Genomic DNA, 68,550 nt, shown 5'->3' on the forward strand with positions numbered 1-68,550 from the left:
AAAACAACAACCCTTTGTTTTTTGTACAGATAGAACAAAGAAAAGAGATATAACCTGTTAATCAGTGATTTTTCACAGTGCTTGTAGGTGGATTTGGGAATTCTGTGAAGAAAGCAAACAAAATTCATTTAGCACCAATTCCTTCAAATTTTACATAGGTCTTATCAATTTAAAATGTATGGCAAACGTACACCAACATTTGTTTAAATGTTTGCATTTTTCTGACCTGTTGGAAATAAAAAATGTAAAAATCTAGTGGTGAATGCTGATTTAACAGGCTTCATTGCTTAGGCTATGAATAAATATCACAAAACCTGCCACTACCTATGTATTTTTCACTTTAAATTATTAACAGACATTGACATGTGCATCATCTATAAATGAGAATTCATCCATTATACACCACAGCCTTGGACCTAATACCACACACACACACACAGAAACTGTTTGTAGCTTGCAATGATGAGGTGGCCATGACTGCGTGATAGGTCAGAGCCAATCCACCAGAGCAGGTAAATATTTTCAAGCCATGGAAGGGAAAATATTAAATTTTTTAAAAAAGTATTAGGGAATGAGACTTGAGCCAGGAAAGAGCGTATGCAACATAAAGAGCCATTCTCTCCTCCTCCTTCATTTCTTCCTCTGTCATTTGTATCATTCCCTCTCCTCCTTCTCTCCTCCTGTTCCTTGTCCTTGTCAGATAAGCGAGGACGCCTTAATTCTAAAGGTGCTACTAGAAATCTCCAATAACTATGTGTGTGTTCATGTGTGCACCTGTGTGTGCCTGTGTGTGTATTCATGACAGTTATGGGAGCTTGTCATCGTGCTCCTCTAGATCAATGGAGCACAGTTGCCTAGCAACCTGCTGATCGGGAGGAAGGAGGCGGAGGAAAGAGTGAGAGAGAGAGCAGCATAAGATTAAAAAAGAGAGAGATGGAGAGGTCTGGAGAGGGAAGGAAAGAAAGACCAGAAGTGGGTGATATCAAAGAACGTTGTGGACCTAAGACAGTAGAGCTTAGCATGTCAAATTTGCCTTTGTGTGTACTGTAAGAGTAGGTTGAGGAGGTGGAAGGAAGTAGGTGGAACATAGGGTTTGAACGTATGAATTGTGAATATGTGTGTGATTGTGTGTGAATTGCAACAGTAGTTTGGGTCTGATGAGTTGATGTTGATACTATCGCACTGAAATAGAACATCAAAGCGCTACCATAGTGACGCCAGCAGCGCGCTCTCTCTCATTTAGCTGATGATTTAATTATCTTTATCTTAAAGGGGAACAAAGTGGTTAAACGCACTGCATTGGGAGGGAACAGCGGTAGAGATAAACAGTGGGGAATGAGTGGGAGGAGGTGGGGGAAATGGAGAGGGAACTTGGAGGGAGATGAATTTGGACAGGAGGAAATGAGGAGAGGGGAGACGGGTGTAAAGAAGGAGAGGGGAGGAGAGCAAGGACGAGGCGAATGAAATGAGAGGGAGATGGATGGGGAGAGAGTCTGATGATCAGGTGTTGGTTGGCCTCATGAGAGATGCGCACATATGCTCCTGATCGTCTATGATATTTACACAGTCTCCCTCTCTCTTCCAGTGATGGCAGGACGAAAGAGGAGGAGATGAAGGGAGGATGGGGTGCCATAATAAAAAGAAAAAAAAAAACAGGGAAGGAGGGATGGAGAGGAATAGCTGTACATCCCAGAGGTATACTGTGTGACTGAGTTAGAATAACATGTGGAGGCAGAGTGGCTGTTAAACTTTATGGAGGATTGAAAATGGACAATTAGCATCTCAACGATCTCACTGTCACCTGGAACATTCTCCCCTGTTGTCATAGTAACCCTCCTCTCCCTGCTTACACTTCCTAATTCATGCTACCCTTCTTCACCATGGCCTGAGTGCATGTACTTGCACCTGCATACTCCTACATACTCAGACCCACAAATGGGGCTCTTTATCATGACAACTGTATTCTGTATGCATCTGGTCTCGGGCTGTTTTTCATTAACGGAAATCTTTATGCTAGAGAATACCAAAATGGGTCAGACAATAGTGGGAGTCAAACTTTGTGGCAACATTTTCAGGATAGCCCAGTCTTACTTTGACATTTAAAAAAGCTATCATACACAAAGCAAGGTCGATAACGAAGTGATTTACCAGGCCTGCACCGAGCCCTGCCCCCAACCACATCTATCACCTTTAGGATGAACCGCGACGCTGATTGCAAGTCAGGCTCTACACCTAACATCTGAACACACTGACGGCTGATTGGGAACAAATCCCCGCAGCCAGATTCCACACTCTTGTGCAAACAGATTAACTCCCCCATTAAAATTGCACAATAAGCTATTTACACGACTTAATATAGCTAAATTCAGCCATTGCAAATTTTTTGTTTACATCTGTCCTTTTCCTACTAAGTATCTTGAGAAAAAGATCAATAGTATGAGTGTATTTAGGTGTCTGCATACTTTCTTACATATTTTTTATGCAATCCCATTGTGGTTTACCTCAGCAAGGAAATGAAAATAGGGCGCTGGAAGTCTTCTCCATGTGTTATGACATTTCAGAGGCAACAAGGTAAAAATTCAAGGCTGAAAGGTAAAATGCAATGATGCGTTATTTACTGGTTTCCCCGTGCATTTTGCACTCTGAAAGTCAGTTCCACTGCACAAAACCCCTCTGAACCTTGACCCCTAACTGTAAAGAGCAGTGTGCCATGGGCTGAGACTGGCTGCATTGCCATGACAACCAGTAGCAGCTCGTAGGTCAAGATTTATGGTCACTCTGATGAGCACACACACGAATTCCTGCACATGCACCCACACCCACACAAACATAAATCAGCGGTGTGAAGGCTAATAAACTATGGATCTTGTGATGTTTTCCATTTGGCCACACATGTAAACACAACTCACACACACACACCCCCCGTCATCTCATTCAACCTCCTCACCTCCACTTCTGTACACACACACACATACACACACAATCAGACATTTTTTGGTCCTTGTCGTCCACTCTCCATCTGCTGGTCAGATGATCAATGCTAATGCCTGTTGAGAGTCCTAATGACACGCAGATCCATGCACAGATGGGCTGCGTGTTAGCTTTTGTTGTTACGTGTGTGCCTGTGCATGTGTGTGGCGGCATCCATGTGTGCATGTTTTCACATGAGCTAATGTTATTTGTTTAGAAATCGCAATCCTTTGATGAGGACAGGTCAGCAGTATTGTTATAAATGAGAGTAAGATTGCAAGCAGGTGACCTCTCCTACCTCATGCACAAAGACACACACACACTCATACACACACACATATACACACATGCGCACGTGGCTGTTTGCACTATTGGCAAGTGGAATTACTAAATGTATGAGCTACACAGAAACTCATTACAACACGATTAGAGACAAACCTTCCATTTAATCTCATTTAGAAAAGGGTGGTTGCCTGTCAAACACACTCACACATTCACACTAACTCATTTATCCACATGCACAGATATGTACACACTTGTGCTTACACAAAGACCCCCCTCAATGTTTGAATGGCAGCAGGGGTGTCCCTCTGACTTATAAAATGCTACCCTGATAATCGTATGTTCTTACCACTGTGTAAGTACAGCATTTAAAATGACACCGAAAGCATTCTACATATATACAACCCCACTGTTTATATTAGATCACCATTAAAAACCTGAGAATTCTCTACATGTGGCACTTCAGCTCCTCCTTTTGTCACCATTCACTGCACAAACTAGGTAAACGTCACTATCTCAAGCTTAGCTCCAAACACTGTAGCACAAACTGACATAAATGCAAGCACAAAATGTGAGCACACAAACACACACACACATACTCACTGGATGCTGACAGATGAGTTTTTATTTTTGGCCATATATTCTCTCTCTCTCTGCTGGCAGTTCAGACACATATTACCCGCGCGCAAGCGTTCCTGCACGCACCCACACACATATATAAAGAAAATAAGCATACACACACAGACGCACACATAAAAAAGTACAGTGACCTTCTCTCTGCTGAGTAGGCAAAGAGTCAGGGGTCACTGCCTGCTGTCAGCCTGTCAGAGAGAGGAAGGGAGAGAGGGGAAGCAAGAAGATGCAGAGGAAGAGCAAACATGGTTGGAGGAATGTACAGAATGGAGATCCTCCACCTCGTCATTCAATAAAAACTAATGCAATCAGAGGCGGCCCATATCTGTCATGGTTAATGTTGGCTGATAGAGTCGCAGCAATTTAAAATGCTCATGGTATAATGCATTTCCCTGCGCCTCTTACAGACTGATGATGCATCACATCACGCCTTGATGGCTCTTGTAGAAACAGATAGGCTGCTCTGCAGCATGCTAAATCGTGTCTCCATTACGCCTGACCATTTTGCTCATTTTTATCTTTATCAACTACAAAGAAGTTTCATTTCCAAATCCATTCAAAAAACAAAAGTTACCTCAAGTTCATTGCTCGGTCTGCCAGAATTACTGCAGATAATAATATCCTCTGTTGCAATGCCGTCAAGCAAAAGCAATGCTCCTACAAAGGCTACAAAGGATATCCATCGCTGAGTTTTAATTTAGCACTTACTTTCTCAGAATGTGAATATAATGTATTTTTAGACTATTCTAGTTGCAAAAATGTCAACATGATCGAGTCTTATGTTTTTTATGTGTTTGCAGAGTTAATCGATAAATTTGTTTTTTACAATCAAATACTTTTTTGCTATTTTGTTTTGTATTCTTCCGCAATACAGATTTTTTTTTTTTTTTAATCTATGAATGCAATATTGGGAAGAGGTTAAAACTAGCAATTTTATTTCACTCACTTATAGAAACTATTATGTAGGTGAGGTATGCAGACATGTGTAGCGAGACAGTGGAGTCAGCCTAGCAATGATAGTGATGAAACCTAGGGATGTGTTATAGAGGAAAAGTAGAGGACCAAGAACTGAGCCCTGCGGTACGCTAGTGAAAGGCAGCTGTCCCAGAGATGCCCAAATCAGAGAGAGAGTGGGCCTGTTTAAATGAGGTGGGAAAGGTGGCTTTTGTGAGAAATTTGTTGTGTTAATAATTATTATTTGTGTAATGGCTGGGATAGTGTGGATGCAGTTATTTGAAGGAGAGTAAAGTGGATAGGATCAAGAGGTGGCTGGATGGTTTGAGAGGAGTAGGGTGGATGCATCGTCCACACTAAGAATGGCAAACAAGGTGAGAGATATGCTGTTAGATGAGGCCGGTAGCATGTTATTAGTAATTAATTACTTCATGTGATTTTTTTGTCACTCAAGAACACTCAAACTGTGTTTCATTAAAATTTCGATTATGTTTTTCATTGGACAGAAAGAAAAAGATGGAAGAACGTTATTATTAGATAATGTCATTTGGTCCTAAAGGTCAGCCTGGCTCAGGGATGATGGAGAGAGAGAAGGGGGTGTAGAGATTGAGGGGGATTTGAGGAGTGGTACAGTTGGTGGTCAGTCCAATGGGAAACCAGGTGCTGATGTTGAGATAGTTTCCATAGTAACTCCTCCTCCTGCTCCTCATCCCTGTCTTGTTCTCCCCTCTTCCATCTGTAATATTCACTCACACATGAGAACACACACATAAACGTGCACAGCTGTATGCACAGACCTCCACTCTTTATCCCAACACTGCTCTCTGTGGTCAACCCCTTTTATATTAATATCTGTTGCTCAAATCAATTTGAGCCTTCATGTTCCAGCTGTGTGGTCATATGATATACTGTGGCTCAACCATTAAAACTGATGCTCTATCAGTGTCGGCCTTGCTGGAGTAAACACATAAGCAAATATCTCATGGCACAAAACAGCTGGTAGAGACTGTACAATCCTGTGCAAACAGACACAGATAAAGATGACAACTAGTGTACAGAAACAGCAGTAATGTACTGTATGTGTGCACAGTGGACAGCTGTACATCACTAAGTGTTAAATGCTGCACCATTCATAGTTTCTTTAGAATGCATCTTGAATTGGCATCTCTGATCAGGTCAGGGCTGTTCTTTTTACAGGAGGCCTCAGCCTTTGGTTGCCAATTTTCCTGCTCTACTACTCCGCCTCCTTCATCTCCAGCACTCAATGAAGGTGAGTGTTAAAGCAGAGTAAAAAGAGTGAAGCAGCTGTGTTGGCTAGTCACAGACAGACATAAAAAGATCCAGTGAGAGGAAGAGAGAGAGATAGAGAGAGAGAGAGCTGCAGCAGCTGGCCCACGGAGCCCAGAGAGAGCACCTCTGAGCCAGGCTCACACAGCTGGAGTCTCTCCCAGGGATAGGCGGCAAAAAAGTGTGTGTGTGTGTGTGTGTGTGTGTGTGTGTGTGTATCTGCATAGGCATTTGCTAATAACATGCATATAATGAAGGGTATATAATGTAAAGATGATAAAAGTCTAAACATATGTAGACATGAAAGTGTCACCCACATGACTGTCCTGCTGCCCACAGTAATACACAGCTACTCCCCAAGAATGGAATAAAACATAGCACTGTACATTACACACACAAATCAAAAAGAGTTTTTACAAGATTGTGGAACCTGTGCACTTGATTGCTGTTGGTATCCAGTTCATCCCAAATGTGTTTCTTTGGGTGGAGGCCAATGGCTTTGTGTGTTAAACAGGCTTTCTGCAAACTGTTGCAGCAAATTAAAGCACACCACTGTCTGAAATATATTAAGGCTTTCCTTAATAGAACTGAGGGGACAATAGCCTAAACAATAAAGCTCAACACACTGCAACGCAAGAAGACACAAGCACAAGCAAATGAAGAAAACATCGTCATTAATTTGATGAGGTTTAGATGGAAATGCTGAGGAAGAAAACTAAATTCAGGAATGGCTTCAAATACAGAAAACACCTCCAACAGTACTAGTAGTAGTAGTAGAACACATCCTAATACAGAAACAGCTCTCAACATCAACTCTGTCTTCATTTTGGGAGAAGAAGTGGAGGTGGTGGAGGGATGCAAATACCTGGGAGTTCACCTGGACAACGCACTGGACTGGAAATGCAACACAGAGGCTGTTTACTACTACCAGGGCAGCAGCATCAGCTCCAGTGACACCAACAAACTAAACAACCTGATCAGGGAGGCTGGCTCTGTGCTGGGGACTTTACTGGGATCCTTAGAGCGAGTTGTTGAGAGGAGGATGCTGCACAAGCTGTTGAACATCATGGAGAGCAGCTCACATCCTCTCCACAGCCTGCTGGTCAAGCGGAGGAGGAGCTTTAGTCAGAGACCTCTCCAGATTTGCTGTGATAAGGATAGGTACAGGAAGTCCTTCCTGCCAACAGCCATCACCCTGTATAACGACTATAATCTGACAGCGGAGAGCTCTGCTCCATCCTATCAAGAGTAGCTAGTGACAAAATTCATTGATTAATCTATTTGCAAATCCTTTCTAGGTGTGTAATGTCTATTTATGTCTATCTGGTAATGTTTTCTGTAATTGTTGAATGTTATTTTGGTTTATTTTATTTCGTGCATTGTTTTCTGAATTCTTTGGTGTCAAATTGGTGAACATGCTTTGTATTTTCCATCTACTTGTTTGTACACTACTCAAGTCACTTCATAAACTACTACTTTATGTTACAAGGTGTATGAACGTGGAGTAATGGGTCTGTGTGTATCCAGAGGAATTTAGAGTGTGTAGCTGTGTGTGTGTGTGTGTGTGTGTGTGTGTGTGTGTGTGTGTGTGTGTGTGTGTGTGTGTGTGTGATTGCAACTGTTTGGCAGAGAAACAGAAACAGGGCGAGAGAGATTTGTAAATTGAGACGGCCTTTCCTTTTCATTTCGTCCTTCCACTGCACAATTCACAGAATTGCTGCTCCTGTACCACGACAGAGGTAAAGGCCATCGTCACTGTCACTCTCGGATTTAATCATTCGGATCTACCCCCGGTTCTCTCCTTATTTTCTGCCTCCGGTAATTGCGTTTCTGTTTCGTGCGCGCTGTCCAAGGTGCTGCAGCAGCGCGCGGCCCCGCCCATCCTCTCGAGTTCACCCCCTCACACACACACACACACACGCACGCGCGCACACACACACACACACACACACACACTACTTCGCTCTCGCTGCCACGTGACGTTCCCTCTGTCGAGTCTCGCGGAGAGCATCAGACTGCACCTTTTCCTCCTGAAGAGAGAGAGAGAGGAGAGAGAGACACTGAGTCAGACAGGGGGAGAGAGAGAGAGAGAGAGAGAGCTAGAGAGAGCGAGGGGGAGACAGAGAGAGAGAGAGAGAGAGCGAGAGAGAGAGGGGGAGAGCTATAGCACCTTGTCGCCTGGAGGCGAGCCTGTGATAATTTTGTCCCTGTCCGGTAGACCGGCTCTATCTGCCACCAGGCGCGCGGCTGCTCTCTTCTCTCGCGCAGCTTTCAGATTCTCCTCAAATGGGAAGCGAATGGAAAAGTCGCGCGCGGCTCTGTTGCCACGGAACCGGAGGATGCGCGTGAGGTAGGTCCTGTTTTCCTTGGCTGTACGCGCGTGTATCCGGAGGGAAACGGTGCCGGGAGGTGTTTTATTCACCGGGGCGAGGCTGGCACCGCCACCGCTACAGGTCGACTTGAAAAGCAGTAAAAAAAAAAACTAGTAATGACCGTGTTACCGCTCAGCTGAGCTGGAGTTAAGCGCTGAGGAGCAGATGATGAGGCTGAAACCCCCGGTGTAGCCGGGCAGCGGGCGCGTAGCAGGAAAAATGGAGAGGAGGTATGGCCGCAAATCGAGAATCGATATTTCAACCGCATTCATTCACCTCGTCCATCAATAACCGTGATGTCGCCGCTTTTTTGCCTCTCAAAGACCCGAGACGCGCAGAAGAAACTATGTGCAGCATACCGTGCGTGTGCATGTGTGTGTGTGTGTGTGTGTGTGTGTGTGTGTGTGTGTGTGTGTGTGTGTGTGTGTGAGAGAGAAACGAGCTCTGAAGCCGTTAATTCGATAAAGCGCGAGGCGGTTTGAGTCATCCGCCGCAGCGCGCGGTGCTGCTCCCGCTCTTTGTGATGTAGCTCACCGAAACCTTCACGGGGGCTCGAGGTGCCCGCACGTTAATTCAGAGAGACCAAAAAAAAAAAAATCAGCTGCAAGACAAACGGCGCTGGTTGATGTGTTTTGGGTCTGAGAAGTGACTAGAAATATCGGCTTTATGATGGGGAGGTAGTGGCAGGTATCTCCTGCGGCATGATGGGAGATCCACAGAGGAGATGCTGTGTGTGTGTGTGTGTGTGTGTGTGTGTGCGGGTGTTTATCTGAACTCATTACTGTGTAGGATGTGTGGAAGTAAAAAGCTTTATTGTGTACGTACAGTATGTTCATAGACAGCCTTGATTTGGGCCTGTGAAATGTGTAATGTGACAATGTGGTGTGTGTGTGTGTGTGTGTCCACAAAAATGCATGAGATAGAGTAATTTGAGAATAAAAGCAGACTCGGTTTGCGTATGCTGTGTGTGTGCAAGAGTCTCTGCGTGCATGTTTACCGGTGTGTGTGTGTGTGTGTGTGTGACCCTAGCTGATTGTGCCGTCTCTGTTCTCTCTGTAGGTCGCTGGAGAGAGTGATGACGCGGCAGTGAGAGACACACATACCTCATTCGCACACATTCACACACACACATATACACACACACATATTTGCCCACACACACTTTAAGTCTTGCCCTACTAAGACAGGAAGGAGGGGGAGAAAATTCTGCTATGACGGTGTCATTTCTCTCCATTACCGGAGTGTGAGCCACACACATACACACACTCATACTCCTACTCCGTGGGGAGTTGCCTGCATGGGGGATAAGGCCCTATCTAGGGCACAAAGATGGAGTTCACATCCCATTTGTCATGTATCTAACATTCAGGCAGATGTACACACAAATAGACACACCTGAAATCTCATATGTCAGAAGTGAAGAATGAAAGACTGAATGGAGAGAAGACACTGAACATCTCAGAGAAGTCACAAACAACAGGCCAAGGCCAAAAGAGATGTCCCACCTGTGCTGAAAGGACGGAGGGAGTTCCTGTTTGACCCTCTGCTCCAGTGGAGCTGCACTGTGTAGGATTCTTACCTTGTAAAGAGCCCAACCAAGAAAGCAGGTGCATCTGAAAAGTGTTCTGTGAAGTTCCCTACAGTTGTCACCATGAGCTGTAGGCTAGAGGGAACACCCCAGCTCTAGCCTCTATCTCCTCCTGGGTGTGTGTGAGTGCGAGAGCGAGTGTGTGTATGAGTGTGATGGCAGTGTGTGTTTGGGCGGCAGCCCCCCTGCTCTTCTTGGGGCTGTGCCTGTGTAGCGTGGGTGGCCAGGCCCAAGGAGAGGTCCTGGAGTTTGGAGGTGTGTCCAGCCAATGGGGGCGGTTTCCAGTGTGGAATGCCTGCTGCGAGAGTGTGCTGAGCTTCAGCCTGCGGACTCACAGCCAGGAGGGTCTGCTGCTCTACTTGGATGATGAGGGCTTCTGCGACTTCCTGGAGCTGCTGCTTCTCCATGGCCACCTTCGCCTGCGTTTCTCCATCTTTTGTGCCGAGCCGGCCGAACTGCAGTCAGGCGTGGCGGTGAGTGATGGGCGCTGGCATGCGGTGCGTGTCAAGCGGGACTGGAGGAACACCTCGTTAGAGGTGGATGGGCGACTGGAGGGATGGGCGGAAGTGAAGAGCAAGAGAAGAGACATGACAGTATTCAGCCACACCTACATGGGCGGGGTGACGCCAGAACTTCACTCTTCACCCCTGCGCCTCACCTCCCCTTCAGTGCGGGAACATCCTCCCTTCCGTGGCTGGATCACAGCGGTGAGCATCAATGGCTCGGTGGTGATGCTGGATGGCTCAGAGGGCGTCACAGTAACAGCTGGCTGTGGGCCGGACCACCAGTGCCAAAATGGAGGGGTGTGCAGCGTAGTCAACGACCAGGCCGTCTGCGACTGCTCTGACACGGGTTTCCAAGGCAATGACTGCAGCGAAGGTAAGGCCCAGAACCATGCTGACCCATCATATGCATCCCATCTTGTACATACACACACTTACAGTACACTTAAATACACATGTATATATATATATATATGCACTCACAGGACAGTTTTGTGTCTCCAAATTTATACAAAACAGCTCTTCAGCACAGACATTCACACCTTCACGGTTTCCTTCAGTTGGTGTGTATAGACCTTCACAAACAGGACAAGACATGCATTCTCATTATGTGTGGTATTGATTTTTTATGGCTACTATTGACACCTAATTTAGTATGTACCTGAAGAACTCAGAGCTAAGCCCCCTCCCATGAAGTGCAGCCAGTTTAGGGGAGCTGGAGCTTAGAGCCTTAGAACAGCTGTTCTTTGCTGCATTCAGACCGTGAAGCTTAAGAGTCTGGAGATTTGAGACAAATTCCTGAAACTCTGCCTTACCTGGCTGGCAGTGTAACAGTTTTAAAGGGATCAGTTGGTGGGTTTGGCAAAACACTAACCAAATACTGTGTTGTAGATTCATTATAGACGTGATTGGTGGTGGTGGTTCGTGTTGGGAGACTTTAATTGGAACGAAACTAAGAGGCTGGAAAGCAGTGGTTGTTACATGGCTGACACCTGACTGCCTGTGTTAATGGATTTGCATTGATTCTAGACGGCCTTCACAGGTACCATACACAGAGTGTTGAAATGAATTATGTACAATCTATCGCCTGCCATTAATTTGAACAGCTTACAGCCTGTTGAGGTGCTTAGTTTGTGTATGTGTGAGCATGTATAGTACGTGTTATTGTGTCAGTGCAATTTAAAAGAGGTAATAGTGTCCTGTTAGTAGTGCGAGATAAATATTAATACATGTGACAACAACCAGATATAAAAGTTAAACTTATGTTCATTATGGGAAGAGCCAAAACAAATACTGTACACTTTCATAAGAGTGAATATCCCTGCAAGAACACCTGCCCTTAATACTGTCAAACAAGACTGTGGTCAATACAAGTGCCAATACACAGGGCAGTGTAATGATGGCCATTACAAAAATGAAACAGCTGCTTAATGAACTCAGCTGCCTTGTTATGGCCAATACTGCAAATGCTTTCATTTTCCGCTGCTTAGTTGTGTGTGTCGTCAGATTTGCTTCAGTTCATACACAGAGAAAATCTGCATTCTTAATCAATAGCTCTTTAAACTGCTACTGTGTTTTTTTTTTCTTTCTCTCCGACACCAAAGATACCACTTAGCTTTGCCTCAGCAATTGATTTTTTAATGACACAAATGCATCTGCCAAAAATGGCAGAGTGGCCTTGCTGCATTGTCACCGTTTGTCACTGAGTTGACCTCACACATCATCCAGCACCGCTGTCAGCATCACACCTCCCTTTAGCCACACAGCACATCACACCCTAGCATTTAGTGGACAGTGGGGTGGCCTAGGTAACCATGGAGACAGGACTAATAGGCACACCTCATGCTAGAAATATTTCTCCATCCTTGCTCTTCTTGCCTTTTTCCCTACCCCCATTCCTCAGCTTCAACCTCCCCTCCCGCTGTCTGCAGCTCAACCTCACCTTCTAGTCACTACAGGCAGTATCTTCCCGGCAGCATGTGTCACAATAATCTGCTTTATATACGTGTTTGTAGTGCAGAGTGTCTATGTATGCAGACATGCTTAAGGCATTAATGACTTTTCCTAGCAGGTGGGAAAGGTAGCTGATTTGTTATGCTCACAACTGCCAAAATGATTTGTCGACTGACAGAGAAATAATTACTCATTTAACTAGAACTACAACATTACTGAGTTAATCATTAGTTGCTTGGCAGAAAATGTATCAGTTATTTTTATAAATTTTAATCATTCATAGTCAGTCAATCAATTGATCAATCAGTCAGTCAATCAATCACCTTCGGCTGCGGCAAATCCTAAAAGGTGTTTTCCGACATTTTATAGACAAAATAATTAAAGTGAAAAACCTACAGCTTTATCAATCATGAAGATAAATGCTATTTTGCAATTTTGCTATTCATAAAGAAATGCCAGACATTCCAGTTAGGTTTTGTGGCTTTTCTTTGTTTTGTATCATTGTCATGAAATATGTTGGGCTTTTGCCCTGTTGTTCAGAACAGTGCTTTGAACGCCTCACCTCGGGCGTCTAGGTGCCTTGGGATGGCCATTTTTCACATTATCTTTGACATTTAATAGACTCAGTTTGATAAGTCAAAACTATTGACAGACTGATTTATGATTTTAAAAACCTGCTATTAGACCCATACTGCTTGCAGCTGCATCATGGAGCCTCTGTCCTGTACATTCAGGAAGTGACAGGTGAAGCGATGATCAGTTCCCTCCAGAAACTCAGTGCTGTACCAGTCTAATCCAGTCTGCTGTTTTGCTGCTGGTTAGGGCAGAGTGGGAGACACAGACAGCACTGACACACACACATACCTGCACAAACCCATGTAGCACAAACACATGGAGAAACACATTCACACAGTGTGCAAACTCCAACACCACCACCATTAGTCACACCGCCGAGGTTTCTAACAGCAGTGTAGCTCTACAGGCTAAATGGAGGTGCAGACATTTTACATAAAGGCTTTCACCAGATACAATACCTGCTTTAGACTGGCGCTTTATCACTCCACAAGACACTACTTATACCTTTTAAGGAGCTGTTTTATATTCCAAGAGAAGGACACAAGTTTGCATGTGTTAGTAATAGTAGTTACAAAAATGGTTCCTATTAGGCGGTATTGTATTGTACTGTATGTACTGTGCTTGGATGAATGTATGAGCAATACTGTATTATAATGATTATTTTATGCACTGAGTAGAAATACAGCTTAAGATAAAACATAGTAAGGAGGTTGGTGTAATTCTGAAAAGGAAATACAAAGATTCCTTTGTGAGTTTAGGTATCAGTGAGTTGTTTCAGGTATTTCATTGGTCTCTCATTGGTTTCTCAAATTCACATTTCAGTGAATGTAGACTGTACTGCAAGGTTTGGAGTATAGTGGTTAGATAGTGGGTCAATTGAAAGCAGTGTAATGACCGTACATTACAGTAATTCAACGTTAGTTCAAGAATCTGATTCACAAGATGGAGCTTTTCCTGTGAACTAGCAGATTTTTAGAAAGAAATAAACAATAGCAAATGGATCAAAAACATTTATCTTGAACAACATGGTTTAACAGCACCTTAAAAGAATTCCAGTTCACGATAGTCATTATCTAAAAATAGTTCAGAGATACAGAGAAGGTGATGTATTATTTTGTGAACTCAGGGAGAGCAGTTTTTATGAGGTGCTGTGTTATGGTCTAAATTGGCATAAATATTTTTAAACTGGCACCATGTACTGTTGTGCATTTTGGTCTGACAAGACACCAGCTCAGTGGGATATCTCCGACCACAGGATCCGCAGGCTGAGCAAATATCCATGCATCAATATCACTACCAGTGAGTAACTCACTCCAACTTATAGTATATCAAAAGAAATCTCTTTTTCTGGTAGACTAAGGTACTCTGGAAAGGAAAATTCAGAGGTTGTATCTGAGAGAAATGAAGTAGATGGCAAAAGGAGCATGAAATAAAACCACGTATAAAAATGTGTCTTTGACTGAAGAACATTATATTAACCACTTGTAAGGTTTTGTAAAATGTTGATTGTATGTGTTGAAAACATGGTTGTCTCTTTAGAAATTATCATTATTTGCAAGTTGCAAAAGTCCACACTGTGTAGTTATTTAGTGAGAGTTAGACAGGGTTGGATATCAAGGTTTATTGCTGAAATTGTACCTGGGAAATATGATGTTATTTTGAACCAGGCAACCTCACTGAAGCTGCACAATAAAGCTTTGAGATAAAATTATAACCCTCTGAAAATTAGAAAAAAAATCTCTTATGAATCTTTAATACGGAATGAATATGCTTTACTAGAGGAAAAAATGATCCTTAGGATTGTGTTTGAAGCCAGAAATAAGCAATTTGGCTGTGGCAGTGCTAGTTTCCGTACACATTTACAATTACACAATGTCTTCAAGGCTCCCTAATGATCTACTTTTATTCACACTTATATTTTTGCAGCTTTTTGACAAGCTTACAAACATTTGCAATGTAATATAATATTAATAACTAAGAGAACAGGTTCCGTCTCTGAAAGACAGTATATTACTTTCTTTTCATCTTTCATATCAGTGTGTGGAAGCTGTACTTGCGTTGGGTTTGTTCCAAAACACATCAATATGTCAGTTTTAGAAAAAAAATTATATTTGAGATATTTAAAATATAGCTGAAATAAATCAAGAGAAGGTGGGGAGGGCTATGCATATATGTAATTACTATCTAAGCCGTTCTGCCCCTTCAGTGAAGGCTGAGTGAACCTGGCTTGTTAGGCCTGGCCTGGCTTGCATTGTCCTTGAGGGCAAATCGCTGTTAGCATGCTAATGGCTCCACCTGTTTCTGCCATGCTACTAGCACAAGGGCAGAAACAAGGAAACACTCAGATGAGCACACAGCTTCGAGTACACACAGTTACGTATGAACACACACTCTTTGATATGCACACAAACACACATACACAAACACACTCTCTGTCAGTATTGTACCATGCATGCCTCTTGTCTTCCTGCATTGCTAATTCATCCCTACATGTTTACGCTACTATCTCACATCATTATTACCACCATGGTTGATGTTAGTGCTTGTGTGTCTGTATGTGTGAAAGTCAGAGAGAGGGAGGGAGAGATTGTGAGATGTGTGTGTGTGTGTGTGTGAGTGTTGCATGCTATCTGTCGGGGGGCTCTGGGGAGAGGAAGCAGCTGCAAGGTAAGTTCTGGGGTAAATGGCTCTTGAATCCAAACATACAGGTAGGAATGTATAGTAACACCAACACCCCTCCACACTGTGCATCTACAAGTGTGGATGGGTATGTGTGTGTGCGCCTATGTATGTTTATTTGTACATATGTAATCACAGCGAGCGAATGTGCATTTTTAAATGCAGTTGTGTGCATACTGTATATATACTGTATATATATATATACAGTATATATACAGTAGTGGTAACATCGCCGCCCCAGGGGACTGGGGCTCAAATCCCAGCTGTGGCCTACCTCCAGTAGGGGTCCTTAGACAAGACCTCCTTACCTTTTACCTTATACCTTGTAAGTCCCTTTCGATAAAAGCATCTTCCAAAATGTAAAATCTATAAACAAATCTTAGTTTTGTCTTCCAGTGCGGCATGGTAGACATTGTGACATTTGCGTGGACTTTGCATGTATGTTACCTCAGTAACACTGGACGGGTGTGCATGTACAGTAAGTAGCCATGGTAACCCAAGGGCTGAGCATGCATGTTAATGAATGTCTGTCTCTCTCTCTTCTCGCCTGGCTGCGACACCTTTACAGAGCACAGCTACACCCCAGGTAGGTTGTACTTCTATCTATCTGTCTATCTGTCTATCGCTCTATCTGTCAATTTCCGTCTATGTCTGGCGGTATTTGAGTTTCTCTTCCTGCTGTTTATTTGTCTCTCTCTGCTGTTTCTTATCTCTTGCTTCTTTATCTGATTCCTTCTTTTCCATGTTCTTACATTAATTCTTCATTACACATTTCTTTGGCTCTGTCATCATTTTTTTTTTTTCACGACTCCTTACCACACTCTCTGTACCCATGTAAACAGTATTTTTATGTTAGTCTGTTTTTTTGCATTATTCTTTTCTGGCCTTCATGTTCTCATTATGTCTTTTGTCGTGTAAATACTGCACTTGAGCATAAATGTATTTTGGTCTGTGTGGGTATGTAGGGATTGGTTGCTGACATCTGGTAAGTACAACATCCCATGTGCAATCATCTAAAGTGACAAAGGCACACACACACAAATACTGTACTGTATTCGACCTAGTTTTTGGCTCTGTGCAAACTTCTGTGTGCATACCTCTTTGTGCATAGGATCGTTGACTAGGATAAGTAAGTGTCTTCTAAGTTAATTTTTTAGGACTCGTCCACACACATGCATACATACCTCTACACAGGTAACTTTAGTCTTCACCAGCATGTCACTGATGATCTCCTGTATCACAACAGCACACAGACTATATGCACATGCACCCACATAACTTCACACCCCATGATCCTTTGCTGTGCTGACTGTGCTCTTGTCTTCCTTTAAGGTCTGGCACACCTGATGATTGGCGACCAAGGTATGGGCTCCTCTTACCTCACTTCCTGTTGTCCTCTGCTATACCATCATTCCTTAATTCCTCACCCCACACTCACAACTCCCTGTATCCCTCCCACACTTCATCACCACCTGGCGCGGGAGGAAGTTGTCTCTCTAGGCACTGAACTAAGGTCAGTTTTTTTATCTGCAATTGAGATTTCTTTATTTTGAAAGTGTCCCCATTTGGTTCATCCAAAATTTCAGTTTTAATCTGAACTGAAATGGACAACTTGGGTATTTGCAGTGGAACAATTAAATAAGAATTAGGACTTTAAAGATTATTTTTGGTTACATTTTTGAAGTGACTGATAAGCCTGAGAGCAACTTCTGCTGGGATATAAATATTATAATCATGGTTGCTGATGTGGGAGGGAATAATGGGAGGGTGTAGATGGCTGTGGCTTGATGGCGCTTGGCTGTGTTAGACTACAGGTCATGGAAATGGAGCTATGGGCAGACCAACTGATTCCATGGATGGTTTGGTTTGGTCTTTACTCTTCCACCTCATTTCATTCTCCCTCATCTGTACGTAAGAGTATGATCGAGGAGATGGGAGCGATTAGTGTGTGTATGCAATGCACATGTATACATACATGTGCATGTTCGCCTTTACGTTAGAGTTTAAATCAGTGAGTGTGGCAGTTTTCACAGCTATTCATCCATGGCTTTTTATCGGCTTCCAGCATGTCCTGTACTGCCGTCGGTGGTTCTCACATGGGCTTATGCTCATACATTGGCAAGCGCATGTGATTCTGAAATCTTCCTGCAGTGTATGAAAGCAATACTGTTATACCATAACCCCCAAATTGTTCTGTGTTTTTGAACACTGCCCAAAAACAAATTCCACTGCTCTGCCTGTTGAAAATTGTTTACTGATGAACAAAACTCACATTGCCACTTGTGTCTTCTTGCCTCTTTTCTCCTTTTTTGTTTCCTTTACTGCCCTCTTTCTCACTGTTTGGGACACCACCCTCTGTGAATTTAGGAAAACTCAGAGGTACCCCCCCCTGATTTTTTCATGTGTATGGCTAATAGGTTGTTCTGGATGGGTTTCAGGTGGGATGTATTGACAGGCTCTTGTATGTATGGTATATTGCAGACCTTTAGCGCTCTGCAGAAAGTTCTTTTTTGCAATTGCCATTAAATTGGAATGTTTCGTTTCTGGAAGGTAAGCAGTTGACTCATGTGTGTGAGTGTACCCATATCTTAGCGTGCGTGCATGCGTGTGAATGAATTGGAGCTCCTGCGAATGGTGCTTTTGAAAATCTGAAGGTAGGTGCTGCTTGATCGGTCAGCTCTGCATGACGCTGATGAATACACTGATTGGCCCACATGAAGACAGGCCTGACCGGGACAAGCTGATCTGCGTCTATTGTGCTCTTTGATTGGATGAGAGAGGACATCATGACGGCTGTCTCCCATTGTGATGCGTTGCCGTGTATTCAGTGCAATGTGCTATTTAATAAAATGTTCATCCAAGCTCGTCGATAGAAATGTCTTGAATAGAGCAGAAATTACATCTCCAGTCATTTATCACAATGAGACATTTCTATTCTGACAAGTATATTTCTATCTGAGTATTTTTGTTGTGATTGGATTGCCAAGAGAGCCCCAAGTGTTGGAGTGTCTGCTTTAAAATATCTGCCATTAATCATCCAGGTGGCAGTGAAAATTTAATTGCTTCATCTGGCGTAATGCTAAGCATTTTAAATCACCTACTTAAAGACTGACATGTATTAACATATGTTTCCAGCATTATTACACAATGTATTTGGTGTGTTTGTGTATGGTGAATGCCCTTGCTATTACGGGTGTTTGGATTGTGATAGGCTGAACAAACTGTGCCTGTTTTTTTTTATTTTATTTTGTTTTTCTAAAACCTTTGAAGTCTCTTTCAGAAACTGTACACATAAAAAAGCTGTGAGTGTGTGTGTGTGTGTGTGTGTATGTGTGAATGTGAGTGTGTTTTTGCTCTGCATACTGAGATGTAAAGGCTGTCAAATGGTGCAGACGAATCCTAGCTTAGGTTAGCTCAGCGTAAAGAGGCTTTTTGAGGAGGCCGCAGAGCTGAAATGAGTTTCTTTGAGGGGGCGGATTGGGTGTGGGGAAGGGTGTCTTAGAAAGATACATAGCATGTGTGTCTGCTTGTGTATGCGTGTGTGTGTGTGTGTGTGTGTGTGTGTGTGTGTGTGTGTGTGTGTGTGCTGGAGAAATTGAGAAAAAAAGACTGTGCCTGTGAGAGAAGAGCTAAAGGAATGAATGATAGAGGGAGTAGAGAGGGAGAGAGGAAGCAAGGGAGAAATAAAGTGAGTCGTCTTCTCTCTTGTGATGTAGAGCAACTGCCTGTATCTGCAAAGGGACAGTGGTGCTCCTGTCTGCCCTCCCTGCCCAGTCATTCGTTGGGGAGCCCTGGACCTTTCCCCTCTCCATAAAACACAGCTATCATTCTCTCTGGAAACGATACTCACAGATCACTAATCATTTGGAGTGGGTGAAAATACATGAATTGTGGAGCGAAGAAAGAAAAGACGGAGCCAAATTGGATTTTCATAAGTATCGAGCAGCCAAAGGAAGAGGGGGAAATGGAATTTTTTTTTTTTTTTTTTTTTTTTTTTTTTTTTGGGAATAGTATTGAGCAGCAATAATCTGGGTGGAAAATGTGCTTAAATCCAAGTAGCAGATTTTACCCTTTCTGTTCTCTCTGTCTGAAAAAGAATAGAGCATGAAGTGTTCTGGGTGAATGAGTTATTGTGTTGAATAGGATGGAGGAGTGCCTCCTGGACATAATTGGCAGCTATTCTTTTTTATAGTATTTATTTATTTTTATTTATTTATTTTTTACTTTTGAGGTTGTTTGTCCAGGTAATAATGGTTGTTTGTCTACATGTTCTCAATATCAATCCTACAATCTGCGCGGCATGGACGAGTGGTCAACCTCGCTTAGAGTGACCTTTACACACATGCATATGTGAACAAACAGACACATGCTCACACACACTTGCACACAATAACCTTTAGAGAGTGCCCGCTGAGTAGGTGAGCAAGTGTGTGTTCAGTGTAAATATGCATGAGTAAGACTGCCTGCACATATTCTTCACGGTCAGTGGATGAAGGCAGGAGAGAGAACGAGGTGTGTTTGCCTGTATGTTTGTGTGTGTGTAAGTGCGCGTGTGTCCTGTATGAGTGCATGTTCAAGGGAGGTGGATTGTGAGTCATCACTTGTGAATCACAAAGCGTCAGCAATCAAAGTGGCTCATTTTAACACATTGTCTTATAGCGAAAACACACAGATGGACGCGCTCTTCACTCAGGCACAGGCTACGCTTATATGTTCAGTGTCTTTAAATTGTTTCTTTTGTTTTTCTGTGACATACACATTTGCTGGTTTGTCTCACAAAAACACACACACAGAACATATGAGCTCTGTGCTGACTCCACCATATGTGGGGTTGGGAGTGGTAGCAGACGCCAAGACGAGAGGAACCCGTCAGTACCAGCAAAGTACAGAATGTCTCCTACCTCTTACTCATCACCATCTAACAGTTCTAATAATAAATCACACAAGGTCTTTTTTTTTTTTTTTTACAAAACTGAAACTATTTCTTTTTTTTTTTCCTTTAATTGTGCTTTAATTGTAATCTGTGGCTATTCATCAATTAATGGTTTTCTCTGCTATATTTAGAAGAGTTTAGTTGATGTCTATAAATGTCTTGCTTCATTTGACCAATGGTCAAAAACCCCAAAATCTAAAATCTTTTAGACAATGTGAAGTATCAAGAAGATCACATTTTAAAAGCAATGAACAATATTTAGTGTATTGGTTATATAAAAAAGAATTTCAATTTCAAAACGTTAACTCAGACTAGCAAGCTGAGGTATTTTTACTATTCTTAAATGTTATAGACTAGTTATTTAAAAAATATAATTAGATTATTCAGCATTGGAAAATTAAATTTACTTCATATAAAGTTATGAATGGAGATAACTTAGATTGTTTTTGTACTTGTATGTGTAGTGACAGAACTGTCCCTGTGGATTAGTAAACATTAGATGTAAAAATTATCCCAGAATTTAGGTGTTTTTTTCAGTTTACTAGAAAAATACATATTATATTGTAAAATCACCAAAATATTTAGTTAGCATTCCCTAATAGTCTGTTCCTGCTAGTAAAATTCACTCAATCAAAGATCATCAAGCAAGCTTTGAAATTAATATTGTATTATACTACACAGTTGACATTAAAAGATATTCACATACACATATTAACCACTGTAGTTGTAATGCTTACATAATTTAGCAAGACCAGCAAGTGAGCAGCACCCAACGCGAGGTGAGAGAGAGCCGCTTGGTGTAAAGAGGCAAGTGTCTAGTGATTGGCTGCCTGCCTGAGTGACTGGCGTGAATTTGGCTCCTGATGGCCACATCTTGAGCTGTGAAGCAAAAAACTGTTAAAACTAAGTTGAAGTTGTGCCCCCTCTGGCCATCAGCAGCTATAAAGCAATTGCAACAAAGTTTTATTGCAAAATGTACAATTTTCCTAGACATACCCTCACCACTAATGGGACTAATTCTGCCACTAACACTCATTACAGTACTGTACTACAACACTCATTAATGCTTAACACCCATGCAGCACTTGTAATGAAAGTCACAGCACTACATTGGGAGCTCCAACCCCACATTATCAGAAAGATGCACAGTTACCGAAGTCACCATGGGAATTGTTTAGCAATCCCACTGCTAAATGTATACATTTATTGGTAATTGCATGCTATTGCCATTGCTGTTTGCAAGCATACACATTAACATTTTCACACGTTATTGGCAACGTTAATAGGGAACGCACAAGGCCAAAGCACCCAGTAAAAATAGAGACATCAAACAAACTCCCCATTTGCGGAGGATGAAGGGGAAAGATAGAGTCGAGACTGGCTGTGAGTGTGTAAGGCAGGGTGGGAGGAGGGGTGGGCGAAAAGTGTAGAAAAGTGATGGTGAAGAAAGATAGGAGTGCATTCAGAAAGTGGGAAAAGAGAGGTGGAAAGAGAAGGTCGGAGACGCAGAGGGAGACAAGAAAGGAGATAAGACTGCAGCGTTTCTCAGCAGGGGCGCTGCATCTCTCCTTGGGCTCCCGACTTGACACAGTCTCGCATCAGCCAGCATGGTATTCATCAGTGATGCAGATACTTCATCCAACACTGGCACATGCACACAAATACACATTCTCTCTCTCCTTTTAGAAAGAAACAGGCTAGCCTGTGTTCCAATTGTCTCTTACCTGTTCTAGCAATTTCCATTGTGTCTGGGCGGGTGCTGAGGGTAGTGGCCCAATTGGCAATTCACGCCAGTACCCCATCTGGCATTTGAAGTTCATTTCTTTGCTGTTTGCCAAAACAAGAACAAACACCGGAACGAGTGTGCACACACTCACACTCACAGGCTGCGCGAGTACACACAAACACTCATTTATTTGTGGTACTTGTCTGGCATAACTACAACAACTGAAATAGCCACAGCATTCATTAAAAACCCATTACATTACCTTTATGAAAAGAGGTCTTTATGCTGTTGTTATTTGTTAACAACCTGCTATAAGAGGGTTTTATTAGGTGTGTGTGTGTGTGATGGGCATCATCATTTGTTTGTGTGGGTGCATTTAACATCAGCACATTACAGTACGGTGCTGAAATTGGTGCATATCTGCCATGATGTATGTACATGTGTTTGTGTGTATATGTGTGTGTGAGAGTGTGGGTGTGTGTGTGTCTAAAAGGGATGAAACTAGTTTGTGATTTTATCCAGCTTAAGACAAATACACTATTCTGCCTGCAGACATTGTCATGGAAACAAGCCGGTTTCCCTGGGTACCAGAGAGAAGGCCACATTCAAGCTACAGACAGACTGACAGAGAAAGATGAGCATAGATAAAAGAAATAAAAAGGGACAAGAAATAAAAGATTGGACATAATAGCAGGAAGTGTGCAGTTGACAGTTTTTCCTTGAAATGAAATTCAAGAGATTCAACAAAATGATATTATTTTGATATGTTCTGCTTGCATCTCAAGGACATTTCACTTTGACATTCACTTAAAAAGACCATATCTGCTTAAAACAGTTCTAACTTTAATTTGACATACTGTTTATCAGGTGGTACACCTTTGTCTGTTTTTAATCACTGTTATTTGAATTGTTAACACTTTGTCAGGGCAGGCGTGCCGTTTTTTAAACTATATCATAAATCCTGTGTTGGGAGTGAATGCCTTCAATTTAACAACAACATCACCAAAAAGAGGAATAAGAGCTCAGCGTTGCAGACAACCAATCTGTCACTTGTGTCCTGACAGTAATATCCTCCTCTACAGTATTGCTCCCTTGGCTGTGATGTGGTAGGCCAATCAGTTTCAAAGCCAGATGCTGTATATCACTGAATAGAGATGGAAACGGTAGTCCTAGCATTTAGTGTACTTGGCTGTATGGATTTTCAGACTTTCACCTAATATAAAGACTATGCATATGTTAGCATACATTTACATACATTTCCGGCACTGGTCATCTATCTGTATACTGTACAAGTGCATAGTTAATCCACCTGCCTGTTATTAAGTAGAGATGCCTTCATGCACGGTGTTTAAGTTTATGCTGCGTGTGTGTGTGTGTGTGTGTGTGTGTGTGTGTGTGTGTGTGTGTGTGTGTGTGTGTGTGTGTGTGCATTTGCTTGTGTGGACAGTCTGAGAGGAGCTGATAGCAGAACTGCATGGTGGGCTAAAAACGAGGTGCAGGGGAATTGCAGTGTGCTATCTCTAGAATGACAGGGCTGCCATGATTGAAGCTTGCTACACTAGGATTTAGATACACCAGCATTTTTCTCCCGTTCATTCTCTCTAGCATTCATCCCTTGCTCTCTGCCACTCCCATTCCTTGTCTCTCTTTCTATCCCTCCACCTCTTTCCCTCTTCTCTTCCATTTTGTGTTCGCTATCTCACTGAGTCTCTCCATCTCCCCTTTTTTTATTCCTTCTTTCAAATTCTCCCTGTGTATCTTTCCCCTTTTCTATATCTTGCGTCTTTTCCACCATGCTCCCTCTATCAGGTGCTGTATAATGTAGGCTCCCCTGATGTGCTCCCAGCCTCCATCCGCCATTTTGATTCAGTACAGCTGTCCATGATAATGTACTGTTCACTCAATCACTCTTTTTCCCTCTCCCTCCTTCTCCATCTCTCTTCCTGTCTGCCTCTCTCCCTGAAACACACATGCACAGACATGTTCATATTTGCTGTAGCCCCTGTAGCACAGGGTTGCCATGGAAATGACAAATTAGTGCATGAAATATTGAAAAGGGGACCCATGAGAAGAGACAAAGCAGTAGGACAAACACTTGCCATATGCACACAAGCACACAGAGAAATCGAAGTGATGTGTATTTCATCACTGGAGGGGCAGAGCGCTTGCAGCTGGTCCCAGCAGTAGCAGCCATCAGATCAGTTATTTACTCTGTCTGACTGCTTTATTCATTAGCCATCTAGTGCCAGTCACCCTCCATCTTTACGTTTCTCCCCATTCTTAGTCCACCTGTAGCCTTCACAGCCAATTACCTATGTCGTTTCTATACTAGTTACTTGACTATGTCCCTGATTATTTCTTAATTTCTTCCTTTCTTACTTTCATATCTTCCTGTTTCCCCCTCTCCCTTTCTCTTCTGTTCTTTCTTTTAGTAACTTTGTTTCATCTGATAATATCAGAGAGATAAAAAATCTCTTTTAGGGATGAATTGAGTAAAAAAAAAAAAACATTTACAGTCAAAGAGCTGCAACTAATGAAAATTTTCATCTACCAACATTTGGATTCCTTTTTGATTTATTAATCACAGACTATATAAAGTGTCAGAACATAGTCAAATAGTGCCCATCACAATTTACCAGAAAACACAAATCCCTATAATGGAACAAATAGCATTTAGTCATTTTTGATTAAATGACCATTATTTTTCTGTCAAATTACAGATTAATTAATCAACTAATTATTCTGGGATTGCAGTCAGATCATGTTCACAACACAGCCGACATACAAAAACATTTGTTAATCAGCTAACAGAGTACATGTAGTGGGAGTCATTAAAACATAAGAAACCTGTGCTTAAAAAGCTTCAAAAGAAAGGGAATTCTTCAACTTAAGGGGTTTCTATTCTTTCTCTCTCCTTTCCTTTCATGCTAGCTTTAATCAGATGGTGTCATTAAGACCAAGGTCTCTCTTGTAAGAGACATCCCAGAGCACAGAAAGAGTTAACATAAAGCACACAACCAACCCACAAGAAACCATCATTTAAACACGTTGTTAAATAGACACAATTACAAGTGATGATAGTGCTTAAAAATCTCCAAAGGAAATTAAATCATCCAACTTGAGAGATTTACATTCCCTCGCTTTAATTTGCGTTGTTCTTGCTCTACCACTGTATTCCTTCATCCTTCTGCTCACTTGCTTTGATCGACAGTGCTCTCCACAGGATGAAGTGTGACATGTGGTGTGTATGTCAGTGTCTGTCTCACTGTTTACTCTGAGCTAATACTGACTCACTCCATTAATCTGAGCTACAACAGATCCACTCCAGCCTGCCCACTTGAGAGAGAGAGAAAGAGAGAGTGTGTGTGTGTGTGTGTGTGTGTGTGTTTGAGCATTAGGTGTGTCCACACACGATATTACTGCATGCACGACACACGATCATGATTGTGTTTTTGTTACCTAATATGCATTTTCTTGGCTGATTTGTGTATGTGTGTGTGTCTGTGTCTGCTGTGTGTGTGATGTAATAGAACAAGGAGTGAGTGTTTGCAGACAAGAGCTTCCAGATCGATGCAGAGATGCTTTATGTGCTCCTGTCTGGTCTAATGACATGTCTGTAAATTAGCAACAGAATGCTGGAGCACCACACTGAAACCTAATGGCACCTCTGTAAATTACCGCTAGAATGCTTCTGGACGGCTGCGTGTGTTCTCATTGTGAACAACTTGGCTGCCCCCCTCACTCTGCCACCTCATCTACATTTGTCTGTGTGCGTGTGTCAGTGCGTATGTGTGATTGCGTTAGCATTTGTGGCTGTTCTTTCTGTGTATGTGTGTCTTTTTGTGTGTGTCTCCCTCCTCCTCCTAGCTCTCGCTCCTCTCAGTAAAGACTAGCCTGAGGCCCTGAGTTGGTAATAGCTTTTCTGACAGCAATACACCAATATTTACAGAGACCAGCACCCACCCACACCCCCACACATTTCATGCACACATAAAAAGCATATACTTGTCCGAGCACACATACACATACATACATATGCTTGAACACAAAGTTGCACGCATTTTTCTTCCTTTTGAGGCATGCACACAAACACACACACACACTCTTAATTAACATGCTGGGGAAGGAATCACACACTAGGTGGAACTCACACATGCTGGCAAACAACGTGTTGTTTCTCACTCATATATTGGCATTCACACTTTGGATTTTTTCCATGCAACTGAAGCAAAGAAAGACAATTTGCCACAATTGCTCTTTGAATTGTGATATATTCTCACTTTTTCCTTCTCATTATTCTCTGTGTGTCATATTCACTCAAGTGCAGCCGATTCCATTTCAGCACTCTTCTCTCTGCCTCTCACTACCTTAATAACCTATTACACTTGAGTGTATTCATTACGTGGCAAAGCCCCCCCGTTCTCTCCAGCAGTTCCTCACCAAGTGTCTGTCTTGCTCCAGCCTGACCTAGTGTGTGTTAAATTCCCCTCTGTTGTCCTCATTATCATGGACTACAAGATGGTGGTTATGCCAGAGGCTCCACAGAGCGGAGAAAAAGAGGCCAATGAGATGTGCGGAGAGGAATGGTGGCATGAAACTTGAAAGTAGGTGTGAGAGATATAGGGATGGTGAGGAGAACGCGAGAGGAAGGAAGATGCGGAGGAAGGGTGATGCTTTGGGGGGATGGGTGTGAAGGCGACAGATAATGTCGCCCCTGCTTCTGTATGCCAGCACAATAGTATGATCATTTTTGCACGCAGATGTGTGTGTAGGTGTGCATATATCTTCCAGTGCTGACTTGCGTATATGGCTGTGCGCTCCTGTGTCTGTAGGTGTGAACATGTAGATAAGAGTGTGAGCTTAAGGATGATGGATTGCAAAACCTTGGTCTAGTGTCCTTGGGGGTCAGTAAGGGTGTACAAGGTAAGTTACTATTGGCTGTCTGCCTGTTATTTCTGAATTCTAATTGGTCAGTTCTGCCTGCTTTGGCTGCCATGATGCTTACAGGCTGCTGTTCTCCATCTTTGTCATCAGTTATTTTCTAAAAACCTTTCTAACCTCTACTTTTACTGCACATACAAACACATACACACACACCCTGGCATTTGACGAACATCACGAAATGAGCCATGTTGTCAAACAAGACCACATCACTTCATACTGCCAGCACAGCTGTTCTCTCAAAAGAGATGATGGCAGGTTTCATAACGAGTTTGGAATGCTACAGACTCACGACTGTCTCTCTCGCATCCACACTGTTTAATCTCCAACCCACATGAGTGATCAAAGCTTGTTTACACACCACTCCATGGTACGATTAGAGGTATGGAAGGAAGTGTTTCTTCCAAGTGCTGGCATCAGTAAGGCTTTGCTTGACAATAACAACATTTTCAGCATCTTAAACAATATGTTCTGTACTGCACATCCAAATCAAATTTAACCAGGCCCAGCTGAGCTTTGTTCTACTCAGCTGGCTCTGATGAACACCCACTATTTTATCATCTTTGAGCATATTGTAAAGATCAGTGTGGGAAGAAGCAACGTAGATTGTATATTGTACCAATCATAATGATAATGTTTAACAAGAATGTAATGCTTTTTTTTTCCTTTTCCTCCTCTTCTCCTTCTTCCACCTCTCACTTTCTCTCTCAGCTCGCGAGGAGTATGTTGCAACCTTCAAGGGCTCTGAGTACTTCTGCTATGACTTGTCGCCCAACCCCATCCAATCTAGCAGTGATGAAATAACACTTTCCTTCAAAACGCTGCAGCGCAACGGCCTGATGCTGCACACCGGCAAGTCAGCTGACTACGTCAACCTGGCACTGAAGAACGGTGCTGTGTCACTTGTCATCAACCTAGGCTCCGGGGCCTTCGAGGCTCTGGTGGAGCCAGTCAACGGCAAGTTCAACGACAATGCCTGGCATGACGTCAAGGTCACCCGCAACCTGAGACAGGTAACCAGACAACAGGAGTTGGCGAAGTGAGTGACCGAGCAAAGCAAAGGAGAGAGGAGATATAAAATGAGTTACTACGTACATAGATAGGCCTTGAAGAAGAAAGTAACATAAAGACAAGAAATAGATTAGTATATGGATAAAAGCATGCTAGGCTTAGATTTCAGTTAGTGGTGAAATGATTTGCTATCAATGGAAGATTTACTACCAACAATTATGATATCATTTGTGTAGCAAAAACATATGTTTATTTCAGCTTCAACGTGAGGATTTGCTGCTTTTCTTTTTATTATGTCATTGTAAACTGAACATCTTTGGGTTTTGGTCTGTTGGTCAGACCAAACAAGATTTTTAAAGATGTCATCTTGTGATTATATTATGATGCACATATACATTTGTGACAATTTTATTAACTAAACTTATTCATTAGGGAAAAAAAGGCAGACTCATTAAGAATAATATACTTTTCATTTGCAAAAACTGATTCCTATGGTCAACAACAGTGACTGCTGCAGATGTTTCAGGGGCAGCGGGCAGCAGAAGGACTTTAGTGAATGTAGAAGTTATGTCAGTGGTCTTTTGTCCAACTACAGTGATGCTGTGATAGGAAGAAAATACCTGAGGTTTTGATCTTAGTTTACAGTGGGTTAACCACCAGACCAGCACTGCTTTCAGCTCTAGGTGAGTGCTTTTTCAATTGTGTGTGCGCGAGCGTGTGTGTGTGTGAGGGAGAGAGAGAGTGAATAAGTGTGTGAATGAATGAGAGAGAGGGAACTAGAGAACACCAAGGGTCGCTAGCACTCAGGTGCTTGTAACCCACCTGTGCCCTGCCTCAACCGTTTGCTTGTTTGTACTACTAACTTGACAACTAACGTTACTAACCTGCTAGTGAAACTAACCACCATCCATGGAATGATTCATTCTACTAACCTAACCTGTGCCCTTCTCCTAGCGAAACCACTCCAACCAACCTACTAACCTCACCAGAGGCCTTCTAGCTTTCCTTTTTTTTGTTCCCAAAGTTGTTCTGTTCACAGTTTTTTGTTTCCCTTTCTCCCCCTCTCCTACAAAGCACTCAGGCATTGGACACGCTATGGTAAACAAACTCCATTGTTCGGTAGATATCATTCTAATTGTTTCTTAGTTTGGGTTTGCCCCGTGTCTATTTCCTTTTGAACCATAGACATCAAAACTAAACCAATAAAAGGATAATTGCGGTTGGTAATCTTTTGCACTTAAAAAGCCCCCGCCCCTCTCCTTGCCAACCACTTTTTTTCTTTAATCCCCCTCCCCTCCCTTTCTCTACTGTTTTTTCACTCCATCACTCTGTGACTGACATATAGGCGTGTACCGATTGGCTCATCCCTTACCTGCACGCAAATGGCGAGCCTCCCTTCCTGCATGGCGTGACTCAGAAACCCCTCCCCTCTCTGATTTGTCCATAAAAATCGATAGAGAGGCCCCTACCCCCCTCTTTTTTTATTCTTCTTCTTCTTTTGATTTGTTGTCTTCCACTCTACCACTGCATGTTCTATATGGTGTCCCTGATTCATCCTTTCCTTTGTTGTTTTTACTCGACTGTGTCCTCTTTGCCAGTGGTTGCATGCAAAGAGAGGAACAGGCTGCATGTTTATATATTTCGTGAGTGTGTGAGTGTGTTTGTATGTGTGTGTGCGTGTGTGTGGAATGAGCCGTAACCCATCTAACACCTGTGTGTGTGTATACACATCAATATGTGTTTGTTCGTCCGTGTGTCATATCATTCAGACTCGCTGATCTAACAAACCCCCCAAGACCACAAACTAACCAACACCATCATCACCCTAACAATACAATAACATAACATCATCACAGCTACTAACAGCATTGAAGTCATTAACCCTAACCTCAGTAACCCAACACAGCTTGGCCTGACACAAGTCACACTGGTGCTGCCAGCAGTGCAACTACTAACAATTACTAACAAGAAAAATAACAATTACTAACACCTACTGGATAGCATGATGCCTGTCAATACTACTACTACTAACACCTGGCTGGCTGGGCAAGTTTGCTCAGCTATGATAAACACCACCAGTGGCACAGAACTTACTGTAGTGTAAATGTAAAGAGCTCACCACCTTTATGGGCAGTTGAACATTGTTAGTGATGCACCGAAGAATATCAGGACAACATATATCTCTAACTGTAGCTTATGCATGACAAGGTTGGCGATGTGTGCTGATGAATCATCCCTACACAGGACATTGTACAGCAGAAGATGCCAGTTAAAGGATTAGAAAACACCAGTTCCAGTGTCACGTTAGGTAGGGCTTTAAAGGAAATCCAATTACAACTTCTACTTTAAAGAAAATGTAACTCTGAGTCTTTGTTTTGTATGTAAATGTTAAATTGGTATACACAGAAGATTAGGCTAGCCTTTTGCTGTAACACTGCACAGATTGTGTTGGTTTAGTGTGTTATGTCTGTAAAGTCAGTGCAATGCAGTGACAGAATAGCATACTGGATTTGGAGAGTGACAAGCTTTGGGTATCAGGAAATACGTGTCTATGCTAATCACACACAGGATCTAATCACACTGCAGTTGACAGGCAGAAGGAGGCAGACCACATAGCCGTGTTCACAGTATTTAGTATATCAGTGGTAGATGGGGCTACAGAGTACATTAGTAGCAGTAGGTTAGCGAGTGAATGGCATTCAGCAGTGCATAGCAGCATATTTCTAACACCAGTAATGACCAGTAAAGTCAAGAGGCAGCATTACTCAATTACACCACACAGTTAACACTAATCCAATCACACCAAATCAAAGTCCCAACAGCACAATCGGCCAATTCCCAAAACCAATCAGGCCATTTCCCCAAAATAATGCATACACATTGGTTGCCAGACTAACGGGGGCTAATTTGGCTGGTCAGCGCCTAGCTAGCGCTTAGCGCTGCCTTTGGTGTGAGTATATAGCGTGTCCTTTCCCTGTGCTTTGTTGTGTAGGTGACCATCTCTGTGGATGGCATCCTGACTACCACAGGCTATACCCAGGAGGACTACACGATGCTGGGCTCAGATGACTTCTTTTACGTGGGGGGGAGCCCCAGCACGGCTGACCTGCCTGGTTCTCCAGTCAGCAATAACTTCATGGGCTGTCTCAAAGAGGTAGGCTGCATGGATGATATCAGTTTGTATTGGATGGCGATGGATACACCTGTACATTTAAACTGTGTTTGACTTGTGCTGGCGAATAAAAAAACAACAACGGAATAATTTAACTTCATCAATAACTAATTTTGTTATTTTATAACTACAGATTGCTTAGGATTATTAATTTAGGTAGAATCAGCTACTGACATAATCTCCACATGATCCTTCCTCCTCAATATGATTTTGGTGAAAGTTGATGAAAGATAATATTGAATTATTACTCAGTCTAGTTCACACACTCATGCTGCATGGATTTCTGTAACGTCACTCTTCACATACTTACTTTACACACTTTATCTTATAAAGCGCACACACAAATATTTCTATTTGGCAGATCCACACAAACAGTCCCAGACACAGGCACACCCTCCCCAGCATCAGAGAGAATCAGTGATGAGTGTCGTTGAGGGAGTAGATATAGCACTAAGCACTAACATGCTAATTAGCTACGCCACAGAGATGCTCCATCCATCCGCTGTGGTTGAAATGGGCCACAACACTGCAACAACAAAAACTCACAACACACCGATAAAAACACACTAATACACATGCACGCACATTTAAACACACTCGTAGGGTGTATACACAGCAGGAATCTGCAAATTTACCGACTAAAAAGCACACGGACAAAAATAGTCAAACACATATAAACACACGTATACCCCATTTGACACAACAAAACTCCCAAATATATCCTCACACCCATTATATACACACCCTGTCTGAGTCCCCTTTTCACTCACACAGATTCACACAGAGGCATAAACAAACAACCAAACAAGCCAACAGATGATGTGCCAAACAGAGAGCTATCTGTATCGGTGGTGAATGCGCTCTGTGTTGCTTCATTAAGACTGATGGTGTTTAAACGAGGCTGCCGCTGTCAAAGTGAACACTCCACTGGCACATTTACATATTTAATACGATGATATGATAATCTGTGTGAGCAAATTAAGATGTATGCAGCAAATTGCGCATGAATGATCATGGCTGTAACAATTTTGTGCATTTGATTTGGTGCAGGCAGACTTCTCCATAAACACACCCACATGCTAACATGATGTTGCACACTTGCAGCACGTATTTTGAAGAATTGCCCTCATTGCCCCGCACACAGATTCCAAAGCACATGACATAGAAAACATGTTTGAACAGAGGTGAACAGCTAATGCAGAGATGACATTTTGGGATGTTTCTGAGTTGCTCACAGGTCATAGAAGGAGGTCTGGATTAATAAAGCAGAGCCTGTGTGTGCTGTGTGTGCAACATCAAAATGCTCAGCACAGGCACACTCACACAGCTCCTTAAGAGAGCGTACTGTGTCAGGGAAAGAAAAGAGAGAAATAGAAAAGGGAAGAAGGGAAAAAGAGTAAATGCCATCATGCAAGGGGTAGGGACTAATGTCAGTTATCAAAAGATAAGGCTGGAGCGACTCGCTGGTCTTAATATTGTTGCTTTTATATAAAAATACCAGAGGTTTCATGGTTTGAACGACTGATGAAGGCATTGCATTTGAAATGTCGTATTTTCTCTTTATATGTTCGACACTGTCTACTTTATGTTTTTCTAAAAGTTAAAGAAATCTAAGAAAAAATATTTGTGTTTGAGTTTTGCCTATTAAAATAAAAAGGTTGATAAATAGACAACAAGCAGTGGTCTAACTCTGTGCAGCCCCTGAAGTATTTTAAATGAATCTAAAGGAAGAGCTAATAGTATATAGGCCAACAATGAAGAATGAGGGCTATTAATGTTTAATATAAAGATGAATTTATGTTTTATTCTTCTCCTAAAGGTGGTGTACAAGAACAACGATGTACGTTTGGAGCTGTCTAGACTGGCTAAACAGGGAGACCCAAAGATGAAGGTATGCACTTACGACAGTGTGTGCAAGTGAGACAGCAATCCTCTTATACACAGAACCCAGAAATTGTTTTGCATCACAACCTTCTGTCAAGCCCTGTGAGACCTGCAGGGGATTTTAAGCAAATGGGATTATAATTTTGAGTAGCCACAAGCTTTTGTCTTTGGATTTGGCTTTTAGTCAGGTTACAGCTAGGAGAAACTGACTTCTTTCAGTCTCAATTTGCTCTTAATCATCATTGAAGTTGAACAACTCTCTTTTAACCCTTAAACATTTTTTTATACTTTTGCCTGTCCTAGGTGAGTGGGGTGGTGTCCTTTAAGTGTGAGAGCGTTGCCACACTGGACCCTGTGACCTTCGATACCCCAGAGTCCTACGTGTCGCTAAGCAAGTGGACAGCGAAGAAGGCAGGATCCGTCTCATTTGACTTTAGGACCACAGAGCCAAACGGGTTAATGCTATTCAGTCATGGCAAACCCAGACCGCAGCAACGCAAGGACCCACGCACACCTCCCACAGTCAAGGTGAAAACAATTGTATATACACAAATAAATCTTTAGTACAAAGAGACGACAGACTGACAATGACTTTCCTAAAAGATTTTATTTGAAGCACTTGCTATCCAAGATGGTGGTAACATGTGGATTTCTCAATGTCCAGAATCATGAATTAAGGCAGCCTAGAAAATATAGATACCAAAAGTCACTTTGATATTCACATTTGAGTTTTGTCTGTCTGGCATATGTAGCATATAAAGTGTTAAAAAAACAATGAAAGTGATTAAAAATGTTCAGACTGGGGCCCAATCACTTTATTGTAACTTGCAGCTATAATTTGCATTTTTATGACTAGCCATTAATGCTTCTGCTTTTTACAGAGTACTGATGCTGTGTCTGTTTTACTTACAGGTGGATTTCTTTGCCATTGAGATGCTGGATGGGCACTTGTACTTGCTGCTTGACATGGGCTCGGGAACCACAAAGACCAAGGCTGTCAGCAAAAAGGTCAACGACGGAGAATGGCATCATGTCGACTTCCAGAGGGATGGGCGCTCAGGTACACTCACATCCCTCTCTGCTCTGATGCCAAACCTGACCACAGAGGTTGATAAAAAGGAGATACAGGATAAGGAGTAGGGGAGATCATACTTCTTATTTTAAGCACTGACCTAGCAAAGCCATTTAGCTGTCATCTTCCTGTTGTCTCCATTTAATTCAAACACATTCAAACACAATGAGAAAGATTCAAACAAATTGAATCTTTAAATGTACTGTATATAGCTTTTTTGAACCAGCATGACTTAAAGGCACTAACTGATGACTAATAATGCCTGCGTAGTTTTGGATTTCCATTGCTTCTGATTTTAACAGTGATGAGTGGAGGCGATGATGATGAGGAGGACAAAGAGAGGGGGAAGGATGATGATGATGATAAAGATGATGATGGTAGTCACGATGGTGGTGGTGGTGATGACAGTGATGATTGCGACAAGGATGTTCATATTAAAGGTCATAACAATTACTGAAGATGTTTTGATGTCTCGCCGCATATTCAGGAACCATCTCTGTGAGCAGTGAAAGAACAGCATACACAGCTCCAGGAGACAGCGAGATCCTGGACCTGGACGACACCTTGTACCTTGGAGGACTACCAGAGGACCGCGCTGGACTCATCTTCCCAACAGAGGTTTGTGTGTTGACATTGTCTGTCCACAGGATGGTTGACATTGGAGCTGCAGTAATCAGTCAATTAATTAATTGAACAACTAGTCTGATCAAATTCAGGCAAAATTTCAAGCCGTAAAAATGGGTATTTTTCCGATGACATGTTTGTTGCAGCCCTGTCCTTGTCAACTTTGTATACTAAGAATAGTATGTGTTAATTTGGATTAAATCATCCTATACGTAAGCATATACTGTACAGTAAACACAACAGGGAAAAATGTATTTATTACTGAGCATTCAGTGAAAGTTCTCAACACTCTTCCTCAGGTGTGGACGGCTCTGTTGAACTACGGTTATGTGGGCTGCATCAGAGACCTGTTTATAGATGGGCAGAGCAAAGACATTAGACGACTGGCTGAGGCCCAGAGGGCGGTAGGGGTAAAACCCTCTTGCTCCAAAGAGCCACCCAAACAGTGCCTGTCCAACCCCTGCCAGCACAACGGCATCTGCAGGGAGGGCTGGAATCGCTATGTCTGCGACTGCTCTGGGACGGGCTACCTGGGACGCTCCTGTGAGAGAGGTGAGAATGACAGGGTGGTGGGAAGTCCGAGAGGATAAGAGTATCACTTCAGTTGGAGTTTTGTACAGCTTGTACAATAATTGGCATAAATGCTAAAGTCACACTTGATGAATAAGAGGGCTAATTAGATTCACTAAACAGCAATGTTTTGTGAAAAATAAATTACGATGCAACATGCAGTCACAATGACAACTTGGTCATTTGCTTTTTGGCTTAAGGACACTAAGTAATGCCAAAGGGATGAGTGACAGTAGGCAGATGATATGTGGTGGGAGGTCTGAAGTTTTAAATCCAGTTTCATCTCCATCCACCCTTGACAATATATTGCGATCATCAGTTATATTGAGTAATAAAATTTTTATTCATTATGTCTTTAAGTAATGCTTTTTTTGCTTTAAAAAGCTCATTCTAACAGATTACATCTGTTTGATAGTACTCACTCTGTGCTAAAAAGGTACCCTCATAAAGATTAATGGCAGATAAAAATGTGACTAAACTGTTAGTCAGATAGATTTTAGTCTACATCAATGGTGCTAGAAAATGGCTATTTTGAAAATGAAGAGGGGATGGCAGTGCGATAGACAGTGGATATGTGGAGAAATAAGGAGAGGAGACATTGAAGCTGCTCCCTAAATCAGAGAACAAAAAAAAAAAATAATGATGCAGGTTCTATGGTCTTATCTGTTTTAATTGAAAAGCACACATTATCTCTGTGAATGTGAGAGTAGTCAGATAGAGTCAGGGAAAGCAGAGGAGCCACAGAGGTGAAAGAGACGAAGTGGGAGGAAGCAGAGCTGCAGACAGGACTATTGGACTGCTGTAGATGTAGAGACTGGGAATCGATGGGAGAGGAAATGTGCAGAAAGCAGGGAGCAGGAGATGTGACAAAGGAGGGTAGAACCACTGAGCTGGAACCATCATATGACAGTAGTTGAGGAGGAATGGGAGACGGGAGCAGAATCTGAGAGAGAGAGTGATGAGAACAGGTATGAATTCAGAACTAGAGAGAAATGGAAAGTAGGAGATTGGCAGAGGGACTGATAGAGGCCTGTTGAAAGCAGCGAGATGGAGTCAGACAAGGAGAAGAAAAGGAATGTTGTTTGTGCCACAACTGCTGACGCGTCTCAAGTGATGATTGTACTATCATCTCACAGCAGATTTACAAATACACACAAACATACACACACTTTCTGAAGGATGTTGATATGAAAATGTTTTATTTCGGGCAAACATCCGCAGTGTATGCTTATCATAGCAATGCCACCGCTTTCTTTTTTTCTCATAGCCATGTCTTCCTCTCTATATCTTCATCACTCTCTGTGTGCATTGAGGGGTCACTAACTGGTGGTTCAGTGGATTAAAGGAAGCACAGATGGAGAGGCAGATGGAGAGGGTGATTGGCCATGTTTACGCCTTCTACCTGCAGTTTCTCCCTCCCTTTTATTCTTCCCTCTTTCTCTCACTCTCTCCTTTGTTCCCCCTCTCTCTTCTTTAATGAACATACAGTAGATGGCCACCGTGGTCTGGCTCTGAGATAAGTTTTTATTTTGTACATAGCAGGCACACTCACATTTTAAGCGCACATTTACACATCCTACACATTTTAATTTCCTATGCTATGCAGGTTTTTTTTATTATTATTTATGTTATTTTTTTTGTCAAATTGTGTTTTCAGTAAAAAGAGCAAATAATAGACACTGTCTACATCCTTTTAACTATAAAATTCAAAATACAGTATTTCCAAAAATCGTCTATCTCTTAATACTTTTTAATTATAACATCTAAATATGTCATTCTGTTGTTGGTGATAACAAAACCTTCTGCTAGATAAAAATCCTGCTAAGTCAGAATTATGACTTAGTAAATCCTTATGAACATAAATTAAACAGGAAGTTACAATTATGCCTTTTCAGTCAAACTGACAACATAATAAGTCAAAATCTCAATAGGCCACATTTCCAAATCCCAATTAAATAAGTCAAAATCATTATAGAGTAAATGGCAGTGCATCAAAATACCCCCGTCAATTTTGTTCTACTTTAGGCACAACCAGTGCCAAATCAAAACATGCTATGGCGACAATATTCATCATCATCGTCTGCCACCTGCTCAGAGATGAAGCACCTTTATCAGGTTCACTCTGTGGATTGGTAAATCAGCTACCACAACTAAAACTACATTTTTGGTGATGAATAGAAATAAATAGATCCCACTAACAGTATTGTCTGTTAGGCCAAAGCCTGATATGCCGTAGCTCATTTCCACTTTTCACACTATTGCAGTAAGGATCATGTTCCTTTGTTCTGTTGAAAATGGATGCTGTAGTTTATTTTGAGTCAATCCCATGTACTATACCTTCCTGCTTCCAAAAATACTCATGAGTGTACCAAGTCCCCAACAATCGCACTATTCACTCCTGTTTGAGTAAGGTTTGCTAAAAACAACAGTGTCCTGCTGTTTTCATAAATTGCTGAACCTTTCTGAAAAATGAAACCATATATTTGTGACCCATTTTTAAGATTTATGTCTTCAGAAGGGACCAGTGGACTTGTGTATGAGCACAACCAACAGAGTAGGGCTAGAAGGCATAGAGATATAGACGACAGTCTTTCATGGGATCATTGACAACCACAAAAATATAGAATATCACCAGCCTCATCCTTAAGCTATTTATTCTGCTTGTATGGCACATCAAGTGTGTGCTACAGGCATCAAATGATGTAACGGTAGTGTGCATTGCAGTATGGGCTTCCATACTTCGTTCTCTCTCAGGCTCCCGCTTCTATTTGCCTGGTAGTGAGTCAGGTGCCATGGTGAGGAAAATTTAGTCAGCTGTCTCCCTTATCACGCAATGTGTGCACATGTGTGTGCTCAAGTGTGCTTAGGTGGGTGTATGTGTGGCTGTTAGTTATGTTATCTGTGATATAACAGGCCAACCACCTTCTTTTTCCCTCAAATTAATGAGGATTCATTTGCATTTTAGCCAAGAGCTTTTCTCCCCCCCTCCAACCCCTCTCCGTCTTGCTCTGTCCTTATTTTCTCTCCCCCTGCTTTCACTTTACTAAACCCTCCTCTGTTCACACTTAAATTCACTCACTTATTCTGACATGCACGCACACACATATACACACTATCAATCTCTTTCCCTCCTTCTCAGCTCATCAGTATTCATGAGGCCTCCCTCTCTTCCTGTTCTCTTGTTTTTGCCTTGGCTCCAATCGTCTCCCACGGAAACAGGGAGAGCAAAAGGGACAGAAAGCGAAGGAGGAATGGAGTAGAGAGATAGAAGAAAAAGAAGGGAAGAAGGAGACACAGAGACATGGAGAGTCTGTTTAGCTTTGTATGTAATTGGCCAATAAAAAACAGGGTCCTCAGAGGTAAACAGTTTAGCAGTCAGGGATTGGCCCCAGCAGGTAGCAGAGAGAGAAGATTATAAATATGTAAATGAGTATGCAAAAGACATTAAAGCAGGATCACCTGAGCTTGTTACATTATGACTCCAGGGTCTGGGATGTCAGCGACGGTGGCTAACACACTCACCGCCATGCATTCTGATTCTGATAATAGGGCCAGCCAAGCAGTAGCGGCTATTTTTACACCCTCTTTTGTAAGGTGGAAGGAGTGATGATGAATTACGGGTGGGAAGTGATGGGATAATTTTAGAGGAAGCAGGTTTTAAGATTCAGCATGACGTGGCAGCAGAATAACGAAGTACAGCGTCACTGAAAACTTACTGTCTTTAAATCTTGTTCACTCAGCATCAGATTGCCTTTGTCTCCTCCCACTGTATCTTTTTACTTCTCAATCATCTTTTATGTCTTTTTTAATGTTGTTTCTCTGTCGTCTAACCTCACTCCACCATCATCTCCGTCTCATTTCACTTCTTTCGTCTCTCATTCTCTCCTGGCCTGTCTCTCTCTATATCTTGTACAGATGCGACTATCCTGTCATATGATGGCAGTAAGTTTATGAAGGTGCAGTTGCCTGTGGTGATGCACACCGAGGCAGAGGACGTCTCACTACGCTTTCGCTCCCAGCGGGCCTATGGCGTTCTCATGGCAACCACATCCCGTAACTCCGCAGACACCCTTCGTCTGGAGCTAGATGGGGGCCGTGTCCGACTAACTGTCAACCTAGGTACACACTTTCACACACGAACATGTAGATTTGTTTTAATTATATGTCAGGGGAATACAGCTCACACTGTCCTCATGGCTATTTCAAGCACTGAAACATCATGAAATGTTGGTTAATAATATATTAAACTTCATTTATTCATTGTAATTATGATTAATCTTCCAGATGTTTCTGCTGTTTATGGTTAACATATTCATGACATGGATTTCACAGGCTTTAGCTCATACTTGTTAGAATTTTGATTGATTTCATGGTGCATACTGTATACAGCTTATCTGTGAATACACACTCAGAGACAAACACAGCTAGATAGTCAACAAGGTTAGTGGGATTCTTTTGTGTTGAACAGAGGGTCAAGCCTCAAGCTGCATTCTCTGCTCACTCCCAGTGGACCTGTGCATCCCTAACATCTTTAACAATAAACACAAAGACTCACAAACTGCACACAAATACAATGTGTCACACATAACTGCAGGAAAAGCGCATTCGTCTTGTTTTTATACACTTCTTTTCCTGAGTTAAAGCCATTTTCAGCTTCACTTTTTTATAGTCACGCACTTTCAAATGAAGACAAGCACATTCGCACACTAACACACATAAACTGACTGAGGGGTGCATGTGTTGGTCTCTGGTCGTCTGCAGCCACGTCGTTTCTGTGGTTGACGCCACACGACACACCAAAGCATCATGGATAATATTAATAGAACAGAATAATAAGAGGAATTTGTGGAGATTTGTGATCTGGATGAGCGATAAAACATTTGGGATGTGTCTGATGTCATCAGACAAACTGACACAGAGGACCCATCTCAGTCTCCTGGTGCTTTTGATTGGTGACTGAAACTGTCACTCAGGCCAGAGCAGCCAGTGAGCACACCGCTCATGCTATGACACGCCACTCAAATTAACATACCTGTTAAAAACGAAGATCACCAATCTTGAACAGCCATTTTTCAGATTTTATTCTTTATACATTGTTTATTTTATTAACAGTTTGTTAACAACACACTGTTGTTAGAAAATATACTGTCCAGCTTGAGGTCCTGTGACAAAGGAGAGTGTGTGTTTTCTCAGCAGTGTGTTTGCTGTTTATAAATATAATATAATATAAAATTTATATTTATATATATATATATATATATAAATAAATATATATGCGTGCAGGGTGTGTCGATGTGTGCGTCCCCACGGCGTGGAGGATATGTGTATGTGTGCAGCATTAACCCTCTGCTCTGCTCTCCCTCCAGACTGTATCAGGATAAACTGTACAGCCAGTAAGTGTTCCTCCCTCTCACCTAACTGCTCCCCCCTCCTCTTCCTCCTTAGTATGGGTGTGTGTTTGTGTGCCAGCGAGCGAGTGTGTGTGTTTTTTGTTAATGTTTCTGACTTTCCAGTACATCTCATTTAACATATCTTTATACCATATGTCTGTGTGCATATTCGTATGTATATGTGTATGAGTGTGTTGGACAGGGGAAGTACACATATGTGTGTTAGTATCTGCATGGTCAGCTACACCACAGGAGTGGTGTGATTTTTGCTGAGGGCCAGGGTTTTCCAGGTTGGCTATTTTAGCAGAGAAGGATAGACAGAAGAGACAACAGTGGGGGTTGAAGGAAGGTGGGGAAAAGAAGAAGAAAGGCATAATCTCAGTAGGCTGTGTTCAGGTAAAGTTAGGTGTGTTACGCTAAAGAGAGAGAGTTGTCGATGGATGATGAATGCAACTCAGAGCTGCAGGCTAATTACTTCGCTTCATGTCGGAGACAAAAGACGTATTATCCCTCTTTTTCTCTGTCACACCTTCATCTCAACATCTGGTTGCTTTTTTTTTTGTTTGCTTGTTATTTCTTTCTAAACTGTACATGAGGGATTTTTTGATAGTGTTTCATTCAGCGAGTGACTGAGTGCCTGTGCTTTCTGTAATCTATTCATTGCCCATCTGCGTGTGTGTGTGTTGGGTGTGTTCCTGATCATGCTGTTGTGAGTGGAGCTGAGACCCTGATGGGGTTTAATTCCCTCATGTGGAGTTTCTCTCGATCACGACGGTAGAGAAAGCAAGAGACTGAGACTGAGAGAGAGAGAGAGAAGAATGCTCTGTGACGGCAGAGAGGTGGTGAAATGGACGACTGCAGTTGCCATAGAAACCCTACTAGCCACACAGCACTGTTGCTATCCCGTATGTCTCTTGGCCAATTTTAGACTGGTTGTCTCAATGAACATTTCAGTAGGCAGCCACTTTTCTGGCGCACCGTGTTCGTACAATAAATTATACATCTGATATTCAAGGGGGAAAAAAATTATTTAGCAGTCACTAAAATCAGTCCACTCGGCAGTCACATAAAAACCCTGACATCGGAGAGATCCGGCAGAGAAGCCATTTGTTATTTGAAGCTAATGAAATATGAAACACTCTTTGTCATTTTGTTTTCATTATTCTGCTTTTATGATCTCCAAAAGCGTATGTCATTTGAGTTGAATTGCAACTGCATTGAAACTAACAGTCCCTCTAGTCTATTTCTTGGAACTGTCTTGCCATGTTGTCTTTTGGTTTAATGGCACAAAGTGCAGACTGTCTGCTGACCGCTAGTAGCTCAACATTAAACCCTGCACAACATGGTGCTGAATTCACTCTTAGCACTGACTTAAAATAGGTGCTTTTTTGCGTGTGTGTGTGTGTGTGTGTGTGTGAGTGTGTGTGCCTGCCTGTTCCCAGGTTGATACAGATCACTGCTCATTTTTTTGAGTATTCACTTACATATGCAAAAACACACGCTCATTAACTCACACATACATACACATATTCTCTCCTTCACTCAGTGCTATGCAGTGATCCATGGTAACAGGATGAGACGCTCATGCCCAGAGCACAGCTGAGTCTCCTCAGGGGAACCCTGTGTCCTCTCTGAACACAACACACTTTGAAAAGCTTTGAATACACACCCATGCATTTAAATCTGACATATCTATTTTGATTGACTTCCCATAAGTAATTTTGCTCTCATGTCACTGCATGTCTGTTAGTATCGCTATTTCTTTCTTTATGTCTCTATGTGTGCGTATGTGTGTGTGTGCGCGCATTTGTGTCCATAAGGCATGCTTGACATTTTCTGCAGCAGAGTCCATTTGGGTCACTTTACTTCTCGCCTCCCCAGCATTACATCTGATAGGTCACTGTAAGTAGACTCTCTCTCACACTCCTCAAACCAACAGGGCTTGAAAGTGAAAGGGGAGTGTGTGCATGTATGTTGGAAGGCGGTGTGTTGTAGGTTGGTGGGATGATTGAGTAGGAGGGCTAGAGAGTAAGAGGAAGGGCAGGGGAACAGTTTGTCTGTCGAATGTGTGCAGTTAACTATATGAAGATGTGAGAGATCATGAACCAAAAGCTTAGCTTCTCTCATTCTGCTCTACATCAGCACCTTGGAGAGCTCTCTGAAGTTCCTCTGTGTCTCGAGTGCCACCATGAGGCTCATTGCAGTATTGTGCTCCGATGCAACATTAAAAAACGATTCTACATGCAGGCACACAAGCTAATATATTTTATATGCGCGGGGGCAAGAGGATTGTGGGCCAGTTTAGGAATTAGGGGGCGTGAATGTGCTGTCTGTGCTTGTGTGGGTAGTAGGTGGTCATCATGCTGATGTGGTGTGTCCACAGACGGATTGTCTCAGCGTGGGTCTGTTGTGACTCACAGTCTCCATCTTAAGTATCCATGGCATCAATTTATGTAAATCATTCTGTCTGTGTGTCACATCATCTGTCTCACTGGCATATCTACAAAGAGACCTGTCTGTCTATCTGTGGAGAGAGTGTGTTGACATGGAGGTGTTTGTCTCCCCAGGATATGTATGGTTTCTCCTCCCCGCTGCTATTTTGCTCCATTTCCTTGCTTTCTGTCCTTAAATTTTAATTCAACCTGCCTGGCTCTCTGCTTCTCTTCTTTTTCTGGTTCTCTATTTCTGTCTCTGTCTCTCTACATCTCTGTCTTCTGTCGCTCTCCACCTATCTGTGCATATGTTAATGGTGCTCTGGGCTATGTGTAGGTAAAGGCCCAGAGACCATCTTTGCGGGGTCAGGCCTCAATGATAATGAGTGGCACACGGTGAGGGTAGTCCGGCGTGGCAAGAGCCTCAAACTCACCGTGGATGACCTGCAGCCTGTTGAAGGTAACCATAGCAGCTAAAGTTAAAGATTTTCACTATATATTGACATGCTACCCTCTACCCAGGTCTTGAGTTTGTGTCTAGACTTCTGCTTGTATTGTGTGTTGTTTTAAAAAATTACTAGTTGCTTACTTTTTTTAATTAATGCTTTAATATCAACATTAAGGGTTTAATTTCTTTTTTAGAGAACATCTGTACATGTGTAAATTAAATAATCATTGTGAATTATGTTCTTATAAATGTACAGTATTGATATTTGTGTCTGTTGTAACATTCACTGGTCAACAAAATAATAATTAGAATTAGTTTTAGTATTGAACAGTTTAATTCAGCCTCAGCTCTTTGTAGCCCTCACTTCTGAAGTTTACCCCCGCCACCAGGTCAAATGGCGGGCGACCACACCCAACTGGAGTTCCACAATGTGGAGACGGGTATTGTGACGGAGAAGCGCTTCATGCCTGCTGTGCCCTCCAATTTCATCGGTCACCTTCAGGGCCTGACACTGAACGGCATGCCTTACATTGATCTGTGCAAGAATGGTGACATCGACTACTGTGAGCTCAACGCTGTTATTGGCTATAAGAGCATTGTGGCTGACCCCGTCACCTTCCGCTCGCGCTCCAGTTTCGTCACATTACCCACACTGCAGGCCTACTACTCCATGCATCTCTTCATGCAGTTCAAGACTACATCCCCCGACGGCCTTATTCTGTACAACAGGGGAGATGGCAATGACTTCATAGTGATTGAGCTGGTTAAAGGGTGAGCTGCACAATGCACAATGTGTGGTATTTACATTAGATGAGTCACTTAAGAAAAGAATTATAAACAATTATACACTATTTAAAAGGGAAATTGCATAGTATGCTGTTTAAATATGTGTTTACTGTAATGTCTCCAATTTTCTAATATTACTAGGAGAACAGTTTTCACTTTAAGGCTGAAATATCAATATCTTTTTCATTTTTTGTAATTATTTTTCAATGTGACAGATTATTATGACCTGATGTGTGACCTGTGTAGTTCTTCTTGTGAATAGGATTCATTTAGTTCTCTCTTTTTACTCTTCTTTTTACTCTCTTTTTTCCTTGTTCACTCTCCAGCTACCTACACTACATTTCTGACCTAGGCAACGGAGCACACCTGATCAAGGGCAACTCTAATAGTCCTCTAAATGACAATCACTGGCACAATGTGCACATATCCCGAGACACTAACAATCTGCACACGGTTAAGATTGACACCAAAGTCACTACACAGACCACGATGGGCGCCAAAAACCTCGACCTAAAGGGTATGCACAAAAATACAAGAAACAGCTTAATTACTGTATCTTAAATAGGGGAAACGGTATATGTGATCATACATGCAACATCTATAAGAAGGATCATTGTATGAATATACAGTATAATGAAGAGAAACAATTAGATTTTTGGTGCCTATGCACATTCTTAATTGAAGTAAGTTAAAAAGACTGATACCAGTCTCATGTCTGTGTGATAGATATGATGCTCCCAGCACCTCCTAAGCTTATTAATTAACATATTATGTATGGCTTACTTTAAAAATCTATATTTTTACTAGGCTATTTCTTGTCCAGTCAGCATTAGAGAGGCTGGTAGAGATGCAGATTGTGTTCCCTTTAGCCATGTTAGAGTGGCTCTCACCCCATTTCCAGTCTGTTCTGGCCATGCTGTAATAATTACTAACATTGTTATCTATTTTAAAGCAAAAACAAATTCCCATGAAGATCAGATAAAATAATTTGTCTCCTGGGAGCTAAAAACAGTAGCTAGATCAATCAATAATCATTCGTGTTACTGACAAACAAATATTGATTTGTGATTAATTCTGCATTGTGTTGCTCATTGACAGGTGACCTGTACATTGGGGGCATTTCCAAAGAGATGTATCGAGATCTGCCCAAACTGGTCCACTCCCGTGAGGGTTTCCAGGGTTGCCTAGCAACAGTTGATCTAAATGGCAAGCTCCCTGACCTTTTGGCTGAAGCCTTGGCAACTATGGGACAAGTAGAAAGAGGCTGTGAAGGTGATGAAAACACACCAGTGGAACTGTCCAGCTCGCTATCTCTGCTGCTTTTTTATTTCAGTTTCCATTTAACTCATGCTCTCTGTGATTAGAATAACCCACTAACCCAGCTTTTGGTCTTTTAGATGTATTTTTTTCTCTCTTTCTTCTCATCCCCCCCTCAGTCTTTCTGCACATTAAGTTTTCTCTCTGTTCCACTCTTTCAGCAGTTCACAGGCATCGCATTGACTAACCATCTAACTTTATTTGCTTGTTTGCTTTTTTTTATTTGGCTGACAAAAGTTACATTGATGAAAGCTGACTTGCAAGGTATATCACTTTGTGTGCGCATGTGAGACGTGTGTGATGGTGGGAAATGTGGGTCTGAGTGAGCGTGTATGTGTGTGTATCTGAATGAAGGTGTGTGTGTGTGTGTGTGTGCTTAAATAACCCATTGGTGTCCAGTGTTGTGTGGATCCCAGTGATCCAGAGTCAAAGGTCAGAAGTGACCTGCCCTCTTTTAGCCACCAGAGTGACTTCATCACAGTAGTAACATCACCACCGCTTGACTTGAGTTGACCACAGCTCCACCACCCGTGTTGCCTAACAGCATGCTCTCTAACCTCTCCTACTGACTCCCAACATAAACTTCAATACTCCACTTATGAATAATTTCACACCCTTTTCTCCACGCCTCGTGTTAGAAGTGCAACAAAGGAGAACTAAGTTAAGATCTTTGACATTCTCCTCCTGTGTAGATTTAACACAAGGCAGGGAGTGAACGGTGACAGAGAACTGAAGGAGAGTATTGAGATGAAGGCCTTTAAACATAACTCTGCCCTATTATGTTTAAATCCTCTTCCTGTACTTCCCCCACTCATCTAGCCTTTTCACCTGCATGCTGTCAAAGGTTGGCTCTTTTCACCTAGTAACACAGATTAACCTCAGTTCAGTTTATATTGCTAATCTTCTGTTATTGCAAAGCAGAATGGGAGCCTCTGAACAATACCCTAGTATCACAGTGATTTCTATTAACACTATTAATTGTAACACCATTGCAGCACAATATGCTCTCCAGCCATATCTAACTAAAAATAAGCATACTGTACTTGAATTGAATATTGTAATGAACACACTGGGCTCCATAAAATACATAAAACATTATAATTATTATTTTCTTCTAACTTGTGCACCCTCCCATCTCACTTTGCATGTCACTGCAGGTCCCAGCACTACCTGTCAAGAAGACTCCTGCTCAAATCAGGGAGTTTGTTTGCAGCAGTGGGAGGGTTTCACCTGTGACTGCAGCATGACTTCATATGCTGGGCCACTGTGCAATGACGGTGAGTCTTTTCTGTCTCTGTTCCTGGGTGGATTACATATCATTCCAGTTTTTATGTTGCTAACAGTGTAGGATTGGTATTTTTTTTAGTAATTAAATATATGTGACCCCTGCAGTACTGCAGGTCTAAAACTGCTACACTGGGATGCTTTGGTTTCAAACACTGAATCAAAGCATTTTTGTGTGCATTTAGTCAGAGCCACCACGTGGGGGCACTGTCAACTATTGGTTTTGATGTAGCACATAAATCCTGATGTACCTGGTCAAGGTCTAGTTTGATTATTCATATCTGGTCTCTCTTGTTTTAATAATTAACAGTATAATTTTTACCATTTCTAGCTTTAGACAATAAATTATTTTCAGCAAGGGTCGTGATAGTTTTGTAGTCACCCAATGTGTAAAGAAATTGTATGGGCTGTTATTTTATGAGTCAGTTCTCACAGTCAGGCTCCTGCAGTAATATTAAGAAGCAGGTTGGGAAATACAGCTTGTAGGCGGAACAAGCAGAATGTGGAAAGCCGGTCAACTGTGACATTTTAACGTTGTTATTATTATTTTCCAACATGCCCCTTGTGTTTTAGACATTTAGATAAAAATAGGCAGAGGTACCATCTGCAGTAGGGAACCTCTAAAGATAGATAGCACTGTTTATAGCAAATAGACATGCTTGGAATTACATTTTTTATCTGTGCGGACCAGCTGGGACCACTTATATCTTTGGCCGTGATGGAGGCCTGGTGATTTACACGTGGCCCCCTAATGAGCGTCCCAGCACCAGGGCAGACCGGCTTGCCCTCGGGTTCAGCACCCAGCAAAAACACGCCATTCTGCTCAGGGTGGACAGCGCATCTGGCCTGGGAGACTACCTTCAGCTGCAGATAGTAAGTACACAAACAATACACACTCTAATCAAACAGGGTGGGGGGAGACAATGTGTTTTATATATGTGTATACATATTGTTGAATTTATATTCATTGGCATGCTTTGTTTAGATCAAGTCCTTTTTTGCTATTTGCACACAGACAGATGTACACATATATATGAATTCTTGCACAGTTTTCTCAGACACAGATTGAGACATATGGGTATGTGGATATCTTCTTTACAGACTTCAAAATGGCAGCATAAGGATCTCCATTGATCTATCTTTTCACTATTAGAAATGCACTTGTTTTTTAAAGGGGCTTAAAACATTAAGATAATATTTTATTGATCCCCAAGGGGATATCTATAAATTTTTAAATGTCAGTCGAACTAGAATTCGAACCTTGAAGCTAAAGCTCTTACACTTCATCACTACACTGCAATGATGCCGTAGAACCAGAGACATTGTTTGTTTTATTTCACGCATTCTTCTATCTTGTCAAAATTTGGCACTTGTATTATACACAATACAAATCAACTTACAACCATTTGATCAGAGATTCAGATGTGTTATGCTAAAATTTGCAGAAACCTACTTTACACCCCTAGTTTTTTATTTTCAAAATTGTAGACTTCAGATCCAAATGAAGACCAACCACTTGAGGCTATTTATCAGATTTTGTGCAACTCTCTGCAAAAGGCTTTATACAACTTTTTCACATGTGTATACATTGAAACAGACATTAGTGGGGTTTTCATTTAACAGCAAAAACACAGAGTTGGTCTCACCAGTGAGGAATGAAGTTTTTATAAAACAGGATCTTAAGGAAATGAAGGAAACTATAGTCTTGCCTTAGAGTTACAGTCCTCATGAACCACTTTTTGCATATGTCCCCCTCCTCAGGACAAGGGCAACATTAGAGTAGTGTTTAATGTGGGCACTGATGACATCAACATCGAGGAGAGCTCCAAGTTTGTCAACGATGGGAAGTACCACATAATTCGGTTCACCCGTAGCGGAGGCAATGCCACCCTTCAACTGGACGACCTGCCAATCATAGAGCGCTATCCATCAGGTAGGCCCTGCCCCTTCCCCCCAGCCCACTGACCCACCACAGCATTCCCCGTCCTGGGACACACCACGCCTTAGTCTAAATCAACCTACCTTCTGATTGATGAACCACATCAGTGTTCCTATCAATGTTTATATTCAAACACTGAGGTTGAGAAATATAATTGCAGCTTTGTTTTATGTTATTGTGTTTGAACTGAAATATGTGTGATCTGATGAAACATGAAGTTTTTAAACCATAAAATGAGATAGTTATTACATTAGCTTGTATACTAGCCAGATATGTTATGTTAGGCCTGTTAAATAGTGTTAAAGGTAATTTATGAAAATATTCAATTCAGGTGTCAGTTGTTTTTCTCACCATAAAAGAAAATAATAACAGTTGGTGCATTTTTGGACAAACAATAATTTAAAAACTTGTTATATTTTGAGTTAAATGTTTAACTAGAGAAAGAAAAAATAAGAAAAAGAAAAAAGTGTATTTTGTTGAGCATAGTCTTTGTTTTTATATTTGTTGTTTTTTTATATTTAAAGTTGTAATCTTAGGTAGTACTCTTTAACACAATGCGGTTCAGGCTGTAGGTAGCTGATAGCTAAAATGCTAAATGCTAGTTGTTGTAAGGTTTGTGTAAGGGTTCTTCCTGTATGTAACTCTAAACTCAGTCAGTCATATAGACAGCATGTGGCAGCTGTAACATTATATTTCCCTGTGCTCTTGCAGATGTTAACCCCTGAAATGTCTCTTTAAATTAAACCCAATGAACAGAGAGTAAGAGTCCGCTCACTGGAAACATAGTGAATTCAGCTCCTCTTCTCTCAGCACATCAAGCTTACCTTAACGCAGTGACATGCAAACAATGAGCAGACCATTACTTTCTTTTCATTGCTGTTCTTTTTGTATCCAGCTCCTGTACCACGTTTGGATGTGCGTAATTACTACTGTGTTTTCATCTCTAAATTAAAGGCAACATTGATAACGAGCGCCTGGCCATCGCCAGACAGCGAATCCCCTATCGGCTCGGTCGAGTAGTTGACGATTGGCTACTCGACAAAGGTAAAAACCCTGATTAAAATTCCTTAAAACTTTGAGCTTAAAAAATACAATTTGAAGACAGTTGAATATACTATATTGTGCACCATCAACTAACATCTAAAAATCTAAATCCATAACTAAGTATTTAAAAGTTGGGCAGCTGTAGTGTGTAATACTGTGTAAACTGTAGTGCCTGTGAACGTATCTTGTTAGTGTGTATCTGATAATATCAGGTTAAAGGGACGATGGAGAGATTTAAATGTGAATAAATCAGAAAATAGAAAAGAAGTACTGATAAAAGATGCTTTGTTAAGACTTGTAAATAATTTTGTTTATTATCAAATTGTAAACAATAAAGCATTTACTAAAGATTATACTATGAAAAAAAATTTGTAATCAAATTAAAGTATATGCAAAGTATTGTGACATGTAAGAATTATGTAAATTTGAGATGACTAATAGAGCAATGCTTTTTGAAAAAATGTAAAAGTTTTCCTCCTAAACTTCAGCAGAGCTCCTTAAATTAGCCTCTAGTCCCTTTAACAGTGAGCAGTGCTAGAGCTTATAACCTGTGCATGCTTCATAGGGCTGTTACAACAGTTCTCTAGATCTCTGTCTTTCTGTCTGCCTGTCTGTTGCTCCTTCAAATACAATGTCGTGCCGCACAGCCATCACCATAGCAACCATCTGTCGGCCCTGTCTTCTCAGGGCCCTCTGACTCTTCTCATCTGCTGCCTCTTCCTCCTCCTTCTGTTCTTTGCTTCTTCGTCTTTCTCTTCGTCTTCTCGGGCTCTTCACCCCCTCTCCCTCCTCCCAATCTCTTTTACTTCTCCATTTTCTGTTCTCACTCTTATCTCTCTCAGTCTCAGCCCTCTCCACGGTTTTTCCACGGCTTCGATTTGCTCTGCCATGCTTAATCTGTCCCATCCTCTCACCATGGCTTGGGGGTGGTGGATTGTGTAACACTCAAACACTCTTGTGTGTGTATGTATGCACGTATGTGACCACTGGTATGTGTGTGTGTGTGACTGTATTTGCGTGTGTCTGTCCACCTTTCTTCCTGGTGCGCCTGTGTGTCTTTGGCGTGCATGTTTGTTTGTGTGCGTGTAGGTCGCCAACTGACCATCTTCAACAGCCAGACGACGGTGCGCGTTGGCGGAGGTGAGCGGGGTGCAGGCATGTTCCAGGGCCAGCTGTCTGGCCTCTACTACAACGGCCTCCGCATCCTGAATATGGCTGCTGAGGGGCACCCACACATCAGAGTGGAGGGCAGCGCACGGTTGGTCGGCGACATGCCATCTTCCTCCATCACCCCACAGTCCAGTGCCGCAGCTGGAGGCAACCGCTCTGACTCTGCCCCCTCCATAAGTGACATCACAACCACCACGGCTACCAACAGGAAGGGGCAGGGCGCCACACAGCAGGTCAGAGCAAAATCGCATTGCAGCTTGTGCAGGGAAAATAATTAAACTCCTGCTATGTGTGGTTGTAAACAGATCTACTGTTCAAATGTAATTCCTCAGATATCTTATACATACAGTATACAGTATGTCCATTCACCCCACTGCCAACATCCTTTAGTGTGACAAATGGTAATTAATAAGTGTTAATTAGCTTTGATAAGTTTCCTTTGGAACTCAGTAAGAGGATTAGCACATTAATCAAACACTAGGGGATTGAAAGAAATGTCAGGAGTTGTGGTAATATTTTAAACTCTACTCAAGGCAAAACAAATTTATGTACAGCATGCGCAGAGTCAAATAACAGTGTTTTACATAATTCTTTCAAAAGATTAGTTAAGAAGTCCAGAGTAAAATATCAAACAAATTATAATTATAGGAACAGTTTTAAAAGAAACAAATAAATAGAAGGTGGTTCAGGAGCCAAGCACAAATTATGAATTAATGAATGTTCAGGGTTTAGTCAAGTTTTTAAGCATTAAGCAATAACTGGTATGCATCAAAGGTGTCCAGCCACACAAGAATGTGCTTAATGGGGACACAGTCAGCATCTTAAACCACCATGGCACTAACTAACCCAACATCAAAGTTTAAATCTAAATCAAAAGGTGAAAATTTGCATCATGTGGCAGGATGTTCCAGTTCTGTATGTAAAAGCTAAAAATGCTTCAGACCAACTTCCAGCTCTATGAAAAACTACATATCTGAAAGTTTATCTATTGCTGCTGTAAGACACTTATTTGACCTGTATGTTACTGTAAAGAGATGAAATTAGTAACAAGTAATTGGAAAAGGGAATTAATTTGAGATGGAACTACATAAAAAATTAAAAATATATATCTAATATGTCTTACAAAAACAAGAACAATGATGGCCAAGACATGCAATAGCACAGGATGGAGTTACTGAAATGGGACCTTTGTTGCATGTTACACCCTTATCTGTCCATGTTATTTCTCTGTCTCCCTCCATCTCACTCGCTCTCTCTGTCTACTGGCACTGTCGAAATAATCTGAGCAAAAAGCATTTCATCAGTAGAATGCTCACATACATATTTTCTGCTACAGCGCATTAACATGAATGGATGGCCAATTTTCCACTAAGTGGTTCCTACCCACTAAATTATAGGAGGACAAATGTTTGTGTTAATGGAGGCTGTAATAGGTTTTCCCTAATATGCATCTAGTAAACCGATGCAAATGTACAATAGAAACACATAACTGTTATTGAGGCATATTTATAGTGGATGCAACTGCAGAGTCAATGGTAATGTCAGTGTGGATATATTATCAGTGGGTACACCGTAGACTCTTTTACTCTATTGTTCAGCTCTCTACTGATATGTTGTCAGGCTCTTTGTGGGCGTCTGTGTGTACTGCAGTTCTTCTTCTGTGTTATAAAACTGTGTGCCAGCCTGCCGCACTGAAAAGATTTTTTATTTTTTTTGCACAGTGATACAAGTTGCCATGGAGATAGTGAGCCCCACTACCCACTGCTCGCTTTCACTCTCCCATCCAGACTCCCAGAGAGAATAGCTCCTCTGTGTATGAACCGCCAGCTGTTTCAGACATAAATAATAGAACGCAGAAAGCTGTGAGCAGAGCCTCAGGCATCAATAATGGATATGAGAGCTGGATGGATAGCGGTGCAGAGTGACAGCGTTGTCACCTCTCAGTCTGTCCCTGTTTATGTGTTTTTAAACTATTCCTGCCTAAATGAAATGCTGATGTCAGTGCTAAATCTGAAAGCAGAGTTGTGCACTGGACTCAGTGTTGGTGCATGAGAACTAGGTCAGACCCACTATATGCTCAACATACTGCAGTGTGTGCATTTGCTCATCTGTGTAAGGCGAACCACTCCTGCAAGCCCCCTAACTCTGCATGTTTTTGTGTGTCTGTGTGTTTGTCTTGTTTAAGAAGAATCTACAGCTTCTCCATTGAGGCTGCCTTGTGTTGCCTGGCAACCAACCTGGCCTTAACCAGTGCACACATGCAATGTAGAAACGAACACAGAATATGCACACACACACACACACACACACACACACACACAAACACTCAGGTGGATTGAGAACAATACGCTTGAATTTCAACACATTGCATCAGAGGAGGGGCAGTGGAGATGTCTTCCAGAGGTGCTACGGGTCCAAGCAATTTATCAATTTCATGCACACACCCAAAGTTTCTGTCTGTGTTCAAGGGAATCTGCCTAAGTCGCCCCTTGGGTTTACTTCCACAGTCACTACCTTGTGCATTACAAATGTGTTATGTGCCTCCCCCTGAAGTCCACAGTTTGTTGAATTTTTTTTCCCATGTTAAAAAGTGGAATGGATTAATAATGCATGGCAGCTGAGCACCAGTGAGGAGAAGAGAGGGAGAAATTGTGAGTGTGTAAGTGTTTATGCTAGAGGCTTCTCTGACTCACAGAGCTTCAGTTTGGGTTTCACGTTTGGGTGTCTTGTTTGTGCATGTTCGTGTGTATGTACCTGTGTTTGATGGGAAGACTGACAGGAAAAGAAAACCCAAAGCTCACAGTGGCACCCAGTTGGCTATCAGCAATCAAATGGCCCAGACACTTCCACAAGCTTTCTGAACATCAATTTCCTATTCGCTTCCTCGCTTCTCTATCTTTTTTTAAAGCTATGTTCTTTGCTCTCTCCATATCTTTCCCATCTTTTTCTTCGTGCTCCAGTGATAGGCTGTTAATGCAGGCGGTGTATGAGTCTATCTCACCATCTGCAGTAGTGGAGCTAGCTCCTCTCCTCTCTCGTCAGGATCTCTTCATCAGCCTGCCAACTTCAGCCTGATTTGTTGTATGCTTGTGTGTCTGTGTAGATGTGTCTAAATAGAAATAGACCAATGGAGCATGTTTTGTTATTATAGAGCTTGTGTGTGTACGTGTGTGTGATTTCCAGTTGTGAAAGTAGCAGACAAGCTGTTGAATCTTGTGCAAGAGTGTGCTACTATGTGTGAACTAGGCAGTCAGGGAGGCATGGACGGTCGTTGGCACTGTTCGGCTGCTCAGGTAGAGATTTTGCTCTTTCAGCATGCAGATATTTTGTCTTTTCATGCTCTTTCACTCCTTTCTTTTCCCTCCTGCATCATTTTTCCCTCCTATCATCATGCATTTGTTTCCGTTATTTTTTCTGCATGCTTTATTGAGAGCCTATAAGAAGATGGGGACAATAAAGGGTGGACACAAGGAAGCTAAGAGGGTGGTCAGAGGGGAAGATGTTTTTGGATGTACTTTTTGGATTTGTCTAATGTAAACTTCTCTGGTTTGTTTCCTCGTGTTTATTGTCTCCTATCTGATAGGATGATCAATAGTCCACTTGACACCTTCCTATTTAAATGAGGTGGTCAGCTGGTAGGGTGATGTCACAGATCAGAGGAGGGGCCTTGTTAAATGTACTTGTTTTTGTTTTAGCTTAAATCAGGATTGAAACACCTGTGGAGGACACATACATATATTTGGATCAATAATCAAGCATGGTGGCTTGACATTGATTGGTAACAGATGTCAGGGGTGATGTGTTTCCTACTGGCTGATTGGTTCTTGTGCTATTTGGATCCTGGCAAAGGCACAGAGGTTTATTGACTGGCTGGATTCCAGAGGCTAAGCTCACTCTACCAGCATTTGACAGCCCAGTGTGCAGAACTGATTGGAAAGGCATTGGAGGAAAGAGACAGAGTCAAGCATCAATAATCTATTATATATTTCAGGCCAAACTAAGCCACAGCAGGCATATCAGGACCAAGACCACACCATACAGGCCTGTGCAGGCTTTTGCAGAAGAATAAACTAACTGGTTGCTTCTCTAGCCTTATGTAATCTGTGTGCTTACAAAGACAATACAATAAAATTGAGAAAACAAAAATAGAAACATAGCTTAATGAATGTCTGTTTGAAATACTACCTGTAGGTTTCAGCTAAAACATCATCAAACACTAATTACTTTGATTTGGTTCAGATTCTGTTCCAGTCTAGTTGTAATCTTCCTCTAGAGCTCTTCTCTTTTATAGCTCCGCTACTCTCTTCCTTCTCCTTTATTCTGTGGGTTGCTAACGTCTACTGCAATGCATCACAATCCAATTTTAATTTAGTACTGGCACCGAGCGACCAGTGTGGATGAAACGCACACATATGCACACACACACTCTCACACATGCACACATTCATATCTCATACTGAAGCATCAAGACAGGAGATATTTAACAGTAGTTCATGAATATGCAGAGCACATTAGCACAGTGTTAAGTAAAGACCGCAGCTCTTTGAAGTCCTCCACCTATCCTGTCTTCTTTTCTCTCTCTTTCTCCCCAATCACCTCCTTCTGTAATTCCTTTTATCCGTGCATCTACCTCTCTCCTATTCTCTCTTGTTCTCCCCCTCTGTTCACTCACTCTGCCTGGAATGGCAAATCAATGCACAGGTCCCAACTGAGGGTGCACACTCCCTTTTTTTTTTTATTCCCCATCATTTTTAACTCTGAACTTAGAGTTGCCATGGCAACAGGAGGAGCAAGGATGGAGAGAAAAAGGGGCACCTTTTCCATGGAGAGGGAGAGAGGCTGTTGTTGCGGTTGTCGAGATGTTACTCGATATAGGGTAGAGGTTGAAAATAAGTGGCATGTTGACTTACTGCTCATTGAGAAGTGTTAAATAAAGGAGATTTAAATGAACCATCGACTGATTTGCTGGAATACCCTGTGAAAACTAGTTTAATTGTTATTTTTAGCTTCATACTGGGCATTCTCCAATGTAAATGAACACTTGCCAATATCAGAATAGAATAGAATAATAGAGGAAAGTGTAGTAGATACAAAGGCCAGAGAAGACAAAGGAGGGTGAGGGTCAAGAGACTAGGTATAGTAACTGACTGTTCCTTTGTGGTTTCAAGAATGATTCCATATTTATCTTCTCCCTCCTGATTTATTCCGTTTCTTCTTGGTTGTCTAGTTTTGGCTGCCTTTCATTGCAGGGGGCTGTAACAGGCAAAGGTGTTTGTGGAAAACTGGAAAATGGGTGGGCGATATATTGGTGCTGTGTGCTCACACATGTAGAAAATAAACGTATGGGGTGTGGAGCATAGCACTGTGGGGTTTTTTTCTTGGAGATGTTGTGGCTTTGCCTCTATATATGTGTTTATGTTCTTCATGTTTCTAAATTCCTTTCTTCTGTAGACGGCAGATGACCTGCTGGTGGCTTCAGCTGAGTGTCCCAGCGATGATGAAGACATTGACCCCTGTGACCCCAGTTCAGGTGAGAAAACATCCACAAATACAGATTGTTCACACTGCCTTTTTGAGGTTTTTCTTTCATGTGTCTTTCACATCCTCTGAAGCTCAGTTTTATTTTTTCAACTGCTTTGTCTCTTATTACAATTAATTTTTAATTTCCACTTTGGTTTCTGCCTCTCTGCATTTCCTAACACTCTCCATTCACTTCCCAACCTTCATCCAGATATTTTACTTTCATACTTTATCCTTACCTTACCTTATCACTAGTTATTTATCCTTCAATATCTGTTGCTTTAGTTTTCTTTCTTTCCTTGTCTTTTCCTTTGCTTTATTAATTTTCCTTCACCTCACATCCTCTGAAGCTCAGTTATATTTTTTCAAACGATTTGTCTCTCATTACAATTAATTTTTTATTGCCACTTTGGTTTCTGCCTCTCAGCATTTCTCTCCATCCACTCCCCAACCTTCATCCGCATATTTTACTTTCATATTTTATCCTCACCTTACCTTATTGCTTGTTATTTAATATCTGTTGCTTTAGTTTTCCTTTGTTTTATTTCTTTTCCCTCACCTCATATCTACGGTGCCCAAAGGATTCATATGCAAATTATTTTACTAACAATAATTTAACATGGTGCCATTTATCACCTGGGCATGTCATGAAGTGTCAAAATATAAATTGAAATAATGTGCACCTGTGCTCTAGCCCTCCTCTCAACATGGTGTAATGTAATCTGTTTACACATTACGTGATAATATGGAAACAGCTTTGGCTGTAAGCTGCAGCCTTCCCTTGCCAACATGTAGCATTATGCAAAATACATGTCAGATAGTTACTCACGATGATGCATTGTATCTTCCTGCTTCAGCTCTCCACCCACCATATTCATATGTAATGCAAATTAATAATGAATGTCGTAAACTGTAATGTAATATCGCATTCTCTCGGTCTGCACTGACAGCCCGCCCTCCCCTTCCAGATGTAAAGGTGTTCCCAGGTCCTTCTGAGGTGGTACGGGAGAGCAGCAGCACCACAGGCATGGTGGTAGGCATCGTGGCAGCTGCCGCCCTCTGCATCCTCATCCTCCTCTATGCCATGTACAAGTACCGCAATCGAGATGAAGGCTCCTACCACGTGGATGAGAGTCGCAATTATATCAGCAACTCGGCCACACAGCCCAATGGCAGTGCCAAGGACAAACCGCTGGGCATTGCCAAAATCTCCAAAAACAAGAAGAACAAAGACAAGGAGTACTACGTCTGAGCTCAAACATGTCTGATACACAGACAAATACGCATACACCTTTATATATAACGGTATATGTACATAAATAGATATATTCTCGAAAAAAATACATGCTCACTGACATAGACATGCTGATCTTAATGTTTACTCTCCAATAATTACACCTGCACACATACTGACAAACATACACATTCAAGCACAAATGCACACTAACATTTAATCACAAACATACACACAAGCACACAGACTGATGTGAGGGCATGGACCCTTATTGTACAGTATTTACCAATGAGCAGAGCCTCTGACAGAGGCTGGTTTTATGAACATAAACATAATTCCAAATGATTTAGAAAGCACCAGTTCAATCCCCAGTTAAGAACCATTTTGGCACTTGCCAGTTAACAAGATCAGTCACTCCCCTGCCAAAGTAGGACCTCTTCAGTTGGACTCAGAGAGGTCGAGGAAGACTTTAAGCAAAGCACATGGCAGACCGAGTGTGTTGAAAAAGAGACAGAGAGCACAAGAAGAATGACGATGTAGAAGCATCAAGACAAGTACTACGTGTCTCCTCCAAGCTTCTTGACCTTCCTCTTTGTTAGCAGACGGGACTCGAAGCACTGACGATGCTGAAGAACCAAGCACACCAACAGTCCAAGTGTAACGCCAAGCAACAGGACGGGAATTCAGGGTGTAGACATACAGATGGTGAATTATGATTGACTAGACAGAGGCAGGTCTGGTGATGTTAACATAATTAACAGTACTGTGGTTGTTACGCTGCAGAGCTGGTGTTTTACTGCACCCTGTAAATCACAGAGGTGGGACTGACGGAAAACAGAGATTTTTTCCTGGACAGGATACTTGAGACTTCAGATGCTACCTACAGACACCGGTCATGCATGACTGTAGTGTCACAAACATGAATACAACACACATGAACGTACACACACTAAAAAATAAACATTGTACACATGCAGACGTACATGTACCTGCAATGCTAAAGACTCAATGTATCTTCATAACTGACACTGAAGACTATACAAGAAGACAATGGTGAAAATGACCATTATGATAACTGTTATGGCAATGATAATGATAAATATGAAGAACATTTGGGCAGTATAAACTCTTTGGGGAAGGGAGGGGGGGTCTTATTGCACGTGAATTATCTTACTCCGTGTGATTTCTACTGCATTAAAACTCCAGAGGTTACACCATGACGCGCCACCATCATAAACTTACCACCTTGGCTTGAAGTATTCCTAAATACACATTTCAGATGGTTTTCAGTCTGTGGAATTCAACAATGATTTAATCTCTGAATTGACTCTCAGTCAAATCCTTACTGACAAAGTTTTACCATCGAGTGTGCTGCTCGAGTTTGAGTTTCTGAGCTGTGGAGTGGATGTATGTCCCACAGGTGGTATGTTTTTTGGGGGACAAGAGGAAGAGGAGGAGAAGGAGTGTTGCAGGTTGCAGTGTAACCTTGGTGCAATGACGGGATCTGTGCACCCACCACAGGCCACATCTTGTTTTCTAGCCTGATGGCTTATAGGCCACGCCCACTATATCTGCTCTAACCACCTTTTATAGCAAAATACAGCTGAGAAAAAGAATCAAAAACAGAACAAAGTAAATGTTACCATGTGTTGCTAATAGATAGAAAAGTCCAGTTCATGCCATTGGCTAGATGACAACTTGAGTTGCTTTGATTTCATTGGCTCAGCCTTTTCTCTCTTTGTCTTTGCATCTTTTTGTCTTGATGCTATTGGTTGACTGATTCATCAGTACTAATGACATGACCGATGCAGGTCAGACAGATGGGTTTTCAATGGGCTATGGTGTAATTATTTGTGGACTTTTGCAGTGTCTGAGCCCTCTGCAGCTCAAGAATTGTAGCCCCATGATATATCAACACTAGCAGTGCCATGACATAAAAAAGCCCCTCCAGTTCTTCCAAGCAATGTAACCGTCAGATGCATGCAAAACGGACGAGGCTGAGAAAGACATGAAAAAGGACTGTGTGTGAGATTTCAAAGTATAATGTCAAAATGAACTTAACATAATCTTTTATTATCTCCATCCTTTACTGGCCTTTTTGACCTCCTATTTCTCTCTTCTCTTGTTTTCCTCTTGTTTACTATGTTTCCCTATCTGCTCCCCCAGTTCCTGTGTGTCTGTCGCTTTCTTTTCCCTCTATCTCTGTTGTGTTGCCATCAGAAACAGGAGGTGTCTCAACCAATGGGATTTTACATCTAGGTGTTCATTAACCATGTTTATTTTCTATATGTACAATTTTTCTACAGTATTTACTTTTATTTTTATTGTTACGGTTCTTTGATGAACATAAAGTGGAAATTTATTATGAAAAATAGTTTTGAAGATTAATGAGTAAATAAAATATTACCCAAGTGAGCCTGTAGTGCATCTTGTGTTGGTCTTTGCTCCCTTCTGCTCCTGCAGACAGGAAAACTGTGTCTGTATTACACTATGCTCATCTATGAGAGCAGATCATTTTTAATTAATTAAGACAAACTAATAGCAGCTTTCATTTATACCCTGTTAAAGTGTTTTTTAAATCTTCATTTGGACAAAGGTTGCCGTACAGAGTGTGGTGTGCTATATAAATATTGAGCTATATTTAAAGGAGTAGTTCCACATTTTTGGGAAACCAAAACATTGAGGAGAGTTCAAAACTACTTATCAGGCTGCACCTCTAAAAGTCAATGTGCATCTTGTTTGCTTGAGCTATACAAAAACAAACTAAAAAACCTTTCTTGTTGTTTTATAGGGAGTTATGTGTCGGACTTTTTCTTGGCTGGAAGTTGTAGCATCTAAAAGGCCCTGCTGGTTGCCTGGCAACTGCTCAAAGACAGGAAACACTCCAGTACGCAGCAGCCAGTAAAACAGTGAACTGACGTTTCTATTCTTATTTAAACATGCAAACAAACAAAATGTAACATGTTAATTTAAGCGCATTAGAATGTGATGTTTTCAGTTTTCCAGTAATAAACTCATTATCTTTCAGTGTGGGACTGTTGAGCAGACAAAACAAGAAATTTCAAGTTGTTGTCACCTTGGGTTTGGGGACTTTGAATGGTGTGTTTATTTGCTGATATATTAAATAATTGTTGAGAAAAAAGTATGCATTACAGCTCTGGGACCCAAGTGGCTGTTTCCTTTATGCTAAGCTAAACTAATGAGCTGCTGGCTACAGTTGTGTATTTAACAGATAAGCCCATACATTGAGATGGTTTGGATCTTCTCATCTAATAAAACTGCTCCAAATTTGGAAATCTTCCTTTAACCTTTAACTAATTCTAACAAACTTTGTTTTTCTGCAAGTTGCATATTCTCCTACACCCCACCCCCCCTCATTCCTTCACACCTTCATGAAAGTTAGAAAAGCAGTAGCTGTTCTTACAAGTCCCACTCTGTCTATATGGCACAATAGACACATAAATACCCCCCTGCACACAACAAGCAGAGCTTTGAAGTATGACTCAGTGCAGTGAACAGTGTAAGTCTCTGCAGAGTTGCTGTTTGCCGGATGAAAGATTCCTGAGACTGCAGAGTCGAGTTTGTGTCCTCAGGTGAGAGGGGCCACAAGGACCTGCTATTCCAACAAACACCTCCCAAGTCTCACTATACCGCTTATTTTCTCATGGTTTTTCTTTTTTCTTTCCTTTTGTCTTTTGCTGAACAGTCTGTGCTCAACAAAAGGCTCGTGTTAGGCTGTAGCCATCTGCCACTGTGCTGTCCTTGACCACAGCCAGCTAGCAGAGAGATAAAGACACAGCCCTGCTATTTTTATAGGGTAAATACAAAACAACTCCAGTCCTCACTAGTGCCAAATCAGTTACTTTGTGTCAACATACACCTCACACATTTGCAGAGAGGACAGACAGTTCATCACATCAGAAAGCAAGTACACGAACACAAACTGCTTTCATATCTATACCACTAATGGGGTTGAAAATGTAAGGTTTGGCATTGTCATGTCACTAGAGCATAGGCCATGTTGTTAACATGAATTGTTTGATCTCATGCAGTAGATCATATTTGGCTCCTCTTTACAACTGGAACAGTTGTTAAGCTTCAGAGAGCACTTGACAGGATTTAAAACCATTTGTATTGCACACCTCATTCACTTTATTTATTGAAAAGCATGGCTGACCAAATTACAGCTGACAAAGTTGTGCATCAAGCATAGTGTATCTTTGTTACACATTTCAACCACTTCATAATAATATATTAGCTGCTACAAGCATGCATAGATACAAACATGTACATGTGTGTCTTCTTCTGCCTCAATTCTTTGCAGTGCAAAAACTGTATATTAAGAATAGCCTACTGATAATGCAAGGATTCGGAGTTTAGCTTTAAAGGGATTCTGAAATGGAGATTTCAACAAGAATTTGTATTTTGTATTGTATTCTGTGCCCTACTAAGCCTTATGAAAATGGTTCATGCCTTTACTCTACAGTGTTAAACCTTTAAATTAAAATAAAATGAATATAAGTTACAAACATTTTTACCACACCTCCCAGAACCAGTGTAAAACAATCAGCAAAGAGATTATTCTAAAAATAAATACCACATATCTGCACACATACATGCACAGAGACAACATAGATATTCCTCAGTCTTTCATCGCCACTCCTTTGTGCACCTGCATTTGTCAGACTGCCATATCTGTCTGTCTGACTTACTCACTCACTCCTGCTGCTTCTCTCTTGCCTTGTGTGCAAGCAAAGCTGTGGGAGAGTGTATGATAGAGAACGTGTGTGTGGTCATGTCAAGAGCTCAAGGCTGCATTTTTCTTTTCTGCTTTGGAATAAATCACAAAGTACTCTATTTCTACCCATGAAGTTCCCACAGTACAACATGCATACGCATACACTCAACTATTTACCAGTGCAGACTGCAATATGTTTGGGTAGAAGAGGCTAAAGATTAAAAAATAAAATCCAGGAAAAAAAAGTTACATAAATGGGTGTGTGCACGTGGATGCAGAGAGAGTGTCCTTGCAAGCTGGCTGTCGTGCTGACATGTGGGGTTTGGAGTAGAAAGGAATATTATGTCCATTTCTATCAAGCTGTGCTCATCGTTCAACACAAATATGAGACAGGAGACAAAACAGATTTAAGTCCTGTTGCCTGTAAATATTTATATTGTGAGTTTGTTGACATGATGCTAAAGAAGATTCAAAGGATAGTCAACATCACACTCTCACTATCTGTACTGTTTACTCTAATGACACTATGAATAAAATAGACTTAGAGTGAAACGAGCTTGTAACAACGTCACAAAATTATAAAGAAAGCTAAGAAAAAAATCCTGATCTACGGAGGCCCCAAAGTGACAAAGGAAATACAGCTGCATTAAATAAAGTACTGCTCTCGGTTAGGTGGTTAAGCATTAGTCTTTACGACCAATCGTTTGATAAAATACATCAAAACTGTATTTATTTGGCCTTAGCACACGTTTAATAAATTACATAACAGTGGACCTCTGGTTACTTCTTCTTGGTCCCTGGTATAAACCCCTGATGTGGTGGATAAACTGAGAGGACTTGCTAGTTAGTTTATCTGGCAGCTAGTTGACACTACTTAGTTCACAGACACCACAAAATGACAACAATGAAAATAAATTGTGGACTTTGTCGTCTTGAACATATAATTTTACCAGTGCAAAATTATTTTGGTCCATTGAAATTAATCAAAATTTTAAAACTCAGTATTTAAAATCTAGTAAACTAGTAGAATTTGATTTAAGGTGTCTTTATTGTAATGTGACACACGGTGAATCAAACTGAAAAAAGCAAGCATTATTAAACTCAAAATTAGCCTTGATTAACTTGATTGTCTTTATTAACAATGAATCCGGCACCACATAATCTTTGTGATTAAAATGTGATTGTCTGCTTGTGTTATTTGATTTGAGTGAGAAATTTCAAGGATTAAGACATAAGAAATTAACACTGGCAATAAGTGTGTAATTTGTAAAACTGAAAAGGAAATGTCTCTCATGGCATCCTATCAAGATTTGTTCTCTGTTGGGTAATTTTTACACACACACACACACACACACACACACACACCACACACTGCTCAGCGAAGACCTCCTACATCCTCATACACCCATAAAGCTTTTCACACGCCCCCACCATTCACCACTACATGTCAGAAAGCACTTCTTCTCTCGTCGACCTGATGGTGAGTCCTGAGCGGATACATGGACAAACAGGCGAAAACTTTTCATATGTAAAGTGGAGCCAGGGCTTTGATGGAAGGCCTGCACACATGTAAACGCCACGTGGAAAACAGAATGGCACGAAAATCGAGACAAAATTAGAGCGAGTCGGCACCAAAGAGGAAGAAAAACAAGAACATTTGCAAACAGAAACTCTAAAGTACAACAAACTGGGTTCAAACTGATGCAGTGATGATGGTGATGATTCATATAATGTTGATGATTGGAATTAGGACAGCAGCAGCCTCGGCGCCAGATTCTGCAGTGAACATTAAACCTGGGCTTGAGACCAGCTTGGAAAAACAAACCCCGTTCTACTGTTACCCGCTGCCACTGGAGGTCACAAAGATTCCCTCCAACATCTCCAACAACACTGAATGCATGTGAGTACGTGCACACACACATCTAAGTTAACACACCCAATATCTGCAGTAGTAGCAATGATAAGCTTTCAATTGTTAATTCTCTTAACTCTTTATTCAGTTCACCTGCAAAGTCCAATTCATATTAGACATATTTAATAAATAGAGACAATAGAAGTAGGAAAGGCCAAGACATCCTGACTGTTAGTTGCTCTGTGTGAATCCTACATTTCCCGTGATGCAACTTAATAGCATCTTTGTTGGATCCGCCATGCTTGGTACATGTGTCTTTCAAGCTCCAAACTTCCAGTGAGTAAATAGTCTTATATTGTGTTGTGTAAACTGTTGTGTGTTTTCCCTCTGCTCAACTACAACAATCGAGGACAGATTTGGATGAATAGCAAAGCTCTCAATTCACAATCCCATCCATGAGCATGCATCATTTCGACTTTCCCCTCTAATGCTTGTTCATCTCCTCTTGGCTAAATTTTGCACTGGACTCGCCAGTGCTATATAAAGAAGGGAATATATGCAGAACACATCTATTCATCTTCACCGACTCCCAGCACAACCGTAACTTCCTATGGTGGCCATTGAGCAGCCACAGGTTAAACATGCCCAGTGGCAACAAAGGAAAGCTATGTTTACATTTAGTGCACTGAATGCAATTCCTTGTTCATAGAACATTAGCAAAGCTGTTTATATCATTTAAAATATAAAATAACAATGCATTGTTTACATGTATATGCTTCCCACCACATATGTGAGCACATTGCAGCTTCGCGAGTTACTGCTTCCAACTGTCTGTTAGTAAAACAGTGTGAAACTTACATCACCACTGTGTATTGCCTTCTTCTTGTGCTTGCAACGCTGACCAGGCGACAATGTTTGGTCACTTCCCAATCATGATGAGATGCAATTTGTGCCTCTATTTGAAAGGAGCAGTACAGAGGAGATGGAGAACTTCAGGGGGTAAAGAAGGGTGTGATAGGATGCTGAGGTTACCAGGGTGCTCATAAATTTTGGAGCTTGAATCGGTTATCGAGGGTGGTGCAAGTGGTTGAGTGTTTTTTACACAGTGACACAGAGCTAGCTGAGGCAGAAGAGGGTCATTGCCACACGCAGTAAACACTGACCTGTTGTTTTGGCCGTTTTAAACATTTTTAAGGAATCTCAAGGCCAGACGGGGGGGGCGGGCCACGATTAAGGGGGTCAGCATAAAGGTTAGGATTGCCTGAAGCTGTTGCACAAACATAAAAGAATACAAATAAATACGACTGATACACACACATGCATATGAGGATGTACATTGTGACAGAAGTAGGAACTGTTCCCAAGAGTTGCACTGTAAACTCCCAGACCGCAATGTGTGTGTTCTCATCTGTTCTTTTCTGTTCGAAGGTCAAGGCTTAGGAACAGCGGGGATATTTACAACTATGCAGCCGTGGATGGCCAGATGCAAATTAAGCTTGGAATCCATTCTGAACAGGAAATTGTTGTTTGCTTAAAAGGAAAATGTGGGAATAAATAGTCATGCACATAGAGAATTGACCATTTCAAATGCTGTACACACAAGAAAGTGTACAGCTAATGATTTTCCACCTAGGATGTGTCTTCAGTGATTACATTCTTGTGGTTAGTGTGTTGCTGAGGGCTGACGCGAATGGCTGTTTTTGCACCAACAGACAAGTCAGGCAGACGCAGATTAGAGAGATTCCCCAGGGCACCCTCACCGGCCTGCAGCACCTCGGGAAACTGTAAGTGTGTTTGTCTGTCATTTATGTTTATTCTCTAATGTGGAACATAATGAACCGAGGAGGTCTAAACACTCCAGATATGGATCATACAAACACAGAAATCAGGAGAGGAGTGAAGGGTCTATGTTTAGATGCCACTGTCAAGTTTCTCTTAGTTACATTTAGTTACTGCTCCAAATTAAAAACAAAACGTTACGATAATCCCCTAAATGTGTGTGTTATTATAACAAAGAAAGGTTATAAATATGGCGCTGTGATGCGAAATGTATGCTATTTGCTTCTTTGTGTGACCAGAGCCTGCTCTTGGCATAGACTATGTAGGCGGTGGCCTAGGGCGCCACGTGCTGGAAGAGGAGCTGATGCAAGCACTAACAAGAAAAAATAAATAAAAGAATAAATAACAGATGTATTTAGTCAGACCGGAGCGGAGACCCACACCACTCTCCTCCACTGCAAATGGATCTGCAGCCCGCCCTGGCTACACAGTAGTATGTAAAAGGGGGCACCAAACCATAACCTTGCCTAGGGCACCAAAATGGCTGGAGCCGGCTGTGTGTATATAACATCTGTGTGTAGAAATAGAGTTGGATTATGCATTTATATCTGTTGATTTAGATTTCAGTGCATTGTTGGTGCTGTTTTTGCAGCACCATTAATGGCAAGGGACACTCTCTTTACATCTGTGGAGCTTCCTATGTTGGAGAGTTAAAATGTGGTTCCCAATTGTATCTGCAAGAAAAAGCTTGTGTTGGCCCTGTGCTGATGTCATTGCAAGGTTTGAGATTCCCTTTTGTCCATAGTGACCAAAGTTGTGAAGAGACTGCAGTGGAACTGAGTGTGCAGCTCCTTCATTTCTCTACATTCAAGTGCGAGTGCTGAGTGTGCTGTGTGTCTTCTCAAAAGTTCAGCCATAAGATTAGCAATATAGTAAGATGACAAACACCTTCTGATTTTTTAAAACGTGTCTGTACCACCATGCTCTACTCTAAAGCCTCCTCTTCAGCTTTTCTTTACTACCTCTTCAGTACCATAGTGGAGAATGACATGCTGAGGAGAATCTGTACGTACGCCTTCGCCAACCTCCAGAGGCTCACTTATATGTGAGTATAGAGTTTTCTTAAAGCCACGGTAATGACGCATTTTGTTCAATGTGCTCGTGTGTGTTTAGTCTCTGCAACGGAACAGCCAGAGCTGCAAAGTCTGAGAAAACTGATCACCCAAACAGTTTAGAAGAAGGCTTTTCACAGTGAAGGAGACTAAATATGTCTTAAAATAGATGTGAATGAAGACCAGAAAGCAGCTTTTTTATTTTTATGCTACATTCTTAATTTATAAAATTGTGTTTCTCTTAGCTTCATCTCAGAAAATGTTGCTCTGGAGAGCATTGAAGCTTTTGCTTTCTCCAATCTCCCTCAACTCACTGAGATGTAAGTGTCACTGACAGGATAATGACAGTGGTGAAACAGTAACTGTACAACCAGTCATTTATAGAAATGAGCACATCACTGTTGTGTTTCTTTCAGAACCATAACAAAGTCAAAACACCTGAGTTACATCCATCCAGATGCATTCGAGAACATTGTGAACCTAAAGTATCTGTGAGTACCCACTGAGAGTGCCGAAAGGATGAATATGTGCTTCATCTGTTTGTAGTTTTCAAAGTGATTGAGTCCAAAATGGGTCATGGGTGACAGGCCTACTTCTGATAGGCCCCCGCATGACCAGAGACATCATTTTTTAATTAGCTTGGCTCCCTTGGATGAGAAATCAAGTATCATACTTTATCCCGGGAAAGTTTTTCTACAATGATTTATGCACCATGTGTTTGTTACAACCAAACTAAATTGGATTGTGAATTTCTTAATCTATGTCAAAGTAACTG

The 68,550-nt window shown here is 41.7% G+C and overlaps 2 protein-coding genes across 24 annotated transcripts in view; both read left to right on the plus strand.

The window, feature by feature from the left end:
• The first annotated feature begins 8,277 nt into the window (after positions 1-8,277).
• nrxn1a (neurexin 1a) lies at positions 8,278-60,709 on the plus strand. Of its 19 annotated transcripts, none has more exons than XM_026351697.1 (26): positions 8,278-8,476; positions 9,558-10,965; positions 16,366-16,383; positions 17,130-17,159; positions 18,165-18,176; positions 28,109-28,410; positions 29,483-29,506; positions 31,401-31,562; positions 33,400-33,471; positions 33,768-33,992; positions 34,377-34,524; positions 35,024-35,154; positions 35,460-35,712; positions 39,646-39,849; positions 41,097-41,123; positions 43,890-44,012; positions 44,390-44,771; positions 45,113-45,303; positions 45,885-46,058; positions 47,261-47,380; positions 48,079-48,260; positions 49,149-49,320; positions 50,281-50,370; positions 51,460-51,773; positions 56,992-57,070; positions 58,029-60,709. In XM_026351697.1, exons 2-26 carry the CDS (start codon positions 10,233-10,235, stop codon positions 58,310-58,312), a joined length of 4,452 nt encoding a protein of 1,483 aa, XP_026207482.1. In that variant the 5' UTR covers positions 8,278-8,476; positions 9,558-10,232; the 3' UTR covers positions 58,313-60,709. The 19 variants fall into 19 exon arrangements, with proteins under 19 accessions (XP_026207482.1, XP_026207476.1, XP_026207484.1 ...); XM_026351691.1 differs by having other exon boundaries at positions 58,011-58,312; XM_026351692.1 differs by lacking the exon at positions 8,278-8,476 and adding an exon at positions 8,653-8,728 and having other exon boundaries at positions 58,011-58,312.
• A 3,779-nt stretch (positions 60,710-64,488) lies between these two features.
• The window catches only part of fshr (follicle stimulating hormone receptor), a 10,592-nt gene continuing 6,530 nt past the window's right edge, over positions 64,489-68,550 (plus strand). Inside the window, exons 1-5 of one of the 5 annotated variants that reach the window (XM_026352200.1) lie at positions 64,489-64,932; positions 66,597-66,668; positions 67,694-67,768; positions 68,021-68,095; positions 68,192-68,266. In XM_026352200.1, the coding sequence (XP_026207985.1) occupies positions 64,742-64,932; positions 66,597-66,668; positions 67,694-67,768; positions 68,021-68,095; positions 68,192-68,266 (488 nt within the window). In that variant the 5' untranslated portion in view covers positions 64,489-64,741. Of the gene's footprint in view, positions 67,596-67,671; positions 67,769-68,020; positions 68,096-68,191; positions 68,267-68,550 lie in introns of all 5 variants that reach the window. The other 4 variants (XM_026352201.1, XM_026352205.1, XM_026352203.1 and 1 more) reach the window with 4 other exon arrangements.

This window comes from Anabas testudineus, chromosome 19 (assembly GCF_900324465.2).
Source record: "Anabas testudineus chromosome 19, fAnaTes1.2, whole genome shotgun sequence".
NCBI classification, from domain to species: Eukaryota; Metazoa; Chordata; class Actinopteri; order Anabantiformes; family Anabantidae; genus Anabas; species Anabas testudineus.

Bases quoted from the DNA above. Each gene is read 5' to 3' on its own strand.
- nrxn1a (XM_026351691.1), top strand. From the start codon at position 10,233: ATGAGTGTGATGGCAGTGTGTGTTTGGGCGGCAGCCCCCCTGCTCTTC. The intron at 33,472-33,767 runs GTATGCACTTAC...TGCCTGTCCTAG, and splicing joins AGGGAGACCCAAAGATGAAG to GTGAGTGGGGTGGTGTCCTT. The intron at 49,321-50,280 runs GTAGGCCCTGCC...TCTAAATTAAAG, and splicing joins CATAGAGCGCTATCCATCAG to GCAACATTGATAACGAGCGC.